Source organism: Aythya marila (genome assembly GCF_965140915.1).
Source record: "Aythya marila genome assembly, chromosome: 12".
NCBI lineage: Eukaryota > Metazoa > Chordata > Aves > Anseriformes > Anatidae > Aythya > Aythya marila.
Genome location: NC_139053.1, coordinates 10,909,746 through 10,981,834, shown reverse-complemented (window position 1 = coordinate 10,981,834; position 72,089 = coordinate 10,909,746). Strand labels below are relative to the sequence as shown.

The 72,089-nt window shown below is 42.8% G+C and overlaps 1 protein-coding gene across 1 annotated transcript; it reads left to right on the top strand.

Moving 5' to 3' along the window:
* Positions 1-31,170: 31,170 nt before the first annotated feature.
* On the top strand, positions 31,171-71,309 carry SLC7A10 (solute carrier family 7 member 10; the record flags this gene model as incomplete). Its single annotated transcript, XM_082770205.1, has 11 exons — positions 31,171-31,270; positions 54,702-54,906; positions 60,844-60,995; positions 61,640-61,765; positions 62,962-63,115; positions 64,790-64,913; positions 65,009-65,112; positions 66,228-66,324; positions 69,463-69,612; positions 69,949-70,126; positions 71,182-71,309. The coding sequence occupies 11 exons, from the start codon at positions 31,171-31,173 to the stop codon at positions 71,307-71,309; spliced, it is 1,518 nt and encodes a 505-aa protein (XP_082626331.1).
* Between the last annotated feature and the right edge of the window lie 780 nt (positions 71,310-72,089).

The window sequence follows — 72,089 nt, the reverse complement described above, 5'->3', positions numbered from 1 at the left end:
GAAGCCAGAGAAAGCAAGTGCTGTGTTACTGGAGGAGGTGCAGACAAGCTGAACATGTTGGAACAGTACATCTCTGCTAGCTGAGATTTGTCCCCTGTCCTCACACTACTGGCACTGGCTACAGTTTCATTCTCCAGCTGGCTAGATGTGTATCTTCCACCGGAGACCAGTGTTATCCTCCTGAATACCCATGCTTCTTGCCCAGAGACTCTCACAGTTGAGATTTTCTTTTCTCCCGTGACACATCCACAAACGTTCAAGTTTTGTCTGCATCTTAATGCATTTTCTGAATATGAATTCCTTGAGTAATTCTTTACCTTTCATTCTTCTACAGTTTCTAATGAAAGCATTACAAGTGAAAGTACAATTTAGGCAAAAATTCCAGACAGTGAAGAATGTCTTCTGTGCAAAAAAGAAATACGCATATGCAAATACTGCTTATTGATAAGGCTACTTGCATGGACAGGTACCATAGGGGTACTTGCATAGACAGGTACACAAAGGTATATGCACTACCCAGTTTGCGTGCTGTCACCTAATGTTTGCCTATGAAATTCAGAGGTATATCTGCACCAGTTTATTGCACGTTCTATTTAACTACTGAATTTTTAATGTGTTTCTTCGCTCTAATCTCAAACTGAACTTCCAGGGATTTACTGTGAAAGATGAAAGTGAGTATTTAAAACAAGGGAAATTGCCTTAGCAACACTTAAGTTATTATCACCTTTCAATCTAGACAAGTCTCAAAAGCTAAAAATAAAAAAATAAAAAAATAATAAAAAAACACTGACGTATACTCTTTTCAAGTTGGAGGCGTAGGATGCCAAGAAGTAATACTAAACTGCAGCTGCTCTAGGAAACCTAGTTCAAGACAAGCCAGACTAACAGTGTAGATTCTTTATGCTGGGGCAAAGGAAAAATCAGCAGTACAGTTTGGGATGAACAGAGATGCAGTGGTGTGATTCTCAGATGATGTCGTCTTACCTTGGCCCTCAGTTTCACTCTCAAAAGGTTTGTGTACTGTCGGAAGTGATGGGAAACCCTCACAGCAAAAGAAAAAGCAGTGCTCATACAGTATGTGATGTGCTAGAACCAGAGCTCAAGAACCTCCTTTTTGACACCAGCAATCACAGGAGTGCCTTGACACAGCAGCTCTGAACGCTGGCAGCAAGGAGCCTGAGAAGCTCTGCTGCCTTAGCAACATCATAATTCACCCCCACAGCAAGAGTGGGGCTCCATGAGTGGGACCATTAAACAGTGGGGCTTAAACTTGTCCTAGGATGTCATGTATTGTCATCATCAGTGATAGCTCTTCTGCTGTACAGCAGAATGAGCATGATTCAAGATTCCAACCTGCTTAGGAGTTTCTTGTTTGTTTCAACTATTCCCATGAGTTGAGTCCTGCAGAACCACCATCTTCTTAGCTTCCACAAAAACAAAGTTCCTGCTCTCTTTGTCATACCTAGCCCTTTATCTGCTGTAGTATACCAAGCACAAAACCTTTAACTGGAACACAATAAGGTCAACTGGAGAGACACATTTTATTTTTTTTGTTTGATTGCCCATATACATGTACTAATGACTGACCCCTTCCTTCTGATACGTTCCCATCTGGGATTTGGAGAACATGTCACAGAATTCATATCATTTGAGATTTATTTACTTGCTGTTTTGCAGCTTTCCTTACGGCAACTGGAGCGTAAAAGATTTCAAAGATAACTGAAAGTAAACAATGAAAAAAATACATCTCCAACTGAATTGCCCATGTCAGCAAACATGGCTAACACCTGACTGTCAAGTCAAAAAAAAAAAAAAAAATCTTTGTGGTTAAATAAAGAGAAGATGAGCTTACTAAAATGTAACTTCATGCTATATATATATATTTGAGCAGAGTTGGAACCCTCTCCTAGCAGAACTTTAGCAGATGTCTATTAAAACTGCTGCTGGAACACAGCAATACTGCAGGCTGGCTTGGAACTCATCCTCTGGCACACTGGGTGTTACACATGGATTTTGCTTCCACTACAAGACAAAATTCTCAGAAAAGCACCTTTTTAACTAGCTGCTGAGCCATTATACCTTCCCTTACCACCCCTCAGCAAAAAGAAAAAAAAAAAAGACACAACTTGGGGTAAATACATAAATACTAGTTGTACAATCATATTGCCCATTATTTTTAATAACGTTACCTCTGCTAATTGTAATAATGTTTTCACTTGTTTCTGCTGTCTGGCAACCCCTGGCAATTTTCAAAATTAAGTCTTCGTTTCACATAGTGATTGAGGAACTGAAATGCTACAGCACTGTAATATTGTTATAGCTTCACTGCATCTGAAATTCTGCTACTCATTCCCAAACAATTTCTCCTGAAGATTTCTTTATGGATTTACAGAGCTTATATTTGAAATGAGATGGTCCCACAATATAAAAAGCAATTTATAAGATTTGCTTAGCAGTTACATTTTCACTCACAATCCTCAGATACTCTAAAGCAGAAGCAAATTGTTTAGCTTTAGTTCACAGACAAGCAACAAGACACAGCAAAGACACACCAGCTCTGCAGAAGAGGTGGTGCTGGAACCCAGGTCCTCTCACATTTCCTGTTCCATGACTTATTCACCGGGACTACATTCCTCCCATTCTCTGGGCATCTTTCCACCTTTTAATTAACCTCCAGTAGCAACCATTAACTTGCCTGGAATTACTAAGGAAAGGGGAACTGAAGGTCATCTGAGTATTTGAGGAGATGGGATAGAAGCCCACCAGCAATCTAATAGCAGGCTCACTCCTGGCAGGGAACATTGCCACATGGTTCTTTCAAACCTTCTCTGGCAGCAGAAAGATACTGCAATATAAAATACAGCCAGGAGTCATGAAGTCTAATGAAGAGCCAGAATGAATTCCTAGGCTTTTTCCACCTCAGTTCCACTGATACAATGAAGTGATTCCCAACAAACAGCACAATCACTCTGAGTGCCAGAGCATGAATCAGCACATTGGTCCTCTCTGACCAAGGATTCTCCAGTGGTTATCACACTATTCTGCAAGGCCTTTGCTCTACTCAGATCTCCTCTTGCCAACAAAATGAAACCTCCCGTGTTTGATTTTTGAGATCTCTCATAGCACCTCATTCAGGGTAAAGCAGTCTCACACTAACTTATTTTGCACATTTCAGTTCTGTAGAGGCTCAAATCAGTTCAGACATTACAAGAAATATGTTAAAATTTATCCTTAAGCACCAGTAGAACAACATTTACATGCTGTCATGTACAGCAATTGAATATCTGCTTCTCTCAGGCATCTGACAGCCAACGTTCAGTGACTGCACTGTCATCTTCTTGCATTTTTTCCACACTCACTTTTTGACATGGGACAACCCTACCAATATCTTGCCACTCGAGGCTTAACAATAACCCATTTGAAAGTATATTTTGTGTCCTGTATATATTCTAATACAATTGAACTAAATCAAAGCAGTAGATACAAGCATTTTGAATAACTGGCCACATTTATTTATAAAATGCATACGCATCCAAGGATTGACTCTACTGAAAGATGCAGGCATTCGGAAATATAACATAGGAGGAAGGTAGATGTCTTAGTAACAAACTGATGTAAAAACCTGACACCTAATCTGGATACGCCTTAACTTCCAAGGAACCCTTGAAGTTTGCCACATATTCTTACTCCTTGAGTTCTGCTCAGCACCTATGCAACAGCTAACCTGGATCAGGATGAAGGAATTCAACATCATCCATCCACCAAGGCCTCTTGCCTTGCCAGTCTCAGCTACGTCTGACATAGCTCACTCAGAAGGCCTCACTCTTTTAAAACACAGAGAGCAATGTACACTCTGTTGAAGCCATGCTCAAGTGCAGAAAGTAATTCAGGACTCACTGGAGCAGAAGATAAAAAGGAGAAGCCAACATAAATTTGTCTCCCTCACCAGGTGCTCAGAGAGTTCACCTGGGAACTGGGAACCCCAGTACTCCATTAGGATGTTAAGCCAACACTGCCCAAGAACTAAGTTCTTACCTGAATTTTTCCTCCAAGTCTGAAAATCTGGTCAAAGTACAAACAGCAGGAGTTTCCCTCATCTGAGTACCCCATGACCACTGCCTTGCGTTTTCCTCCCAGATTAATCCAGCTCAGTTCCCTTGCAAGCTGATCAATGCAAACTGTCTACTATGTTGAAAAAGGTAAGATAAAAGAAAATCCAATCAGAGGATGAGAGCACTGAAAGAGTAAGGGGGAAGCCCAAGCCTAGAATATGAAAGCATCTACACAGAGCACATCAAAAGTTGGCTGCGAGGTGACAGGATCAAATTCATCTGCCTTTATCATAAAAGGCAGCTACGTCACCCATCCATACAAACAGGGAACTCCATTACTCCCTGAGACTGGCAGCTCAAAATCTTGCAGAAGTGAACTGAGCCTTTCAGGGATGCTACACTAACTCAGCTGAACTGAAAAATACAGACACCTTCTCTGTACAACATGTAGCAGTCATGGTCTGCCATTAGGAAACTAAAGCCCTTGTGCAATCTCAAATGCCTCAACTCTGTACAAAACAACATAAAGCTATCTGAATCCAAATGTGACTTACCAGTATGAAAACCCTGAAAGTGCCAATCTGCCATTTTTCATACGGTGTGCTTTTGTAATGAAATGATTAAGTATATCTTTTAAAATAAGTATAAAAATTGTATTAATATTGTGTGAATTGGGAGAATAAACTTTGACAGACAAAAACAAAATTCTGCAAGAATATCTGACAGACGTTTTACTGCTTTACAGTGGTTCTAGCCAGCACTTCTGCAACAGAGGGGAGTTTCAATTACTCTGGGGCACCAGGCACAGATTGAAACTCATATTTCCTTATCTATTTAAAGTTGCTCAAATAAGCATAAAGTAATGGTGTAATCAGAGAAGCTGTTTCCATTAATCTTTATTTAGATTTTTTTTTTTTTAAATCAGGCCATAAAGTTAGTTTATAGCGACGATCTTCCTTTGCATGCAATCTCACAAAGCACACAATACCTGCGGGTTTACCCAGGCAGAATTCCCACTGAATCTGTGGGGAATTTTTCTTGATTATGGAGCACAGAATCATTTCCAGTATTTTACATTAGTTATCTCTAAGATGAGTATTGCCAGTACTGGAGTAACTTTAAATAGAAAAGTAGGATTAACTCCATTGCAGCTTTTGCCTGAATTCTGCTAGCTATGACATTTTGTAAGTCCAGGACCAGCTGTGATTAAGGTCCCCGGGTGTATGCTAGGGCAGCCCAACATGTGACATTCTGCATTTAATTAGAACTTTAACTGAAATATATTGAGGCAAAAGTCAGGATAAAAGGTGCCCCTCCCCTTCATTCAAAGAAATTATACTCTCCAACACACACGTGAGAAAATTATACTGTTTCAAACCCTAATTAGGAAAAAATAGAAAAACAATCCAGTTACATCACATGTATTCTTTTAAGTTATTCATACAGCGCATGCAAATGTCATATCTTCATTACAAATAATAAAGGCATGCATTTATAGCTAATATGCTAGCAATTGCAGTAGATGATGTAACGCATATAAAGCAGAATGCTAAAGAGGACAGTCTCATTTGGTAGGTTTACCTGAAATAGGGGGAAAAAAATGCACAAAACCAAGATACTCCCATTAACTTCAGCAGGCTTTGGATCAGACTCTACTTGCCTGCCTAATTAGGGCTCTCCTAGCTTCCTGGCAGCAAAGTTTGAAGAGGCCACCCTGCCAAGACCTCTCCTACTTGCTGCTGACTCTACTACTCCCCCTCCCCAAGGAGGTGGAGGTTCTACAGCACAGAAACCAAATACATCCTTTCCAAAACTGCCAAGACATGTATGAATCCAAATGTGCAATCCAAAATTCGGTTCAGCTTTAACAATCTTTCCTTTGTCATATGGAAATTATTGCACGCTCCACTCCAAGGAAAATACAGATATCCCAAAGTCTTACTCAAAAGCCCAGCTTTTAACACTTTGAAGTAAGCTACATGAGTTTGAAAGCTTTTGGCTAGCTTCACCGACCAGTTTCATCTGATGTGTCTTAATTGCCATCTAGTGGTAATATTGCATAACTCCTCCTCTCGACGTTTCTCACGTTACAGCCCTTAATAGATAAATCGTGCCCACTCCATCACAAACAAACTTGAAAGTTTGGAGGACATAACTATCCAGAAGGTGTTTGTTTGTTTTGGCTCAGCTCAGCTGAATGCAGTGATTCATCTTCTCTGGGCCAGGGAATGTATATAAAAACAAACAATAGTGATTCTTTTTTATCCTCAAAAACAATGGTATACCTAATTGGAATAAGCCCCACACTTTAGTAAGGTCTGAGAAAGAAAATCTTTCTGTATGTTATTTCCAAAGTGAGGTTTTCAAAACTCTGGAAAGATTTGGAATAAAATGCCAACAGCCTAGACTACACCTACAACAACTCCTGGGTATTAGTAACAATAAAATACTGCAATTCTTAGGAATCATCATTCAAATCCCAAACATTTATAGGGAAGGAAAAAATAATTCTTCACTGATAGATTATTAAATCTTTAGAGCTCACTTGGCAAGTAGGCCAGCCCTAATTTTCAAATATATCATCAAAAATCTTTTATGTTTCCAAATGTAAATCACTGAGCCTACCAGCAAACTCATTAAGCAAAACCAATTTCCATTTATAAGAGCTTAGATTCAGATTTCCAAATACCTCATTTCTATCCCTCCAATTAGCATGCCACATATGGAAAATATACCAGATACCCTTCACCTTTTGTCCTCAAAGCTATGAAAGAACCAAGTGTTCCTTATTTCCTGATGAATCCTTAATTACCTGCAACGTGACATATTCCTCCTTCTTTCTTTTTGATCCTAAAATCTGAAAGGCAAAGCCAGAAAGGCATACTGTCTTTCCCTGACCTTTTCATTCTATATATTTCCCAGTCAGAGACTTTAAAAAATAAACACTTGCAAATGTGTAGCATCCATCTGCATTCCCTTGCTGTCTGTCAGTCTCTTCATGGACCTTGTAGTCTCTGTCGTTAGCTCAGCTAGATTCATAGCCATGACCAGTTATTTCTCAAAGGACAACAAAGATGTGCTGGACAGCAAACTGCTGTCTGCCCAGTATGGTGCCAGAACCATCAGACCCCGGGCATCTGAGTGGTCATCAGACATTACAGCACAATTGGCATTTAGTTTGTGACATTATTTCTCATCTCAAATCCTGTGCGTTAATGCAGGCATCACTGGCTGACACAGATGGCAAGGGAGAAACAAATGGGGTCATCAAATGTATCTGTGTCTATCCCTGCTCTGAGAACATTCCAGTACCATACCATTCTTTTAATACTAGTTAAGCACATAAAAGAACATTTTTGACTTAATGTGCCTCAAAAAACTCACACATCTTTATTTGCCAGTTTCATCCTACAAGTTGACAGGTAAGCCAAAGACTCCTACCTGCAAAAGAACAGCCAACTAGTACGTGGCACTTTGCTATCAGCCTGGAGTACCCATGCTAATGAACCTCAGTCAGGGCTGCATTAGCATTTAAGAAGCACTTTTTTTGAAAGTTTGGAATCCTGAAGTTAGTATCTGCTCTATGCATGAGAAGAAGTCTATTGCATTAAACTGGCAGAGCTTACACTGGCCAGACATATACTTACAGTTTCAGGCCAGCCCTATCCTGTGTCTATCCAGATCATGAAATGGTACTTAATACATGTACTTAGGATGAAGACAGAGGAGACACAGCTATACTCGTAAGACTGCCACTGCTAAGGACATTGCTTAAGTGTAGTTGTACTAGATAGAGTCAGACAAAAATGCAGCTTTGGTGGATGAGCTGGGTCTACGTTTTGTCTGGGTAGCATTGTGGGACAGCTAAAGTCATCTGCATGTTGCTCTCATAACGTGTGAGAATGGTATAAATCTATTCATCTCCTTTTCATTTTTATACTCTAATCTACTTCAGAAAGGGAGCAGCAAAGCAGCTCAAGCAGTTTTCCAGGCAGCATGTCCAGCAAGGTAAATCTGCTTCATTGCATCTGTGGCCTTGCCTGGAGAAGATGGTCTCTCTGGACATGTTCATCTCATGGCAATTAACACAGGAGTCCTGTGTGTCAGAGTAACACTTCATAGTATGTGGCAAGTAAGGACAAAAAGAATGTGACCTGCCTATAAAACAATAACCTTATTGAAAGAAGTTCATTATCCTGAAGTGATCTGATCTCATTTGTTAATACTGCCTTTCTATTTAAGGCTCACGAACACTCAGCTACAAGAAAAGCCCAATCACATGCTCAAATCCATGTTAAAGTACAAGCACAGTTTATAACTCAACACTTTCTGAAATATTATGTCCTTGGGACACACAGTTTCTGCTACAATCAGTTATTTTTATTTCTCATGTAGCAGTGATTCCATCTGGAAACAACACAGTTATCTCCTATCCAACAAGACAGTGTGCTTCCATGTGCTACGTGTCACATCCCCTGGTATCTCGGCTTTCCCCGGACTTCAGGGTTTCAGTTGAACAAAAAAAAAAAAAAGGAGAAACAGGCGGTGGCTTGTTGCATAAGGTATACTCAGCTCCTGACAAGACTGGCAAACGGTTAAGGAGGCACCAGGCACCGATTACTAGGACAATTCTCTGGGTATTTGCTCTGCAAGGCCATCTGGGTCAAGTCTGACCAGCTACAAGGAAACTATCAGCAGAGACTTTGTAGGGTTTTATTGCTTGGCTGCTTCACTATATTTAAAAGCAATAAGGCCCATCTGACACTTAAGTGCATAATTCAAGGTGCTCAAAGTATCAAAACAGACAGGCATTTTGTGCCAATCTACTAATAGCCATTAACATTCTTAAATGAAAAAAACCCACATCTCAATGCCAACATTAGTTTAATTACTTACTGCGCTCATAGGGACTAACTTTAAACCATACAAACAAAACTGCACACCAGTAAGTACCGTGGGGTTTTTTTCAAAACACGGTTAATAAAAGAGTAGTAATAATGTATCAGAAAAACACAGACGCAACATAATAATTATCCTTCACACTTGCACAGCACGTTTCATCTGAGAAACACACAGTACTTGAAAGACTAAAATTAATTCTAATTAAACCTCTCAGCATCCTATGTTGTTATATGCCATTTACAGAGTGGTAAGTGAGACTCAGGGGTTAGGTAAGTTGCATAGGATGATACAGCTATGATACAGCTTGTCATTCATGGAGTCAGACTAAAAATCAAGATCCTGCATTCTAATTCTGTTTTCACTGCTGGGCTACCCTGCCTATTCTGCTCAGCACGAGATTTTCTGCTATAATAGAAAGACAGATGAGACAAAGGGAAGAGAAAGCTATTTATATTCAAAAATTGTGAGATTTAATGGCAAGCTAAATTGTTTTAATAACTGACTATTTTCTTCAGGCTCTACATATGCTTCTCCATTCCCCACTTTTTCATCTCATATAGAGTCTAAGCATGTTGAATCAAGCACCGTCAGGACAGAAATTACCTCTGGAAGGGAAAGGTTTTGTCTGTCCACACAAGATGAATTTTCCAAATCTAGAATGATTTCAAAATACATATAATAGCACAGCCATCACAAGTGGAGTTTTCCATTAGAAATAATTGTTAAAACATACATATTTAACTAACTGTATTTTAATGAGACTTTTTTTAATTATTCAGTGCTCAGAAAAGGAGGGAAACTGAAGAAGCCAGACTAGGGAAAAGATAGTGGGGGATGAGAAAGAAAAAAGGTGCCAATCAGATAATTGCTCAGACCAAAGATAAACACTTTCTAAAGCATTAGAATAACATTTCACATTAAAAGAGATGTAACATCTGCAAAAGAACGACATTTTTTTCCAGCCTTTTTCTTAGCTTATTAAATAATTATAGCATAAGACAAAGCTTTTTCCAACCAGTGAAACTCGTTAAAAGTGCCTCAGATTTATTATTTGAAAATAATTAGCAAACATAATGATCACAGCAATTATTTGCAGGTCATCAGGCAAAAGACATCATCTACAGGAACCAACCACTATGAATACAGATACCCTGGTTTCAATGTCATTCAAAACATAATTAATTTTCACAAAGAATTAGGCACATACATGTGGACATTTGGAGAGTGGGGATATAACTGTTATTATTCACAAGGTAAATTCAAATTTCATAGTGCTGTAGCACACATAAGTCCCACTGGCCAAATGACTGTGAAACTGATAGTGTTTAAATGCAGTTTGTTACTCTGTTGGTCCTTCCTGTATGAAGAGAAACAGGCCAGAAAACTATAAATCTAATTGTGACCTTCTATTAAAGGACAAGATCAAAGGATGAGGTAAAAGACAGACAGGACAAGTTATTTTGCTTAAAATAACTGAAATGCATAATAAACATACGATTAAGTCTATTTAAATGTATGCTGAATTCACCAATTTTTCGAAGAGAAATGATTAACCTCATGAGTTACATTTGTGCTACAGTATTGAAAAACCTGGCCTATAAACCATTTATAACACTAAGCTATACAGAACCACACAGATCACAGGATAGCTGAGGTTGGAAGAGATGTTTGGAGACCTCCAGTCCAGGTGCCAAGCTCAGCACAGGGCCAACTAAAGCACTTTGCTCATGGCTCAGCTTTTGAATATCTCCAAGAGTGGAGACTCACAGCCTCCTTGGGCAACCTGTTCCAGTGCTGGAATACCCACACAGTGACAGTTTTTCCTCCCACCCAGTTGAAATATCTCTTGTTACAGCTTGTGACCATTGAGCTTGTCCTTTTGTTGCATGCCTCTGAGAAGAATGAAAACATTAAATAATTCCTTGCTGAGCCTCCTTTTCCGTAGAGAATGTCTTTTTCTTTTTTAACATTTGTTATCTGAATTCCTGGATCTAACCCATATAACCCACAAGCATAAAGATGTTTGTTTTTCTTTTTCTAACTAATATTTTTTGGGGTTGGAGACCAGCTATTTCATGTGGGTTTTGAACAAACTGTAATTAATTAAACTGGTTAACTGGAATCATCAACAGAAAAACCTTAGCATACATACCAGAATGAACAAGTAAACTAACACACAAAAAAAAAAAAAACTGTAACAATATGCTGTAACCCTTAAGCTTTTTGATAAATACAGATGTCTTGATTTGGGGAAACATGCTTTAATAACTTGAAGTCACATTGTAAAGTGATAAAGAAACAGAATGGGAAATCATACAGTTTTAAATGTTGCTGTTTTCCCCCTAAAGCACTCCAGAAGAACTTTTGGAATGAACATTGATGTATTTATAGCTAATTATCTGCATAGAACTTATCCTGACCACAAAATGTGATACTGATTCCTGTATATTGCTCCTGGTCCACGTTGGTGCCAGGGGGAGGGAGGGAAGTGTGACACCAAAAAACACAGCTAAAAAGAGGTGATAATCATTAGCCATCACTAACACCAAATACATTCCTATTACAGAGTCTTTGTTCACTGCCCAGACCACCAGGTAGAGCCTCATTCTGTACTACCATCATTTGGGTACCAGGTACATGATGAACACAGACAAAATGTGATACTGGAAGAACTCAGGCTGAGAGAGAGCTGAAGGCTGCTATATTGCAATAGCAGATCACCTTGCCTCACATTTACCAATCTTTTCCTGAGGAAAACGTCTTTCATATGAACTTCCACTTCCTAATTTAGCAATACCAACTTCCTCTTTTTTTTTTTTTTTTTAACTCTCCTAGCAGCTTTTCCTGTTTAAAATATTTTGCAATTCTGTTCATTCTCTGCACTATAGGGGGAAGGGTTGTGCTCTTTTGCTTGTTCTTAACACAGAACTTTTAACTGAAACCATAATGTTATGTCAGTACAGGACACCTTAAGGAAAAGGACGGGACACCATGCTCTAAAGGTGAGAAGATTCCTTGATTTCTGCTTGTGCTTGCTACACCTGAATACATGTATGACAGATAATCCTACTTAATAAGCAGACATTCATTTAATGCTTTTACAATCCTGTTTTTCTGAGAATCTATAATGCAGTTTTTATTCACTTCCATTTACAAAATACTTCAGATTTCCACAAACTGATACTTTTTAAAGAATGAAGAGATCAGTCTCAACATTTCAATTAAAAATTCACTCTTCTCCACTGCTGCTCTGCAAAGAGGAAAATGGAAAATGAATAAAAAGACTGGATTAACTCCAGTGAAAAAATCCTGGGTTCACTGACCAATGTCACTGACAGAAATCAGGATACAAAAAGCTTTTTTTTCCACTTCCAACCCCCATGCCACTTGTCAGAACTAGAGGAATCAGAAAGAAAAAAGTGTTACAGGGTTTCTGCTTTGCCACAAGGGCCTCCAATATTACTTTCAATGCAGCCATTCACCTCTAAAGTAGAGGACTGACATGTCAGCCATTTCATCAGAGTGACATGAGAAGAATGACTCTGTGGTTAACTCAGAGCATGGAAAGACAACAAGAAAGGGTCCTGTTCCTGCCTGATACATCAACAATCTGTAGGAATCAGGGCTAAATTTGATCACTGTGAGTCAAGGCTGAGATTCACAGAAGTGTTAGTTCACAGAATCCTGCCTGAGACACCTGACCTCCTTGCTCAGCTTTTCAGAAGCGCTGAGCACCAATGGTTCCTCTGAAGACAACTGCTTTTATGATTGTCTGGTATGGTAAAGTCATCAGCATCCAACGCTAGGCATCCAGATTTTGAAGCTTTACTTTGCAAAGGTAAAGGCCCAGTCTGTAGGATGCAAACATTGTGTTTGGTAACTGCAGTGTTTACGTGGCCCTCAAAATAGGTTAGTGTTTCTGTAATAGTAGGATCCAAAATTTGTGATGAGACCAGAGGCATTGGCAAAGTAATCCACTAATACAGGTAAACACGCTTCTTTTAAAGAGTTGCTCAGCTCTCAGATGTTCTTAGATTAATAGGACTGAAAAACAACATGTTAGTATTATGAAATAAAAATAACCAAAAGGCTCAATAGAATAGGCACTATAGAGATTCTATTTATGAAATGATACAGCTGTGAGGTTTCAGGAATACACAGAAGTGAACAATGTATATTTATATACCTCACACATGTATGCAGCTTATAGTATTTTGCAATAAAAGGATGTATGTGTTCTCAACCTTTTATTTTTCCCCATAACTTTTGTGTATAGCTTAACTACTACATTTGGTTTAATGCAAAAAACTGCACCACCAGAGATTATCTGTTACAAATTACTTCCGTATCATCTTTCATTTTCCTATGTGTAAAGGATTGTTTATTTGGTGTATTTCTTACAGAGATTCCGATCTTATTTCTATAAGGTCTCAAATACTCTTGTGATGTCAAGCACTTAGTTGTCCGGTCTTCCACCCAGCTATGTGTCATGCTGCATGGCAGACTGTGTTACAGTTGTGTCTGGCATCTCCGTTTCTGCTGGAGTGCACAGTGGAGCAGGTAGGCTGTCAGGATTTATCTGTAGATCAACAGAGAAAGAGCTACTGGAAAAGCCTAATGGAGCATTTTCTTTCAAAGCTGCTGGGGTGTATAAAAATAAGAGTGCTTGCTTTGAGGACAAAGACCAAGAGAAGGCAGAAAACCAGGCAAAGGTAGGGCCCCACTAACAAATTGCTGAGGATTTGAGGTGTTATCACCCTGTCCAGGCTGCTTGGACAAGAGCTTGCTTTTCTCTTACATGCGTAGATTCTTACTGCTCATTTCTTAATTCAGTGACCATGCAAAGGGACTTGTTGTTTTTTGGTTTTGTTTGTTTAGGGGTTTTGTTTTTGTATGAAGACCAATAGTTGACTGTAATTTTATCCAACAGTTTACATATAACTCTCAGCTTTCTCTTAAAATCAGGTTTTACAACATAAAAGGATGTCTCAAACTAATACAAGAGGCCTCTAGTGCAGGAATAGAGCATGCAGACACTACACCTACAAAATAGCTCACCACTGAAAAGCCACTGTTAGTCTTCAAGAATTAGCTCTCTAATAACCATTTCATTTTCAATCAGTTTTCCACTCTTAGTCTCACAGATCTGCACCCACAGATCTCCTCAAGAGAGGGAGAGTTTTCTTCCAAAAACCTTAGAGCTACTTCAGTTTCTGACAATTTATTTCTTCCCTTACCACAAGTCTGTCCATCTCTCCAGTCTTCTCAGCCTTTCATCTGCTAAGGAAATTGCACCAGCTCATTACTGTGCTAGAACTACTTCAACTCTCGAGTTCAGAACACACAGAACTCCGGCATGTCACCTTTCTAGGCTTGAGCTCTATTACGTTCCACTGTGCAGTCACAATATAATGTTCATGGTACAAGAAACAGGTAATTAATCCTTAGCAAGTGTTTGTAGCACTCAGGGGGTGAAGGACAGCAATGTGTCCCTTCCAATGAGTGTAAGTGGCTCCATGCAAAACCTAACTTCAGTTCAAGAAACTGCCAATGAAATAAACTGTCCTTGACAAGCTGGCTGGGAGAGCCCTGCTGAGCACATTGCCCTTGCCAAATCATCCACTCCATTCACTGTGTGAAGGCCATGCTGCCTAACACAGGGGTATGGGTTTCGCAGCACAGGAAGGAGGACAGAACGAAGCTGAGTTAGCCTCTGGTTATGCACAGGACCACAAGAGCGCAGAGGACCTTTTTTTACCCACTGCGCGTACAGGTCGCAGTGCTCTACAGGACACATTGCGTAGCAGGCTCATGGTACCAGCAGTGTGGCAGCCCTTCATGTCTGCAGGACATCAGAGCAGCTAACACAAAGCATTCTGAGCACATCCACACTGTATCATGTGCAGCTGTCCCTGATTACAGGTCAAAAGAGTCATTTTTATGGACTTAACTCTGAGATTCTGAATACAGTGAATAAGGTTCAATCCACCCAAGATAAACTGATTCCAGTATCTGGACTTTTATCCAGAATCATTCCAACTCTGCCAATTCTGCCTATGTAACACAAGCTCACCACTCATGTCACGGCACCCAAAAGACTTAAATATCCAAGGTACAAATCACCAGACTGGGCTTCTGTCCTCACAAAACATTGCTTCTTCCCTTCTGCTCTGCTAGCTGCTTTTCATCCCAGAAGAGAAACAAACAGAAAATGAGAAAACAGAATTCAAGAATTTTCAGAGAGAACCAACCTACATGCAGTATACCTGTATTTATGGGCACCAGAGTGACCTTCATTATCCTTGGAGGCACAGAAGAAACTGAGTTTTGATTCTCCTCAGGTGCCTGCCTCCCTGATTCATGTTACCTTTTCACCCCAGTTCACGTTCTTGCAAAGAGCATGCAAAAAGCAAAGAAACAACCACACACAACTAGGGGCAGTGCCCTGTTTTACAACACAAAGCAGAGGGCTGTAGGCATTCTTCAGAAATTGAAAAGCTAGCAAAAAAGGGTGTGTCAGGGTATATGAATTTTACCTTCATAATTACCCTGTTATTTAAAGCTAATGAATAATTACTACAGCAACCTCGCTGTCATACAGCATACACCTACTCACCCACAGCTCAAGATGAAACCAAAGAATCACATTTGGGGCCCAGTCCTCCAAAGATATCTTGAGTTTAATGCCAGCATCTATGGCATTAACCACTGCTTACTGAATCAGATCCTTAACTGGTGTTTGTTGGTTTCAAAACAGTTTCAAGTTAATCACATCCAGTTTTGTGTTGTTTTTGTTTGTTTGTTTGTTTTTAAAAATACTTTGAAATTCTTTGTAATTACTGCTCCATTCAAGTCTACATTCACCAACAGATTCTTCACCTTCTAGCATTTAAAACTTTTTTACATTCTGAACTTTCCTTCACAGATGCTACTACTAACAAGCGAATAAAAAATAACTTAATTAGTACATGATCCACAGTAACTGAGAAATTGAAGCAAACCAAGTGAGCTGAAGGTCTGTGTAACTTTTACAACACTAAAGGAATAATACTTCCAACAGGAAGCAGGTAGTCTCCGTTCAGCTGTATTATCAACAATTAAACCACTGCTTCACACTAAAATAAAACAGAAATATGCCTGCCTGAGGCAAATGTGTTTTTGTTTATTTGTTTTAAAAACATCCTTGGAAGGGCACATGAAAAGAATGCAGACTGTCTAACAGAGCAAAGCACTGACCTGAGCTCACTTCTGGGGGGGTTCCCCTTTGCCTCTCCTACTGATGTTACCCAGAGTCTATGGAACAGGCAGCCAGAAGAGAGGAATGGGTCAGCTCTTCTCCCCCCATCCTCACAGCACAAAGTTTCGTAATGGGCAGAACCCTGCATGCAGGCTCCTGCTCAGTTCATCTACAAACAGTCATTTATGGTCCCAGTTCCAGAGTTCTGGCAAAATGCTCATTTTTGCATTAGCACTCAAGATAATCAGGGTGTTTTGTTTTGTGTCATTTGTTATTTGCACTAAAGCTGAAACACAGTTGTTAAGTAGGACAACCTATACCGTAAAAAAATTAAAATTAAAATTAAAAAAAAAATCTAATGCTCATCACTTAAAATCTCTGTTCAGAACTCATTCCTCTTCTCCACATCAATGCAGTTTTGTATGGTCATACATTTCTCAGCCAGAGCTACAGTCTGCTGGTACGATGTAAGAGCATAATTATCAGCTGTGTTATACTACATATATTGTACTAACATAAAGCAGAGATAGTCAAAGAAAGTCAGGATGCTTTCTCAGGGAAGCACCATGGTGAAAGTTTATCACTCAAAGGCATTCCACCTTTCAGACAGCAAACACGGTAGAGTAAGTCAGTATTAGCCTGGGTGTTATTCAGCTCATGGCCCCCTTTCAGACTGCTTTTCTGTCTAGTCCAGGAATTGTGCAGATCAGCAGCATGTCCAAGTAAGAGCCTTCCATACCACAGGGTTTTTTCCATTGGGGTCTGGAAACTGTTTCAAATAAATGTTTGTTGCTGTAAAAAGAAATAGGGGAGTAACACAAGAAAGGTCCCATTAGCTGTCCTACTGTGGCCATAGGGGAAAAGCCACAAGTCTTGACATTGGACCTAAGTTTATCATGACTTCAGTCCCCTTCAGGGTTTCTCCTCTTCCTTGTCTTCTCATCAGGAAGATAAACTGAAGATAGGGTAGAAAGCACAGGGAAGAGAGTAATGAACGTGTGTCATGAAGTCAACAAACAAGTCCCTTTCCACCTTAAGGGATGAAGAAGAAGGAAGGGGAAGACAGCTTGGGTGTGGAGGCAGCAGTTCATGAGTTTGTTTTGAGACTTTGTTCCCTTGAGTTTGCAGATGAACAAAGGCAAACTAAAGGGGAGAGTCAGAGCACAGACATTGCTGACTATTAAAACATCTCTTGGGATGCTGTCAGGAGTACAGCAGCACTGGCGCTTGTCACCTTACAACACATACCAGGCCACTTCTCTCCCATTTGCTTTGGGGACTGACACACTAGTTAGCTGAGTTGTACCAGCTCTCCTGAGTGACTCCATGGAGGCATGGTGAAAGAGAGGCAAAAAAAGGGTGAGCAACTACAGCTAGTGACCATGTATCTCCACCTCTGGTTCACAATTCACCAACAAGGAAAAAAAATTAGACAGTTGGATAGGACAAACACTGCTGAATCTTTGCTATTAAATGAAACCAACTCTCATTATTTCTGCACCTGCCTTGTAATTGTGACAAGCAGGGTAAATGAAAATGCACTGTGGTTAATTTTAGTTTTCTGAAACCACATAAAAATGAAGCAAAATGTGGATTTGGAATATTATCCATGTTGAAACAAAGCTTTATAACACCTTCTGAAACAGCCATAAAACTATTGCTGCATATCAAAACAATCAAAAGACAGCCCAGTGGATGTTAATGTGGCAGCTTTACAGTACATTACACCTCTTAGCTATTTTAATAGATTTATAAGAACTGAATTTCCCAGTTGTTCTGACTACCCACAGGCACCACTGCCATGGCTATGCACCACTGCCATGGATGTAAGTCATTCACCCACTCATTGTGTACAAAATATTAGATACTGAGTGCCCAGGACCTAGACCGATTGCTCACAGAAACAGAAGGACCATGAACAGCTACTCTGTGAGGCAACACCCAGGTCCAAAAGCTGTCATTTTCTTCCCTTAAAACTACGCTTTTTTTCGGAAATGCAGAAGCTCTGACAAACCACAGAAACAGAAAGAGCACAGCAGACAGTATTTCAGTTTGATAATATATCCTAGTATAATAACTCTAAACCAAAAAGGTGGACATCAGAGACTGCATGAACACTTTCAGAACATCACAGTGAAAGGTGCCTGTAATGAGCTTTACATTGGTACTATGAGCAAATCCATTATCCAATATCCTCAACAGTACTTGTTAGATCTCATGGATTAGGAGCTTTTGTGAAGCCTTTGTAACATGTTTCTCCCCATCTCTATTTCTATCATTAGTTTTCGTTTCCAAGGGAGCTCCCTAGGCATTGGCCTTACAAAAGTCACCTGAATTACTGAGAAACAGGGAATAAAACACCTGCAGGAATTTCACAGCTGTGCCCAGAGGTTTCAACCATTGTATACATTATTTTCAGACGATGCCCAGTTTCCAGGCATTTTGGTCCACATGGGGCTATGCTTTTGATCTATTGTATCTTTCAAGAGCCAGTTTCTTGGTCTATTGGGTTTTTGATTACCTGACAGGAACTTCTATTTATTTCCTAGCAGTGAAGCAGAAAATGTCTGATGATTTAATGAGTCTACAGGTTAAAATCATTTTAAAATACATGCCATCCTCAGAGATCAAGTGGGCTCGCCACATTTTTAGATCCTGTATGTTTTACTAAGCAGAGAATAATAAATGTCACAAAAGACATTCAATAAACCAGAAGAATACTATTTAAATGATTTGTGGATGGTCAGTCAGGGAACATTTATTGCATTTCTGATGTTGGAGGATTATTTAATACGTGTCCAGAAACAGACAGAACACAGTTTATACAAAAAGACCACAGGGAAGTCATTCACCACCACAACTCAACACTAGACAGTTCTTGGGTGCCCTGTGAACTGCAAATTTGGTGGCATCACAGTTTTATATGACTAGAAGCCCACATCACAAAAATCACCTGTTTGACCAGTGCCTCTATGAGAAGCTTCAGAAGAAAGCTACAGCACATCTGTAATAAAGACTTCAGCACCTTCTCCACACAGAGTAAGTAGGAAGCCAGCTTCTGACTTAATCTGCTCAATCAGGGCTTCAGGCTGTTGTCTCAGAAGCACCTGCTCTTCCAAAAGCCAAAAGACATTCAGATGACCTATAGATGTGTGGCAAGGATGGGAGAAAGTAACCTGCACTGCAATAGAGGAAGGTCTTGAATATCAAACTACTCCTAGAGTTCAGGCTGGGCCACACCAGTATCTGAGACATTTTTTTATTTTTGTTTTTTAAAAAGGGGCCTTTGGAAACTGTAGCCAGAGATGCAGGGAGGGATTGCTTTATTCTGGTATGACACCAGACTCCAGTGTAGCATTGGTCAAGAACTAAGCATGTGTACATTCAGCTGCTTTTTAGGTAGAGAGTAAGTGGCACGGAGCATGTGATCTGTAAGCAAGGAGTAGTGTGGTCAACAAGTATGCCCTAAAAGTAAAGATGAAAAGGGATTTCTCAATCAAGATACAAACTTTTCACTATACTAAGTCCTAGGAAGAAAAGGTGCTCCAGCCATTTTCCAATCTACAGAGCTTAAATATTTATTAAAAACATGGTCTTGCAGATTTTTCCTTTTTCAGTAGGAACAATTTACTTTTCTAATTAGTAGCTATAAACAAGCCTTCCCATCCCTACTTTCTTTTTTCTTTCTTTGTTTGTTTTTTTTTTCCTCCAATCTCGTCTTCTACCTCTTTGTGAGAAAGGCTTTTCATTTTTTTCTGGGGATAGAGCTGGCATTACAACTGCAGGGCTGAAAACTATTTCATAGTTGTTTGATAAAGGACAGTAGCTCATTTCAGGTGTACTTTAAACAACAGAGGCCATGGGCTAGAGCACTAGGTATGAGACTGTAGAGAACTGGATCTGACCCCCTTTCTGTGAGTTGTCTTCTGCAAACTTGCCTGGTCAACCTCCTCTGTAACACCACCTACCCCAGAGGGCTCCTGTAGGGCAGCTGTGGTAAAGACTGAGGCACACTGAGGACATGGGAATGGATGCCAGCAAGGAACTGCTCTTCTCCCCAAGCACTGCGCTCCTTTCCCTTTGACTTAACAGGGATTGGAGCAAAGCCTTTTGTAATGAACATAACAAAAGACAATGAGTTGGCCTCAAAGCAGTAATAAAAAAAAAATTTAAGAACTCGTATAATAAAAAACACATTCATATAAGTGGGTTTTATTATTTCCCACAGTTTTATTTTAATATGTGACTCAGGGTGTGGAGTCAAGGTGTGATTCAGAGCAGTAATGGAACTTTAAGTTTGTGCCACCAGGTGGGCCAGGCTCTCTGGTTGCCATTTCCAGGAAAGCTCCGGTCAAACAAAACTCCTACCCAGGTCCAGGTATGCTTGGTCAACACATGGTAAAATGGACACGATGTGTGACGGGTACACTGGGAGAAACAGACAGGAGAGGTGTATAGAATACCATGACTAGAGACCAGACAAAGTGAGAGAGCACCAGTCTGTAGCTAGTGTTACGTGTTGGTAATACTTAACATTAAGTACCCAAAAGTATACCTAGACGTTCCTAAGCCTTGCAGAGTATTTAACCATGCCCTTTAGACTTCAGGAGGCTGAGTGCCCTGAAATACATTCACCTAATGGCACCACCAGTAATCAGTGCTGGGTAAGCCAAGAGAAACAGGTACAACAGATGTATTCAGCCGTGGCAGCACACAGGTGTTCATCCAGCACACTTGGCTTTGACTTCCTGCACACATCTGCAATTTCTCTGTTGAGAATCACCAGCGTTTCATCCAATTAGCCTTGCTCTCTTCCTTCAAGAGCTCATCTTAGGAATTGTCAGTGAAGAGAAGCAGATGTTTTTTGTGAATCAGAGGAGTATGTATACCAAGTCTCACAAGGATGTACAGCATTCAGCCATGGCCAAGTTAAACAAGGTTCTCTGATTTGTCACTGGCTTCCCCAAAGCCCCAAAGATTTGCTATGAGCTCAGCTTGAACAGCCAACAACTCAGGTAGAAAAACACCAATTTGTCCAAGCTGTCAGCAGCTCCTTGAGCTATTCCTGAAACAATACAGGACTTGACTCTACAATTTGAGACTTTCCAATTGAAAATAGTCCATGTGCCACAGGCTGACTGTGGTTCCAGTTCAACAAAGCACTTAAGCACATGCTTCATTAAGAGCACTTGCACAACTGTCTGCTGTCCTATAGTTCACAGGTGATACAAGGTCTAGATTATCACTATTTTCGATGCTACAGTCCATGTAGTGCTGAACTTCTGCACCTCACTGCTTTGAAACTCGATGTCTTTAAAAATGTTGCTCTTTTCAGCAAGATTTCCCAAGAACACAAGGTTTTGCAGTCATTCCGTAAGTGTCTGTCCACATCTTTCAAGCTTGAAAGAAGGACGGAGATGTTCCTGAGGTACATAGGCACATACACAGACAGTCAAGAAAGTACATTGTGCACAGCTCTGAAGGGAGGCAGAAAGAAGCCACCAAAGTTAGGTTGAGCTGCAGGACATGCAGCAACGTTTATTGTGTGAACAGCCAGAACACTACTGGAAGGGAGGTCAGTGGGATTACAAGAGTGAGCTCTAAATGCTGGTCCTCCTCTCTGTTAGACACATGGCCGTTCACTAGCTTACAAATTCCCTTTCCATTTCCTTAATCCTAATGTGCAGACAGCAAGTGAATACCAACACCTGGCTTAAACTGAATCTTTCCAAGAGGTTTGATGTGTTCACATGAAGGATGATCGGCCAAATACACACAAAAGAGAAGAGCCCAGCTGTTTTCCAGCATAATCTCCTTCTTTATTGGCAAGTTGCTCCAGGAGGAAGAAATGCTGCCTTGGAGAATCTTCTGCCTCTAGTTGCATTTGTGCAGGCTGCTCCCTGTCTGCATTGAGGGCCCTTTGCACTCTGGGTAACCCTACAGAGAAGTGCAGCCAGAAAATCACACCGCACCCACCCACCTCCTGAATTTTGTCAGGCAACACCCAAAGAGTCTAGCCCCTTTCTAGGGAAAAGGGCAAGTAGGAGAAAAATCCGATGCTATCATCAGAAATGTTTGGGATGATGCACTGAACAGCAGATCCCCTACTCCTGTGATGATGATATCAAAGCCTAACAAAGAAAAGGCCTCCTGTCCCTCCTCCACTTGAAAAAGTCTACCAGTGATAATACCAAAATATAATACAACACATAAGACTAAGTCTCAAGGCAGATTGCAATGGGAAGAAAACATCTGTTTTAGAGATAGGCAGCCAAAGCTAGAGAGGTACAATTGTCCAAGATTACAGTAAGTTTGAGTATCACTCGCTGTTTCCCAGTCTAGGGCACAGAGCAGATGTGAGCAATGGGCTCACTAGCAATCCTGCCTGTGCGTAGCATCCCTGCTCTCAGGAACCTTTTCTCTACACACAAGTTATTTTGACTGGGAACCATCCAGGGCTGGCAGGTTATAAATGATGATCAAGTACTGAAATAAAACTACCAAAAGTGCTGCAGTGCTCATGTAGTCCATATTCTTCAAGCAGTGTAAGGAAAGAAAGGTTTGGTGTTGCTCAAGTGCACGAGACAGGTGGCACGAGACTCAAGTCCACGAGACAGTGGACACTATCCACACCTCCCTCTTGCTTTGCCTTGTGTGTGAGCAAAGCTCAAAATAACCCAGTCCTTCTGCTGGAGTGCACCTGTACCCTGCAGCAACAGAAAGGAGGGGTGGACGGATGACCCCATGTACTTGCGAGAGCCTGTCATCTCTGTCTCAGCAATTTCTGGGGCCAGAGTTTGTCATTAGTGGGGAAGCCAAGCCCAGAGTTTAACCTCCTTGCAGCTCTGTTTTCCCTGTTTACCAATGAAAATTATTTAATAAAAATTATTCCGGCAGGTTTACAGCGTAGTTTCTGTGAACTCTTTTAATAGGTAAATACTGGAGGGGATGTGTATGAACTTTAAGCACAATGCACTGATTACTGCCGAAACCAAATATACATTTCTGGCTGCAAGACAGCTCTCTATCTTGCGTATAATCTATTTTATTTGTAGTAAGTTTGCTGTGCAAACTTTCACCAGTGTGGTAAATGAAGAGCATGATGCATGTTCCAATTTGTTACTCTCCTCAGAATCAATATTGTACAGATGTTATGAGTTCCTTACTATCACATGATACAATAGAGATGCCAGCTTACTAATAAGGGGAAAAGTGGCTTTTTTGTGTGTTTTTGTTTTGTTGTTGTCATTTTGTTTTTCAGATCTTGAAGGCTGTTAGATAATCTGGTGCGCTGAACTGGCTTCCTCATTCTCTGAAGCAGACAATAAAACAAGGCTCTCTCTACAAACGACTCTGTCCCGAGGTGCTTGCAGCACACCCGCAGAGCAGTGGGTGGGCGCACTCAGGCACAGCAATCCCATCTACAGGCAGGGAACACACCTTTGGAGGATGAGATGCTAGCACTAGCCAGCATCAGAGACTGGCTGGCTTCTTAAATCACCTCTCCATTGACATGGGCCATAGGAGCTCACCTTGTCTCTTTCAGGAAAAGCCAATAGGGTCATGTAATGCCTCTCACCCTGAGTACACAGTTCACAGGCCATTTAAAAGCTGTTCCTTTCTGTTTCTCAGCTGCAGGTTAACACCTTCCAGCTGAGACCCAGTAACTGACTGCGTAAGCACTTCTAGTCAGTTCTAGGGCAAAGTCAAACAAGTTGGTTCAAACCACTGCCAGATGGTGATGGCTCAGCTAACTTGTTTGATTTTGTCCTGGAAGAGTCAAAAGTGCTCACGGGTCAGGGAGAGTTGAGAGAGCTCCAGACTCCTGGATTAATGGAGCTAACTGACACGGTAGGCATTAGCCCCTTACAAGGCAGAGCTAAGGTTAGGCTAGGCACCACTGACTCTGCCTTGAAACAATCAGTTATCAGGGAGAGTATCAAAAAGGTAAGAGGCTGCATCATGTCTCAGTGGGAAGTGTTTGGACTAGCAGCCCTGAGGTTTCCTCTGGCAGTTGACTTACACCCTGCAAGAAGGCAGCTGCCCTGCGTGCAAGCCCACAGCACACTGACACACATCCTCACAGACACAGCTCACTCCCTCAGTGGTGTACTATATCAAATTGTGCTTTGTAGATATACCCAGAAGGATTATTATCTTTTTTTAAGACTATGTTAACCCAAACCCATGTCAACAACACTTTTACTTCAATAGTTAGTTTAATTTTAATACTCCCACAGTAATTTTAATTTCAAGCTTAGAGGCCAGACTTTGAGAAACGACTACTTAAAATCATCAGCACGGGGACACTTGTGATCACTTTAAAATACTGAGTTACAGGACCAGAGTGCCATCTACTGGGCTTCACAGAGGATGACAGGCGTGCACAGCATTTCGAGTCACGGTTTTTGTGTCCTATGAGGATGGAATTAGTGTTAGCGAGTAAAGGGGAGAGTGGACACAAACTAATTACCTTTAGAAAGTAGAGCCTTCAACTCTGCCCTAAGTATTATATTCATAAGCAAGATAATAAGAAATAAAAGCCAAGTGAGAATTGTAAGTTACATGTGAAACTAGTTTGTGAAAAAAAAAAAAAAAAAAAAGCTCTCTCAATTGTTATTCACAATGTACTGACAAATGGGAAAGAAATTTCGAGGTAAGTCCCCTAGAATCTATCCAGGGACAAATATTATTTATTTTGAGTGACCAGAGACCAATAATTTTTGGGTGCACCAAGCAGAGAGCAACTGAACTGAAAGAAGAAACATGGAATGTAATTCTGGATAGTCTCAACTGATACGGAGATATCATAGGGCAATTATATTCAACTAATGGACTGGTCCAAGAAGAACCAAAGGATCTAGCACACAGATGCAGTATAGGGATGGACAGGGTAAGTAGCAATGTAGAGGGAAAAGAACATGGTGGGACTTTTCCTTCTGAAAAGGAAGCGAAACACGCCATGGTTAACCTCAAACCAAAAACCTGAGCCAACAGAACAACACTTGAAATGCCACTTGGAAGAAATGCAGGTGACTATTTCAACCTAGTTAGCAGTTGCAATGCATTAGCTTCAATGCTATGTCCAGCTTAAGCCACCATCTTCAGAAATTGAAGCCAGTCCAGACGAAAGCAGTAAGAACAGGGTTTCGAAACCTTTCTTGATAAATAAATAAATAAATAAATAAATAAATTAACTAAAGCATGCTGTTACAGAAAATGAGTCAATTTCCTCCTGACCACCAAGGAAGAAAAAATAGAATTATGTTCATTACAAAGAAAAAATAAATTGATGATTGAGAAAAGCTTTTTAGTCATTACAGTTAAAATACTACTGTGCTGCTAGAGATCTTTTAAAAAAAATCAGAAAACAAATGTTTGATCCAAAATTGATCATCCTCTCAAGTCCCCTACATGACTGCATCCCCATGTACTCCAGCACATGCTAACTGTATGAGCGGTCAACTGAAAGGGGGTTCTTTCAATAACCCTGGCTCTGGAAACCTAATTCATCAACAACCTACAAACAACTCTTTACATAATCTCCTTACACTCATCTACTTATGAGCCATCATGAAATGTCTTTCAAGCAGTGATATAATTTAACATGCAATGGCCTGTTTTATACAGCTGGAAATTTAGAAATACAAAGTCTTGCTAGGTGTCCAGCAGTTCACACTTGATGAATAATTTACCTAAAAGACAACAAATATTCTGGTTACCAGAATCTAAGGGTGAAAGCCTGCTACTCAAAGTGAGCTGATTTTTGGTACATTACTGTCTTTTGCAGGGTCTTTGGCAGGAGTTATTAATGCTAGGTGAGCCTTCACTGAGTACAGTCACATCCCTCCTACAGGAGCTCAAAACACAGTGATATGGCCTGAAGAATCTCCTGAACCTTCTAAATCACTGGATTCAAGTTCCCAGATCTTGCAAAGGACCATGAAAGAGTGAAACCAGTCAGTCCAGTCAGCCTTACCAACTAAGGTGTTCCCAACACTCAAATAATGCAACACGTTGCAGAATTCAGAAGAGAGCTTCACAGACGACCCAGTTCTCAGCTTACTTTTCTGATCGTCTTATCCAGATCTCCATTCAGCAAGCCTGGAACACACTCTTAAAGCTCAACCCACTCAAAAGTCCCTGTTGTAAGCCTGAAGACCATGTACTTGCTAACTCCAGCTCTTGGTGACAATCCTGTCCCTTACTGAAGGGGATGTGACTAGTCTCAAAAACTTCAGATGAGAGGAGACAATCAAATGCTTGATTACATGCAGAGACCTCTCACCACCTGCATGCCACAAGATCTTTTTGGCTAACGATGGTTGCTGGATTCCCATGTATAGCTCTGTGTTCTCAGCACCCACACTAACCGTTATGGAGCAGAAAACTCCACTTCTTGGCACACCACATTTGAACTGTTCTGAAGCTCAAGTGTAGGGCAGTGTCTGGTGCGAAGGATCTTCATACTTCTTGGTAAAGAATGCTCCCCACATCCTGGTTACTCAGCCCTCACTTAATCATTTAGGAAGTTACAAAAGTAAAAGGATGTTTCTTTTTTATAAATAAAATTTGCAATGATATGAAATTTGTAACAATCAAGCAAACATGGCAAACCTTACGTTCAAGTTTATTAGCAATTAAGATTCACTTTACAATCCCATTGCTCCCCAAATTGCCTTTTGCTAAATCAGTCAGCCTACTGCTTTGTTTAAAGATTCACTACAAGATACTTTATCCTTCCATGTAACTATTTCCCAGCTGCTGTTTATGGTGACCCCATTAAATTGAAAGTTGAACAACTATTTTCAGCAACAGTCGTAGTATGTTTCAATTTTGAACAGCTGGATATCTTTTAAGAAAATAGAAATTTGTTTGGAAGGATACAAAAAAAAAAAAAAGTCAGATTGGAAAGAGTATAATCTCATAGACAATCTGTGCATTGCTTTAACCTAGCTCTCTTCTAATATGCTCCATGTACGTTAAAGACTATATTCATTTGAAAACTCAGAGCATCCCTTCTTAGCTGTCATATTAAATTCCATTATTATTTCTTCCCAAAATACAAACACCAAAATGGCAATGTTTGCCCCTGCTTTTTCTTTTTTCTTTCTTTTTTTTTCTTTTTTTTTTTTTTTAAGAGTATAAGTAGCAATGAATGAAGTGACTAGTTCCAACAACTTTAATAATTTCTGTACATTTCAGAACATTGAGAAAAGGAGGACCAAAATAGCAACAAAAGAACACATGCAAGCTTCATTGCATCCTCTCTGTGCAGTTGCTATGCAGCAATTGCCTTCCTACAAAGAACTTTGGCTTTTTTGCTTACTAACATTTCGTCATTCAAGTAGATACAGTACGTTCAGATCCAAAACAATTTAAAAGAAGTCTTTGCACTGAAAGCTGTCTCAGATAACTACTAATTAGAACGTACATGCCCTCTGACTTGCTTATTTTGGAACATTACTAGCCATAGGACAGAATGCACAACTTAAATAAGCAGCCAATACTACCACAAAAAAAGTGATGAGCAAAATCCTCTCTTCACCCTCATGCAGAAAGCACAGTGAAACAGGCAGGCACTCAGCCTAAATAAATAAATAAATAACTCTTTTTTGGCAGCTAATGAGGGCAACCTTTGTCATTGCTGTCTTTTCCAACAGGTTTCTGGACCACTGCCGTTTTACACTCCTGTGTTTTGCTATGGATATTGGCTTATCGAATGCTCATGTCGTAAACTGCCACCTGCTTTCTCCTTCAGCAACAGTAAAACACTTAAACTTTAAAAAGGGAAGTCATTACTTATGCACACACTGGGAAAAGAAACAGTAAATCAAAGTTCTTTATATGGATTTAGGTAAAGAATTTATCTTCTTTCCAAAGACAGAGGAGAAAATGAAGTAGTATACAAGGATCCAAGGCTACACTCCTAAATTAAATTACCCAGATGGGTTTCCTGGCTGTATCCCCTTGCCTATAACCACTTTCCCACACACCATGTACTCAGCCTCAAACAGTGCAGAGAGACTGCGCCGCTACTGCCCAACAGCCATCCTCAGCCTCCATCACCGGCACAGTTGCATCCAACCTTGTTTGCCTACCATGTTTGTTACCCCCACAACCAGGTAATTAGGCTAAGCTTCTTACAAGCTTATTGTCTGCAGTAGGAAGTACATTCTGGCAGACATCACAAATAAGCACCTACCAAAAAATCCTGTGCATATTGAGAAAAGGACTATCATATACCTTTATCTGTGCAGGTCTCTTCAAATGGATGTTCATAAGATCCTTCTTTGGGTGGGCAGCTGAGGGTTTAGGTCTTTCCCATAGGAGGCTCAAAGAGAGCAGCTGCCCTGGGAACCCACACTGCCCAGCAGCCAAAGGCCTCCTGGTCCTTCTGGGAAGAGGCCCACACAAAGGCAGGGGAGTTTGATGCCCTCAAACATGGAACTCCCAAAACAGGATCTGGTGCTGAACCTGCAAGGTATAGTCCGTGACTTCCTTGCCTTGCTGAGCCACTATCAGATGTGCCCGTTCATTAGCGTTTCTGTTGCAAAGTCTTCCTGGCATGGAGATGAGATTCCACCCTGTGGTTCTCCTGTGCCAGCACTGTTCTTTTAGCCTTGTTCAAAATGCACCCAATATGAAATCGAATGGGAAGAAAGAATGTTCTGAAGGTTCCTCTGCTTTTTTGAGTTTTAATGTTTTTGTTGAGTTTTTGGTTTTTTTTTGTTTGAGTTTTAATGTTTTGTTGCGTGCCTCCCCCAGTGCTTTTCTGTTAGGTTTTTCCAAACTTAATACCAGTAAAATACTTAAAAACATATGAATCAAATCACAGAGATGTGCCTCGTGTCTTTCAGCAAGGAGGAACAGTCATGGAACAAGATATTTATATCAATAAGCAGAGCATACACGTGTATGATTGTTTAATATTTTTATTTTCCTTGGCGGAGTCCCCTAAATTGGTCAGAATGTTAAAGGGTAAGGGTGAGAGGATTCAAAAAAAAAAAAAAAAAGAAAAAAGAACTGCAGCTACTGCACAGTAGAGTTAGAGAAGATTATTAGAGTTAATTTAATTCTAGTATTTGTTTTCATCATCCCACAGCCAGCGCACACTGTTTCTTGCTAATCACCATAAGAGGGCTGACTGGGATTTTTATCTTCCGCACAAAACCACAAAGATTATGCACATATTTCAGAGCAAACCAACATTTCTACCACAGCAAAAGAAACTGTGTGTAGTGTTATCCTTCTAAGTGGTCATTCGCTTAACAGATTTTGTGGTTGATCTGTAAAGGTTAAATGGTCTTAAACTTCATCATCAGGCTCTTAGAACTCAGTAATGCAGTTAGTAACTGTTAACAACAGATTCATTCTTTATTTCTTGATTTTTGTACTTTGATGAAGTTCTATCCGATATTCTTTTTATCTTGAACAAAACAATAGACTGTCACAGATAAATTTGCACTGAGTTAATTATAATACCTATATAAGATTAGCATATAGAGACTTTCAGAGGTACTAGAAATAACTTCAGTTGCTGCCAGTGAAAAGCATAGCTCTGAAATGATCATTTAAACCACTTAGGAGAAATACGTAAAAGATCAGGTTGCTTTTGAGCATCTGAACTTTAATTTGTAGCCTTCACGTTTCCCTGTCTTTAAAATGAGAACAGTACTACCATTTATGTAGTTCAGAAAGAAAATCTTCCTGTAAAATGCTTCCTTACAAAAAGTACATAGTAATTCAATAAAAGAGCATTTTAGAAGTAGTTAGTGAGGCAATTCGTTTAGAAACAACAATTCTGTGGAGTGATAGATCAATTTACGAAACAAGTCTCAGTCTCCGAAAAATCAATAAATCTTTCTATAAGAGTGGCGGCATAAAGCAGCTTTATGAAGCAAAATCACTTACGATTATCAGCTTTGTGAGAACAGTCCACTGATTCCCTCAGATGACTCACCAGTTTCCAGGCCATACTTTTCATTCTAAAGTCAAACAAAATCAGACCGATGTCAGCATAGAAACTTGCCACTTTTCTTTGCCAAGGTCTTACAATCCCAGACCTTCCTCCTCCCATCGACACCAGTGCCCCATGACCAATTTCCATCTCTCTCTTGGCCACTCCACTGGCCCATGCCTACCTTCTTCCTACATCTCCTGGAGAGCACATTTTCTTGTGAGGAAATGTTTCTGCCTCTGCACTTTCAGAATAGGTCGCCCCCAGGGGGATACTCCCTTAGGTGCGGAGGGCCCACACGATGAACGCAGAACTGCTCTCAGGGTGGCATTTACCTTGGCTTATATGCAAGGAGCGGGAATTTCCCTCAGTAAACCCTGGGCAGTCACAGCTTGAACAGAAGAGCTCTCAACCTCGGGTTTAACTTTCTGACTTCATCTGAGAGCACAGAAAACGTGAGCCACTGTCACTCTGTGAAGCAGCTTGTTCAGGGAGTGATGTGAGTTACTAAGGGACATTATCTCACCTAAATTTACCTCAGCATTAATTGCTGTCCGAGGGCACGGCGGCCGCAGGTGAGCCCCCAGGACCGAGGCGGTATGGACAGCGGCACACACGGAGCCGCTGTACGGAGCTTTTTGTGCGCTTTTTCCCCTCAGCCCGGAGACCGGGAAGGCAAACAAAGGCAGAAACACTTCGCACCTCCTGCCGCCGCCTCAGTGATGTTACCGATGATGAGGCAGACAGTGCACCGACACGGGTTGTGCCCACAGCGCACCGGCGCGGGTCGGGGCGGCTTTTTCCTTCAAATCACCGCACTGTGTGACTGAAGGAAGGCGGCGGGACAGCGGCTGAGCCGGGGCTGCCCCCTCCCTCCCGCTGCCGGCCGCTAACGCCTCGCCCCGCACCAGCCCCAGCACCCTGCCCTCAGCCCCCCTCAGCGTCCCCTCAGCGGGGGCGGCGCATGCGCGGCGCGGGGCCGAGCGGGACAGCGCAGCGCGGCGCGGCGCGGGGCAGCGATGGCGGGCGGGGAGCAGCGCGGGGAGCGGCCCGGCGGCCCGGCGCGGGTGGCGCTGCAGAAGGAGATCGGGCTGGGCAGCGCCTGTGCCATCATCATCGGTAAGGGCGGGACGGCTCGCCCCCCGGCACCGGTGGCTGCCGCCGAGCGGAGCGGGAGGGAAGGGGAGGCTGGGTTGGGGGTCTCGAGGCACGAGGCTGCCGGGCGGCTCGCAGGTTCCCTGCCCGCTAAAGGTAGCGCGGGGAGGGTGTGCAGAGGGCTCGGGCACGGCGGCAGCCCCGGGCTCCCGAGCCAGCCCCTGTCCCCGCGTCTGGGGCAAAACCCTTTTTCCCTTCTGGGGTTTAATTATCCAAGCCCGGCGCGTCCCATGGCAAAGGCGGATTGCTTGGAAACCCTGGGAAAATGCCGCCTTTGAGCTAAACCTCTTCTTGCTCTGCGTGGAGTTAGTGCTGTTTCTTTTTCGCTCAATGTTCTGGCAAGTTTTCTTTATGCCAATAGTGTGGAGAGGTGCTGCGGATACAAAAATGTAAGAGGATGGTTTGGCGCTGTGAGATAAAGTTAGTTTGATGCGGTGAGCTGTAAGCTCTCCGCCAAGCGTCCCGTTGTAGCTGACGGCTGCAGTTCCTGCCAGCCACAGGTTGGATGTAGGGAATGAAAATCTTTGCTAATTAGTAAAAGGAAGGGAAAACATGAGGGGGTGTTTGGGAAATACTGTGAATATCAGAGTATAAACGTGATTAATAAGCTTGTGATTGCCAACTGTACACTAATTCTGCTAGTTTAAAATAAAGCATTCTATGACTTGCAATCGAAGGAACAAATCGGATTGATTTCTGAGCGCTCCCCAGCACAATGCTGCAAGGTGAAAGAGAAGGCACTGAGGTGTGAACATCGATACCACTGTGTTTGGGAGCACCCCAGTTACATCAGAGTCACCCAATACTTCGTAGCCCATTACAACCCCAGGAAGTTTCACAGTCGCACCCGTGGAAATAAGAAGCGTCTCAAGGTACAGGTGCACCGCTTCATCCAGCTCAGGCTTTGCAGGCTTCCAGCTGCTAGAGCCAGCAGCAGCGCCCCAACTGCCCTACGCCACGGGACGCATCCTGGCTCAGGGAGCAGGGGCAGACCCAGCCTGTGCTAACGCCCCGCAAAGAAACTGTTCCTCTTCCATCGTCCTTCTGTATGTTCAATTGTAGGACAATTTTCTTACTACTTTTACAAGTGAGGTATTTGTCAATGTCATGAAAACTGCTATGCCATCTTAGTAGATTTACAAAACAAAATGTTATCCTCTCTTTATAGAGTTCTGAAAAACTTTTTCCTAAAAATACTGGTCTCGTAACGGAAAATATTCCCCCAAAAAATGGCAGAACAAAGTATATCGAGTTAGGAATACAAATATGCCTATTCTATAGCCATCTCATGGCCCCTGACTTCTCCCAGCAGCCTAGCTTTCTCACATCACTTAGGACTTTGTTACTTTAACATCTTTAAGATTTGTGTGCAGACAAGCCTACTCAGAGAAGAAGGCTGTTTCAAATTAAGGCAAAAAACACCTCTAAGGGGTGTCCTTATATAAACACAGGTACTAAATATAAAAACTTGTTGTTTTAATGCTAAAAAGAAACTGATACTTAATGACTGTCAAACTGAGCACTGTGTTTAGTTTAGTAACAAATCCTTCTGGCAATTCATCTCTGCTACAGAATTTTGGAAAGTGCCTGAGACTTGCTGTAGGAGCACCCAAACTGCTTCATCTTAAGTATGGTTACAGACAGTGAAAACAAATCTCTCATGCTATTAATAACCTCCTAACGTACTCAATTACACTGCAAATTAACCTTGCCAATACTCCGATGAAGTGGTGCAGCTTAAAAAGTAGTAACGTGCTTTATTGTCTACTAAGTAATAACTTGTAGATACTATCTAATTGCATGAAAACCCAATTACTATTTATTTAGGAGACACACAAATCAATGTCATATTTAATTCAACGGTTATTTTATGCATGTTCTACGTAGCTGGTTATACATTATTTGTAGAGCTCTATGTGTGATTAAGATTATTGCATGCCTTTTCTATGAGCACAGGCACATGAGCTATACAGAGAAATTCTTATCCAGTGCCTTCAATAAGAGTTGTGCCAATGCAGATGAAAACAGGGTAAGAAGTTCCATGACTTGGCTCTGTGTGGCTCCTGCCACATTCCACTGTTCTTTAGAAAAGTACAAGAATTACAAACAGCAGCCTGATTAAGGTCTGATACCAGCCTGATACTTTCGGTCTGAGTTACAAAATTACCATTCTTACATTAGAAATGTACATGAAACTGTATGCACAAGTTGCATACATGAGATGTTTAACTGTTTAATAAGAGATGTCTGACTGCTTGTTTTATACAGATTAAGTGGTTTTATACATACATATATATATGTATACCAGTTAAACTTCTCAAAGCATTTGTTTATTGGGCTTGTAAAGCTGCATGCAATTCGGCATAGGGTCACACTCACATTTTGGTGAAGTCTGTTGTATAAATCCATACATCCATATAGCATAAACCAGGCTATATAAGACCCACTAGAAGACCTTCAAATTGAGCCACAATGCAATATGCCAGCTAAAACTAAATACATCTCCTTATATTGCTGAGCATAGGTGGAATTTATCTGCATCAGCCGACTTTCAGTTGGTTGCTTGAACACGTTTGAAGTACTTATTCTGTTCACACCTAAGCTTGGCATAAGATCTCCTATAAACAGCTTCCCAATTCAAGCCCATCCCACAGTGATATTATCAGAACTGTTATCAGATGGCCTGTGAGCAATACGTTCAGCTATTGCTGTTTCTGGAAATAGCTTTCTGGAATTGGTCTGTCAACATCACCCAAAAACCAACACTCACTTTGTCCCACAGGTGATGTTAGCCAGCCACCTTATTGATGGTCTCAGCAGAATATATATGAGCCGAAAAGCCTCCTTACATCGCAGGTGCTTCCTCCTGTCAGGACTGTCATAACACATAATGGAAAATATTATCTGCATGATGCTAATGCATCAAGAAAACCACCAAATAAATGTCCTTGATTGCCACTACACCTGCCTGGCATTGTTCTCATTAACTAACAACGACGCATCCATCTACAGGATCTACAGGAAGTTTACATTTGCATAAATACCACTTCCAAGGACAGCGCTCTGAGACACCAAGAGCTATAATTGCACTGGATGTGATTTTTCCTCCTTGCCCTTCACAGAAAACTCTACTTACCAGCCTTCCTGCGTGCTTCCTGTCATGTTAACATGCCCTAAGTCCCACAGGCTTTTATACAGAAATCTACTACAGGATCCAGCAGGCTGCTCGCTTAACACTAAGCAAGGAGAACATGAAGAGCTAGGAATAGTTTTTATACTTATGTTTTTTAAAAAATACAAGAACTTAAGTGGTAATGGATAGGTATTAATGCCAGCTACTTGGTAATGTTTCATGTGCCATTGTTGCTTGAGGAAACTGCTTGTTGGTCATTGAATCAACCAGCGCTGGTCAGATCCACCTCTTTATCAAGTAGCCTAAGGAATAATTAGGAGATCATTCCTAGACAGGCCAGGTGGACTCTCCTGGAGCAGTATCCAAGTCACAGGACTGTAGCAGAAAGAAACATTATGAGAGAAAGATGACAAACACCCACATCTCGAGGTGATTTCTTTCTACTTCTGTGATCCTACCTGGAATCACAAAACAATGGTGTTGCAGCAAGGAGCTTCTCCCTCTCTGAGCCTGTGTGTGAGCAGTGCACTTTCATAGCTAGCTGAAGTTTCAGGACACGCTTTTGTTTGCTGGCTTGTGAGAGCAATACAGATTACCTCAGTGGTTCTGTCTCTCTCTCACACACACACACAAAGATGTTTCTAAAAAGAAAGAGTCTTCCTTATCTCCGTTACACTTGTTGCTAACTTATATTTTGAGCATTCAGTTCCACGTGGTGCTTGCTGGCATAGCAGACAATGTATTTAAACCTACATGACTACTTTTTTTCAGGACAATAGGACAGACCTAGACTGCATAGAAATGTAATTCAATATCTTGTCCTCTTATAAATGCAAATTATGGTTAAATAAATAGAGTCAGTTTTTGTTCAAGATAAATGGTACATCTTCCCTGGTAATAAGAAACCACAAAGGTACTTTTGAAGTACTTGAGAAGGAATTTTTCCACACAGTCCGGAGTCATAGGCTGAGCTTCCTAACTACTGAAAATTCAATGTCCAGGTTCCATATGTAAAGAAAAGCTGATAGGTGTCCTCAGTTGGGTGATACCCAGTATCAAAAAAGGTGTATGCTACTGAGAAAGATCATATATTACATTTTGAGAGAAAGAAACCTAGAAAGGTCCATCCAGAGTGCTTGTACAAGTTACATTTATAGGATGATATATTTTAAGGGACCATAGTGTGTTCTCATGTTTTTCGAGGTGGTGCCAACATAGTTCTCCATCAGGATCCTTTGGAGTAGGCCTTCATGTGCATTTAGGGAGCTGAAAACATGCTGTTGTTTTTACTTGCAAGTAAATCCATGGCAAAGTGCAAATTCAGCTTGGTAAAATTCCAGGGAGGTCCTGCAGCTTCTCAGGGCTAGCCGGCTACCTCGCAGGCTGATTTCACAGAGGGAGGCAAAAAAGAGCTCTAACTAGAAATTCCTGGCATAAACATAAGTTAATTAATTAATACAAACAACTTTATATTTTTCTTAACTGAGTCATGCCAGAAATGGGAAACTGTTTTGTTTGTCCACAGATGTGCCTTTCTGCCGCAGTCTGTATCCATGAGGACTCAGCACATGAAGTCCCCCATGTACAATACCGAGAGCAAGAACAGCAATAAAAAAAAAAAAAAAAAGTTAATATCAGTATGAACAAATCCTTCCAAATCCTTCCATATTATCTTCAGAAACTGCATTAGTAGACAATGAAAACTTTTTCAAAGAATAAAAAATAAAACACACACAAGATTTGTACTTTAGGAAGTTGTCAGTACTTAAGCGAAACTTGCAACGTTTGTAACAGTTCTCCTTGCTAGTTAGTAATTGGCAGATGTTCATTGACTGGTGGTTTGGGTTTGAGTGTTTTTTTTTCCTTCTGTTTTTCTAAAAAATGGAAAATTCTGATTAGGCAGACCACAGCTGCTCTGATTAGAAGGCTGAATTGATGGACTTTGTTACAGACGTCAATACTGCAGATACCCTGCAACAGAAACTCTCCTTCCTTGACAGACAGAAAAACAAAGGTAGCATCTTTTAGTAGTGTCTTACTCCTGATCTGGCAGTACAGTGCCTGCTTTCAGTGGCGCCATAAATCTCCACTCGTGTTCCCTTTTCCTGTGCCTTGCAGCTCATTTCCTTCTAGTATAATGTAGCCTTTTCTGTTGAGAAAGTCTGTTCTGCTTTGGCAGGCTCACAACAAGCAGAAATGGTTTGGTGGAGGTTTAGCTTTTTTGTGTTTGGAGCTTTTTGTGTGCCAAACTTTTCCTTTCAAGACCCCGTTTTTTTGTTGGGCTGCAGGGGGAGTTTCTATTAGCTGCCACGCTTTTTTGTCATCTTGATTGCTGCATGACAAAATTAGAAGGCATTTGTCAGTACCAAAGTGCCCCAAATATAAAATATCCTAACAGTGTTGTTTTTTCTTCTGGTCCTGAAAAACCCAGAAGTCTTCCAAAGGCTTCTTTAGCAGATATTCTATGGTGAAGAACCAGCAATCCAGCATGGACTGAGCATCTCGGCATCCTAATTCCATTTTAAATGCCTCTGTCCCTCTCTGTATAGTGAGAAAGCATAGAGAATACGAAAGCCCTGTTCTCCTGCAGAAGAAAGCCATATATAATGGTAAATACATTTTCTTTGCATGCCAGCCTCAAAAAAAAAACTCCTTATGCAGTAGTAGTTTATTCTCCTGTCGTGTTCTTCTGGCACTGGCCTCTGGTCGTTGGGGCTGAAAAGCAAGATTAGAGGAATGGTTCTCTACAAATTGTTCCCATCTTCAGGAACTCATAGGTTCTATTTTTCTGATTTCGGGGTAATGAATGGCCCACTCTCGTGTTACCATGAGCTGATTGAATTCTTGCTCCTGGACATGCTTCCTCATTCCTTTCAGACAACAGGGACAAATTCCACTGGATTTCAGAGAAAGAAAGGTGGAGAGGCATTTACTGGTGATGTTTAAGTCTGAGGAATGGCTGTATCATTGAGTAATGGAATAACCCCAACAGCTGAATTGCTCCAATTCATTTCCAGCTTTCTTTAGAATAGTACTAAACCTTATGAAGAAATAAACCATTTCGGCATTTGGCAAGTTGATTTTTTTTTACTTGATCCTTAAATACTGTTGTAACTGCACATCAAACATAGGGCTTCAAGATCAATAATGTAAAACATAGCATTAGAAATCAGGAAGACTTCAGAAAGGTTACTTCTGACTCCAAGAAATAGGTCAGTGATCTGGATGAGCGGCAGTTTTTCTTCTGTGAAGAACAATAGTTCTTTCATCAGTTTCATGAAGCCACATAATCTAGATCAGGCCAAACATCTTAATATAATAAACCACAAAAAATATATTTAAACAATAAAAAGACATTATTTAGAGTCACAAAAGCCAGGAAAAATCAACTTAAGAAAGAATCTCATTCTTTGATCGAATACACTAGGTCAGAGAACTAAAATCTACAATGTTATATGATCTATGTCACTTCATGTCATGAGGCTGCCTGTTACATTCACCTGTGACACCAGACAAGTCACAGATGCATTAAAAATGCTACATTAAATCTGGACCAGATAATCACACAGGGATGGGCAATACAGCTAGAAAAAGCTGCTTTTCTTTTCTAGATCTCTTTAGTCCCTACAGAGAAGCATTCAGACAGTGGACAACAGAACTTGAGTTCACATATGGAAGTGCCTTCTCTACAAATTACGCAGTTTTCCAGGAAACTCCTTGCAGTTGAATATTTGTGCATAACATAATAAGCTAATGGTTCGGCAAAGAAAAGCATCGATAGTTTTCTAGTCTTTTGTAGTTCCTGAGCATTTTGCATCTTTTTGCTGTTACATTGTGCAATTACTATGAGACAGTGAGAACCAACTATTAGCACACATCATACAAGATGGGTATTTCGTAGTCCCATATACTGCTGTGAGATCATTCACTCCTGCTCACACCCTGTGAGGACGGTTTATGAATTCAGAGGAGCATTCCTTTCCTCCCTGCCAACCCGTGCCTTGGAAAGGATCAGTATGTGCATCTCCATAAAGTTAAAGATAAGATTTTCAAGGAATACAAGGACTTACAGCTTAAAACTGTATGCTTTCATACCACAAAAAAATCATCCTTTAGTACAAAACACTCCTGGGATCAGTTTTTGTTAGGGAATAGCAAGGAATGGACTAGAAGGATGAAAACAAGAGGCTGAGTTCCTTCTCTGAATTACTTTCAGAATTCTTTAACAGTTCTCCCGAGAGCTTAATACAACGGGGCTTGCTTGCTTGTTTTCAGGGAGGTCATCTCAAACTATATTTCATTTTCACTTCCTTCTGACTTATTTCTTCTGCTCAGATTTTGTCCTGTTTTTATAGCAGACCTGTCTCCTGGGTAGCTGGAAACCTGGGGGTTCGAACCTTGTTTCATCACTAATTTTAAACATAGACAGTTCTGATGTCCTTGAATGGCAGACCAAACCATTTCAGAAACACCGTCCTAGGACTTCATAAATGCAAACTGACAAAATGAACGAGAAATCTTGGAAATAAACAGTGCTACTGATAGCAGATTAACTCTTCTAAATGGTGAGGGGGTGCAGAGTGGTTTGGTTTGGCTTTCCAAAGAAGTAGTGCTGAGCTTGAACTCTTGTAAACGCTTATAAGTTTCATTGTTTCCGATTTTCTTAATTTCAGTCTGAAAACTTGAAAAGCCATGCACTTTGGAAACATAAATAATCAGCTCATTTTATTAAGCATCTTGAAAATAGTAATAGCATGAGTTAGCATAAACCAGCAAAGTACCCAAGCTTGTTACTTCCAAACACTGTGCTTAGACTCAGCTAAATTAAAAAATAGCTGAATTGATATTTTAAGAAAAGGGAAAGAAAAATTTGTTTCTGGGTGGTGTCTTCACATGCCTAGCCTTCAGCTTTGAAGAGATTTCTATATTTATCACAGAATTAAAATACTTGGAATTAAAAATAAGCCGACAAACTTTTTTTGTACTACTGCTGGTAGATCTTGTTGCATTAAAGCAATTTCTTACAGTAAACTCTGCCAGAGACCAGTAGGATATGTCTGTGTGTTTGTTCACTGTGGACACAGCTAGTTACCAAGCAACACAGTAAGATTTAAGCAGACTATTACAAAAGGTACCGAAATCCTGTACATATTTTGAGTACATACAGAAGGAATGCCTCCCCTTAGCGCTCGGGCTCCCAACAGAAGATTAAAGACCTTTTTCTTAACTGGTCCCAAGCCATTGTGCAGTAGTTGTGCCCACCCCGGGAAACATACTTGAATACCATTTTTTGCTTTTAAATTCCACGTGAGTTTGTTGACTTTAATGAAACTTAAGGATATCTTTGTATTTGCTAGAACAGAGACAAAGCCATTTAGAGATGTAATGACACTGTGCTAATACAGGTAACATTAACTACAGCAGAATTTTGCTAGCACAGATTTACAACCAGAATGTAAATTTGAGTGCCTGACTGATTTCTGATTACAGAGCTGTGAAACCTACAAGAGCAGCAAACTTTGTGCGTGTCCCGTTTATATCTGCATCCAAAATACAGTTTGTATAAGAGCACAGGCAATGGCAGTAGAGCTTAAAGGAGATTTCTGTTCAACCTCTTCCTCTAACCTGACATATACCACAACAGTTTTTGGGTAGCTTGTTGCTATTCCTTTCATATTTTCTTGTTTTAAAAATGCACTGCCAGGTGTCACCCCGAGTCCCTTTGCTGCCACAGAGTCCTGGGGTAAGCACGGCTCACTTGCAGGTTCTGGCAGCCACAGCTGAGAGTTGAAAGGGCCTCAATGCACGTAAAGACGTTTTGAATTCACAATATTCACTTTGCTGAATGTACGTGCATTAAAAGAGGAATGTTTTTTGCAGCAAAAAGCTGCAGAATGATCCCAGGCGAGGTGAGCAGGGAGGTGCCACAGCGAGGTGGGGGTCAGGGAGCCAGTGCCAGCTTCCAGGCTGGTCTCTTCCGCTGGCACCATCTCACAAAGAAGTTCCTTCTGTGCCCTTGGATGAGTGTACTGTGCAACTCCTGAAATTGCATACCATTGCATCTTTCTAATTAGGCAACTGGGCAAATGATGATACCTCCATGAAGACTGACAACTTTCAGGAACAGACAGGAAGAGGCGTTCCTGCTGGGCAGCAATTGCTGATAAATTTTCCAGACTGTTCAATAAATCTGTTCACCATGCTCATACACAATGAGCCAGACAAATAGAGATTTAAAAATATATACATTTTTTCCATGACACAAGTTATGCTCGGTGCAAGGGTCCCTGCCACTGGACTGAGCAGGACTGAAGAGCCTGGGCTGGCAAAAAGCTGTATTCGTCATATTGTCCTCGTCTGACCCACAGCATTCCCCAACACAGCTGAACTCTTTGGCTGGTATTAAAGCTAGGCTGGTGAGCTGCAGAGCAGCGTTTTGTAATTGCTTTTCTTCTTGATAAATACTGAAGATTATTGCAGGTGCAGAGGGCACGGGAGAGCTGTCCCAGAGGCACAACTGTCTCTAGTAAGATTTCTCAGTCAAGGAACAAACATTAAACCAGTTGCATGGTCTGGCATCTGCCTCTTAAGCCACAACTGGGATATCTTGTTCTACTATCAGTTGCTTTTCAGAAAATCAGGAGTTTTCTGCTGGTGATCAGGCAAATGGTGTGCTAGAGAAGACCCCCACCCTACCCCCAGCATGCCTGCAGGGCAGGGCGTTAGGACCTACATCAGATTTAACAACACCTCTGTGCTGCTTTCAGGTAAACTTCCAGGTCTGGATACTGAGGCCCAAAGAGCACAGAAAACAGACATAAGACAGTCAGATAACAAGGGCTAATACAGCACAAAGCTGCACTATTTATAGTGTGCAGTGCTGCACTTTCTTTCCAGGGCAACCCAGGCATTTTAGAAACAAGAGGGGTTTCCTTTCCATCCCTCTCAGAGCACCACAGTAGGTTTGGGGTTCAGTTTCTCTTTGGAAATTAGCAGACGGTGCAAAGCCTTCTCTTAACACCACATTAGTGTTCTGCTTCAAGAGTCCTTTATATACTAAATGCCCACAGGCAAGGGGCCCCCTTGTCTCATCTGGCAGCACTGCCCTACTGTGAATGCTGCTCTAGGTGCCCAGGACAAGAGCAGAAAGGGAAGGTGGGATATGAAGCTCCGAGGTGGCTGGTTGTAATCCCTGCATGGCCCCAGCCCTGCCACCACACACGCTGCATGGCAGTGTGCTGGAGCTCACACTGTGTTACTCCTGTGACAAACTCCCCAGGAAAATGTCTCCTACTCCGTAGCAGAAGGCTTTTCCCAGTATTTCTGCCTTATCTGCGGTATTCATTGCAGCACATAGAGGGGGCAAGGCAGGCTGAGGTTTGCTCACCAAGGTAATGAAATGCAGCCCGCATATCCCCACACTGGCAAGAGAAGAGGAGAACAAGTCAGAAGTTAAGGAAGTAGAGAAATCAGACCAAGTACAAGAGTCAGAACAGAGGAGCAGGAAATAAAGCAGTGGACTGTGAGCTTGAAAAGAGCAGACAGAGCCTGCAGCCGGTGAAAGGATTAGCAGAATAAAAGGAGTTCTCAATTCAAAACAACAAAAATCCTATCATACAGGCTTTAACTTCTCCTTTGATATAAACACATTGCAGCAGCACTACTCAAATAAAATGGAACAGAACCAAGCACTAGCAGCACGCCCGTCTTCTTTGTTACTTACATGAGGCCGCCTCCCAGCCTCCCCTCACCACGTAAGGACCAAGGACCATAAGGACCGTAGTGCAGGTCTGCCCTCCGTACAGGTCAGTGCAGGAAGGCGCCGTGTGGGTGGGCACAACCAGCTCTCCTTCCCAGTGCTAAACAAGGCTCTGCAGTTTTGAACAATTTGTAATTTTGAGCAATTTGTAAATTAATTGGTCATATCCAGTGTGTGCCCATGTACATACTCAGGACAGTTCCCAAATGATGCTTGTCAGTTACAGAACGGGATCAGGGTGTTTGCAGGGCTGTTTTTGGTTGAGGTAGCATTTGCATTTGCCTGTAAGTACTATACTGATCATAGCCCACATCACAACTTTTGCAGCGAGGTCATTTACAGTCCTGGTGCGCCCTTCCTGCAAGTACAGTCAGTACCTGTCAGTGTCGCCTCCTTTGAATGTTATTCAAGTGACAGATTATTTTGTGAAGACTGTTAGCAAAATGGCTTTAAAAGCTTGAAGTTTTTCTGGTTTAACCCTCTTCTGTATAAGAAAAGAAATTGTCACATTATGACTAATTTTACAAGAAGATAAAAGTGCATCCTTTTTCAGAAAGGGATAATTTTAAACTGCCACATTTTCTGTTTTTAAACTATTGGGCAGAGGTTGGACTATTAATGGTTTGAGCGTGGTCAGCCTTGTACAGCAAGCAGCAGCATGCAGGTAAACAGCAAAATCTGCAGCCCCAAAAATGCACCTTGCAGGTTTCACAAACACTCCTTGTCTTTGAGGCTACTAGTGGAGAGTAATTCCAAACTAATCATCTTTATTAAACAATCTGCACAATTTAAGCTAGAGCCGAATGTGCAGCTTGTATCTTTTGAAGAACTTTTCCAGTGGCCCCAGAGCAGCAAGAGGCCTGGGATGCTCCACACTGTGGGTTGTGCCTCCTCCACAAGGCTGAGGGGTTGAGAGCTCCCCGCACCACCAGGCTGCAAAAGCACTCAGCTCAGCGAGAGCTTTTAAAGGCTGAGGATAGAGGTTTTCACAAGTTTGCTCTGACTGCTCCCCTCTAGACCGTGAATTGCAACGCGGCTGCCTACCGCCCACCAAAATCAGCCCCGCGCAGCGCAGGCAGCACCCGAGAAGAGCTCCTTGTGCTCCTCGCTTCCCTCTCGACCCAAGCAGGCGGCCTCGCATCCACCTAAACCCGCGGCGAGCGGAGGGGGGCTGCTCTCGGGGAAGGCTCCGCGCCGCCGCCTTGCGGACGGGGCGAACCCCGGGGGAAGCCCGCGGGCAGCCGCAGCGCCCGGCCCGAGATCGCCCGGCCCGGGGCTGCCGGGGCACGGCCGGGCCGCTCCGGCCGCCAGGGGGCACGGGAGGGCCGGCAGCGGGGCTGGGAGCGAGCCCGGGCGGCGGCGCCCTCAGGGCCCGGCTGCTGCTCCAGGAGAGCCTCGAGTCCCGCAGAGCGGAGCCGTATTTTGGTTACTCGGGAGGCGAACAGCTCTCTTACCAGCCCGCGATAGGCTGAGGGGAACGCTTTTGCCGGTGTTTTTGAGCAGCCTGGTTTTAAGGAGCTTTAAAGTTGGGCGTAGGGTAAGCAGATTACGAGTTGGTAACCCAGCCAAATCCACCTGGAATGCTGGAATCAGCTTGTGATCGCTGGTCCTGTTCTTACTTGCTAGGAATTTGAACCAGTCAGGTTTTAAGATCATTTAATTTTGTTAAATACCACTCCCCGTAGACATTAAATTACCACTGTTATTTTATAGCCATTTTTCATTTTTTTCCAAGTGTATTAGCAGAGGAGCCATAACTCATTTTCCACTGGTACAACAGTTATATCTTTTTCCTCACATATGAAATTAAACAGTTATTAGTTTCATGCCAAGCTCTATAGATTCTTTTATTCTTCAACCATTCTTCATTAAGAGTTTTCCGAATGCTATTTAAAAGCAAAGAAGTTCAAGGCTGTTCCATGAAATCTGTAAAACACTGCCACATCGCCTAACTTCATGCTTGACAAGAGGTCAAGAAAAGGCATGCTGTGCTGTGTTTAATTCAGCAGCATCCCTATACTTAGTAAATTCTTGAGCCTGGATGCTCTGTTGATTCAGAACTTCACCCACCCTTTGTATTTCAGAAGCGGGGGCATTTATGTATTAAAGGCTGCACTGCTGCCAACATGCTGGAGAGGAGCAGGGCAGAAGCCAAGCAGCCCCCTGTGCACATCCGTAGCACATCCATACCATTACATGGCCTGAGGCCAGCCTCAGGGACCCATCCACCTTGTGCCCAGGGCAGAGTGGCACGGGTATTCCCTGGAACCACAGGAGCCCACAGGACTGCCCGTACCATGACAACATTTCTGGTTAGCACCACAACTGTGAGCTACGCGTGTCACTTCTTGGCTGGTTGTGTAGGTGTGTCATGTCCTGAGCTCACAGACGGCAATGATGATCCAAACCAGTCACTAATGTCCTCAATTATGAGTGCTTAACTCCTCAGAGCCAATTAGTAGCTAACAATTATCTGGACTGGAGGCTGCTTAGTGTAGTGGTTTTCTGCAAAATAAATAAATAACCCACAGTGAGTTACACCATCACCATTACTGATGCAATCCACATCATATTTAGATTCAATGTAAATTTGTAAAGCACAATTCCTCTCATCTAAGCCTTTTTTTTTCTTTTAAACAGTAATCTCAAATCTTTACAATATTCCTTACTCAGGCAAAACAGGTTTATTAACTCAAAGGAGAAGGCAAAGCTTCAGCACTTGTTCCTAAGAGCTCTCTCAAGCAATGGCAGACGGTCGTCCTGTTGGACTGAGCAATGTCTGCTTCGACCCAGGAGTCCTGAAAGGATGGGCAGGGTTTCAATTATTCTTCTATTCACAGCTGTCAATGAACACTGTCTTAGTCTACTATCAAGGATATAGTATATCAATATATCTAAAGAAAGCTGTAACTGAAACCAGATTGGTTTCAAACATTTTATTTAAAGTCTTTAAAATGTCATTTTCCATGACTCCATATAAAAAAAAGAAGAAACTGATAATTAATGGCTTACATTCCCTACCTCAGCACTGGGAAAGGATGCTGGGTTTGCCCTTCATAGGCGAGACATCCAGACCATCTGTTACAACTATGGCCATGGAGCACCCAATCTACAGTTGGGGAATATAATCCTTAATGATGTTGACTGCAGCGTTTGAGAAGAAATTGCCTCTTCCTAATTCCTGCTCTGATTCAATACCCGTGGGACATGCCTGCACAACAACACCGAGGGAAGCAGGATGCCCAGCTGATGCCAGTTTCCGTCTGTCAGTGCTACCTGCTAGAGGCTGCGTTCGAACGCTGCATCCTCGCCACTTCTTCACCTGCACCACGCTGCTGAGCGCTGCACTACCCGCGCTGAGCTTGGATTATGCTCTCCTGACAACAATAAGCAGCACTCAGTGAAAGCCAGAGTCTGGCACGATTTATGCTTGTGAACCATACACGATTTTTCAGAAATGCTGCCTGCTGCAATCTTTCACTGAAAAACTAGTCACATAGTGATTTACCTGACTGCAGCAAAAAAGCGCAGATTTTTTTCCCCCTTTTTTTTGGATAATATTTCACTTTTTAGAGGAAAGAACTGCTTATACAAATTTCTAGTTGACTTTACAGACCCATTCAGAATTTCAGATATATAATATAGATCCATAATGAAAAGCACAAGCAGTAAAAATGCACGAGTGATATTTTCTTTGGTAACCACACAGGAAATTGCTTAGTTTTATCAGGAATATGGTCTCTAAATACAATCAGTAAGCTCTTTCCTAAAGAACTGCTGAATACTTTCAACAGGCTGCAAGATCCATTATTTTTACAGCCTGCATGGATTGTGTGCTGCAGATAAATAAAAGATGCCCTAAGGACTTTGCACTCTAAGTGACTGCACAAAGTATCCCAGATCCCTTTATTTCTCACAAGGGCTGTCACATTTAGGGTTTTATTTCAACATGAAGTTCCTGAAGTGTTTTAATGAGAATTCAGCTTTTGTCTAAAAGTTGAGTTTCAGCCCCCATAGTTACATGGGAAAACATCAAAACCCGATCACAAATTGACTCTCGTAGTTCAAAAGCCAGAGGCACAAAAAAAAAAAGAAAAAACTTGGATTTTCCAGTAGAGTCCCTTGCCTTAATGTCTAACCAGCACCATGGTTCTGGAGCAGTGCACATCTGGCACTTTCATTCCTTGTGTGGCACTGCAGCAGCAGTACATAACACATTGCCCAGAAATCAGCGTTAAACACAGGAAAGATCCCCTCCATGCACTTGGACTAATACTACCTAAAATCACAGACCACCCCTGAAACCATTAACACACCAGTTCAAAACCCAGTTTTAAAGGCAAAGGGGATTGCCTTTCCTAGACTACTAGCAATATCTACCAAGGAGTGATTCCCTTTAGCTGTTTGAAGACCCACAGCATTATCCCATCCCAATGAGCCCCCAAAATGCCAAGCCACAACGTGCACAGCTCACGGCCATGCTACAACAGTTGTTTTGTTTTCAGCAGTACTCCACTGGGCTCGGTGTCACCAGCAGGCCCCCTCGGTCACCGTGGCTCTGCCCGCCTGGGCTGTGAATGCCCCTCACAAAGGACAGTCAGATTTCTGCCATCTCAGACAGAACTCCCCAGCAGCCGCTTACAGCACTGCATTCAAAGTGCAGCTGGGAAAAGACTTTCTCAATATTAAAAAGAAAAAAAAAAATCCTATATTATAGGGCTTATTTTTCCCCTCTATCTGCATCCTATTACATCACTATAGCCAGCTGCAGCAGTATGCATTCTTTCCCATATACAGCATGTCATTTTGTCATCTCTCATATCTAGGTTGTTGCCTTTTTTTTTTCCTTTCACAATAATTCTTGAAGTGATGTTATTCCATAAGAACCGCAGCTTTTGTTTAAGAAGTATGACCCTAACCCTCATGGGTGTTTTAGAAAATTTCCTTAATCTGAACCATGAAACCTTAAAAAAAAAAATACAAAACCCAGAAGGCAAGTAAAATAGCCTGAAATAAAACTTCTTTAAGATCTTATGATTCAATCCAGTATCACGATGTTTTGTGTTGTGTTGTTTTTTTTTTTAAACAATACTGAGAGTGGTTTCCATATCCTAGAAAAATAGGAAAGAAAAAAAAAGAAAAGTGGGAAGAAATGGCTGTGTTTCTTTACCTCTCCAGTCAAGTTAACGCATCTCAGCAGTGCTGCGCGGGCGAGTGAAAACAGCCCCAGGGCTGAGGGGATGCATGCGATCAGCAGCACTGCAGCAGATCACCCAAGGTCTCACTGACTTTGGCAGTGCTGCAGGGGTCATTTTTTCACACAAGTGAGCAGCTCCCGGCCAATTTTATGGGCCAATTTCTCTAAGTTAAGAACAGAAAGGCTTTTCTTTAATGTCAAACAGGCGTAGCTGTGAGGTCTACCTTTCTTCTCTCCCCTATCACAGAACATTGTCGTTATGAATAAACAAAAAGTAAATTAATGGAATTTGTCAAGTTCAGAGCTCACAAAATCTCCTTTACAAATTCGCAACTGACTCCAGAAAGAGGATTTTGTTCCAAGGGTTGGTATTTTTGCAGGATGTCCTTTCACGACTCAGTGGTACTACAGAACACAGCACTGGGCTGATGTCAGTTTCTGTCCTGCAAAAAACTGATGCTTGTTTAAGGTTAGGAATTTGAGAGAGCTGAGCAGGTAACTATCCCTTCTTTTTTTTTTTCCTTTATTAGTAGTAGAAATATTTTCACAAATTAGTGTTCTTTTTCTCATTTTTGTTCTTCGTGCCACTTACTCTTTACTTGAGGCTGTAATCATTTTTGGTACACCACCTTCTGTCATGCTTGAGAAGTGGATAATTTCAGTCAAGACTAAAGAACAAGATCTTATGGAACTTCAGCAAATATTTTTTTTCCCTTGTAAAATAATACAGCAGGAGGAAGCATTTTATTATATGGAAGAGGCCAGAATTGTTCCACTCAGTCCCAGCAAGGCAAGAGGAAGAACAGGCAAGTGCTCAGCCCAGCTGACCCAGATTCACCTCCATCATCCAGTACAAGAGTGGACGTCAAGATAAAAACCCTGGGAAAGCCAAAGCAATTGCCAAACACAGTAACGGGTCTGAGAAGAGACTTCACTTGGTCTGCTGGTTCATACATGAATTATGAACTCTGTTAGCCTCAGTCAGGATTTTAACTTGAGCGAGTTTCAGAGCATGCTTTTGATTTGTGGCCAAGACCAAAAACTTCTATACTCTCTGCCTTAAGCCACTAGTGCCACTCACAGGGACAGCGGAAGGTCAGAGGCCGAGAACATTAACAAAGGCACCCAGGTGTGGTGGCAGGTACCCAAGGCAGAAATGCTGGATGTTATTTATATACGTCTCTGAAGGAGTTTCTACACTTAATGTAAGAACTACAGAAGCAATACAGAATCAGAGCGTTTAGTGCCAGGCAGTCTTTCAGTGGTTTGGGTGACAGCAGAAGTATTCCTGTTGCACATGTTGGAAGCGTCCTGTATATGCAATATCACACTGCATAATATGAAAAAAGGCTAAAAATATTTCTTCTGCTATTGCCACTGCAGTAACATACATGCCTTACCCTGAACAAAGCAATTAAACAGAAGTGCTACATTGTGATTGTCTTCTGGTATGTTCTTTATCATCATTTGTCCCTTCTCAATAGGCTGCCCCTGCTTCTTCTCACAGCATAGCTCAGCAAGTGCAAAAAAGCCATCGTCTCTTGCACTTTTTACTCAAATTTCAGCTCCTGGCAAATCATACCTGCTCAGTCACATCCTACACTCCTGGACACATTCAGGGGTAAAGCCTTCCTTTCAGACGTGTTTGCTTTAAGTCCCAGCCCTTAATTTCCATCACACTTCACCTACCCCACTTCAAATGGATCAGCCTCTCTCTATCCTCTACTTTTGTAGCTGGTGGAATGCACTGAACACCTGTAGCAAGCGAGGGGTGCACAGCAACACAAGTGTGCATTCACAGGCTTTGTCCAAGGAGTTGTGCTGCGTGAATGCATCAGCCCCTCTGTTGCCTTGATCTGAAGGTGGGGGGCACATTGCCCACATGGGAAGCTCATGATACAGCCTTGGTAGTTGAGGTGGTGTTTGTTGTGGTTGCTTAGTGCTGGTTTGTGGGAATTGGTCACGCAGCTTCCCAGTACCTGGCTGATATCTCCCATTCAGGACTAAGGCTGTATTACTTCCAACAAGAGTTTATATATATAAACATATCTATATATAGATTCATGGATCTAAATATCTTATTCTGTATTATAAGATATAGCCAAGACATGAATACATGTGATTTAAGCATTAGTTTCCTTTAGGTTTCAATAGGTAGTTTTGCTGCAAGAAGTTCTAGCAGAGGCCACAAAGGAGTGGAAAGAGTGACTGTTTTACAAGAAGGAATTCCTTTTTTTCACATATTCACTTCTTAGAAGAAAAATAAATAAATAAATAAATACATGTAGTGAGTATCAGGAATACCAGCAGTAGTAAAGCTGGAACAAATTATCCCTGACACAGTGAGCTCAGTAATGCCTCTCTCCCGGCACCACACAGCCAGTTTTGTTCTCACCGTGGAATTGCTCTCCAAATTCCCTTCAGTTCTTGCTGACCAGGGTTTGCTTAGAAATACCTATTTGTGGGTAAAGTGTTTGCCTTACTGCTAAATCTACTGGCGTAAGAACAAGGTACCTCCTTAAAATTCTGCTTCTCATCAGGCAGTTTCTGGCATCTCATCTTCTTGAAGCATTTCAGCATCTCCACCATATCTATTTTTAAACACATCTACACTGAGTGAAGCGAAGGTACTTCCCAGGCACATTGCCACAGCCATGGCACGTTTCCATAAGAACATTTTGTTGTCAGAAGGGGTGTAGCACTTCCACTCCGGCTGATACAACTTTCGCACATGTTGCGTGAGCAAAATAATAGGAAATCCTAATGAGTTTGGAGCAGAGTTTTGCCTTATAACATACTCATTGATGAAGGACATTAGATTTTTAAATATAACTACTTAATTTAACCAAAAAATTCAGTGAATGTTTGCATGAAATGAGCCTCCAGAAGGCTGCCAGTTCCTCCTGTCCTGCTCCTACAGATGGCTATACCTCAAATTAACCTTGACTAAATGACATACTGGCTATTCCTGGTGTAGCACAGCCTTGTGCACAAGGAGGGCTGTGTTGGAGGTCTTGCCGTAGCAGGAGGGTGTTACTCCAAGATGTGCTGTGTCACAGATCTCTCCTCTCCTCAGCTCTTTGGGTCCAAACCACAGTTTTTTTCTGTCAGCAAGCCCTCTGCCACCCAGTGCTCAGGCTCACGGTGCTGAGCAATGCCCTCTCCTTGGGATGGAAACCCAAAGCACAGAGCGAGTCAGGGCTTTGTCAAGGCCAAGTGCGCACATCTAAAAGCACACCAAGCTGCCAACTTTCTGTCTGTGCATTTAGACTGCACTTTATCACTGCTGCCACCTTGTCGCTATGGTTGCACCTCACCAGCACTCAACTCTCCCTCCCTTGGGTTCAGTGTCATGGCCTGATGACACTGCTTCCAGCCACTGATCTCTCCATTTCCCCACTCTTTCCAGCCCACCACAGATCTTCCCATTACAGCCAAAGTACCTGAGCAGGTAGAGAAAACTCAGGCATGAAAACAGCCTGAAAGTGCTCAGGGACCTCCAGAGATGGATACTGCACTACACGTGAGCTTGAAGATTTTCTCAATTTCTTGTCCGTTACCAGTTGGAATACCATGCTGTGGTGGGATTTTCTCCTTTCTACACGTAATGACACAATTATAAGGTGACAAAAATCATACGGAGGTGGAAACACTTGCACACAGCTTACTGAAGGATGGGCATTTGCATTCACTGCTTGCTACCAAAAGGCGCAGGAGCTACCTGAACACGGGAGTGCTGGGCAGGGGCAGGCACAGGGTGGGTCAGGGGCTCAGCTGTGGGGTGTTCAGGCAGTTCAGCACTGGGGTTGCCAGAGCAGGAATGCTGTCCCATCCCAAGCAGGAAGTTAAAACCCACAGGTCTATTGGGGCGAGCAGCAGAATGTCCCCAATTCAATATATTCCCCAAAATACCACTGGCTCCCTCCAAAACTGCATTGTTTCCAGGTGCATTTTGAAAAGTAGAGAAACACTGGCGTTGTGCTGGCAGGTAGGGGATCACTTTTAAGTGTCCTTGTAACTTAAGGTCTTCCTTCATACATATAAGTAGTGTGCAGTGCTACAAGGGATTTCATCAGGACAGTTTTTAAGCTCCTAGGCAGTTATTTCTTTTTCAGCTTCAATTCAGGGGTTACTGCAGCTCTTGAACAGGGCACAACTAGTCTTCCAGAAATGCTTATTTGTTTTTAGAGAGTTGTGACACTTCAGTCACCACTAGAAACTATGACCAAAAAAAAACACATAAAATTTATCAGGTATTATGTATGCTTTAGCAATACATTAACTCTTCATCTGTCTTCTTGAAAGGTTTGCCCACTCCATTCCAGCCATGTAGGTTCCCAGTATGGAAGGCCCAGAACAAATCTGTTAACTCTGAAAATCATGGGGCAACTCAATCGCATCAGGACATTCCTTCAGCACAAGCTGCTGTGATTCCTCATCTGATTTTTTTTAATATATTTTTTTTAATGCATAGAAAGCACTTCTGGTCCCAAAAGCAAACCCAAGCACCCACCAAGGGAGGCTGTTTCCTCATACAGAATCAGGGAGGAGCAGAATTATACAAACCAAGAAAGATGTCCGTTCTAAAACTCGTAGGTCTCAGAGGGAAAGGAAAGGGAAGGGCAGGGCAGATGTGCCCGTACCAGTCCTGGCACTGCTCCTGCCTGCATCCCATCTGAGTGACCTCCAGTTTGTGATTACTCCCTTCCCCCTGTTATTTACACAAGAGTTAAATTTGGACATCCTCCTGCTCAGCCACCGGAGCAGCTCGCTGCAGGAGGAAGCAGCCGGCCTGGCCCCCCACCTTTCTTTCCGCTCTATTACTGGCCGGGCACGTCCTCCTGCCGAAGCCCTCGCTCTCTGGAGGGTAAGGAAGGAAGGAAGAGCATAGACAGGAAGAGGTAGGTGTTGTATTTCCCTCACATAGCTCCCTGCATCTTCCCAGGTTGTCTTATTTGTTCCCATCTGTCCATACACAATCCGTGGTGCCAGAGGAGGGTCCCTGCACCCCTCCCTGGGGCGGGCTGAGGGGGTTCACACGGCTGCACTTAGTTACCCAGTATCAAAAGGACAGTGGTACCCAACAAGTGACACCAGGAGGGAAGGTGCTGGCCAACGGATTGAGCATCATTAGCAGGCAGGTGAGCCAGCTACAGACATGGCTTGCTAAGCCCTTTAACAGTACATCAGCAAATCTTTTCTTCTTTTAACGTGGCTTTCAGGTACCACGTAAGATTTAATGACATCACTTCAAAGGTGTTATCAACATTTTGGTGATATTTAGTGTTTTTCTTCAAAAGACGGCTGTGACTCTCAACTTTCATCTAAAGAGAAAGTGATTGTGGCCTTCCTCTGGCAGCAGAAGGACTCTTTAAAAGGTGAACAGGGGTATCCTTAAAGCTTACTGATTAAAATGAAAACTTGAAAAGAAGTCTGGTCAATGTCATGACTTTTTAAACTGATTTTACAACTTGTGGGGTGTCTGCATCAGTTTATTTAATCTGCACCAGTACTTCCTTTCTACTGAGCAGGGACAACGCTACTTTCAGCTGCTGCACCACAGATGAAGCAGCCTGGGGGCACTTTGTAGCTGGGTTCAGTTGTAATGTTGAAAAGACTGCTTTTATTCCTGACATAGCACCAGTAAGGAGCTGTGCCCTTCCACAAACTGACACATCAGTGAATAGAAAAGGCACAGAAAGCGTCCAGCCACATCATCCCAAGACTGTATCTTTGTTGAATTATATATTATTGCATTTAGTTCGATTCTCTGGTTTGTCATTACAATGCTACACTAACACTTTATTACCCAGGGAATAGTTTCACCCATGGTGAAACCCTCAGGCAACAAGCAGCCTATTGCTTCATGAAGCCTGAAACCCTCTGGGTCCTCCAGCAGGGATCTGCAAGCTGCAGAGCTCCCCCGTGGCCACTCACCCTCCCTCTTTTTCCAGGAAGCAGCCACCTGCTTATCAGTTGCAGGAGATGTCTATTTTCTACCCTAATTTCATTTTAAACCACAGATAGATTATCTGCCTCAACACACGTGCTGCAAACCCATAGCTACATACAAGCACAACCAGCTGGGTTCTCTGCACTCACAGAAGCTGTTTTCAGAAATGCAAGAACAGAATTGAAGCAAAACGCAGCAAAATTTGGAAAGCCTGGATGCGTTTATGGAACGTGCTATCCGCTGCGAGCTCAGAAGAACTTATAAAGCAGAGGGGAGGAAGCAAACTTAGATTTGCTGACACACAGGTTCAAAGACTGCAGAGAAACTCATTTAGATGCCAATAACTCATTAACAACTGGTATCCAGTTCTTGGTTTGGATTGACTTTTTTTTTTTTTTGTAACTGTACTGATAAGAAATGCAGTTCAACAGCATAGGCTGAAAGTCAGTTTTGCAAGTGAGGCTTTTAACACCAACTCATAAAGGAAGAAAAGTCTCAGCTGAGTTCTATGACATAAGGTCTTCACGCCCTTTTGGGAAAGAGTGTTATTTAGATATTGCTCAAAAAATCCCCAGTCTGTCCAAAACCAAGAAGTCCCCCTCCATAATCTGAGCAGTTATGAGACCTCGCTTCATGCAGGGCAGCTCCCGCTGCTCCTGGAGGATGACCATGCCCTGACCCCACACACACAAAGAGTGTCTGCGACACCCAGCACCCCCTCGGCTCATGTGCTGACCGAACAAAATCAGAAGGACAAAGTCCACATTGTCCCACATTGCAGTCACACCACAATATCCCCCTAAGATCTAGGGGCAATGACTAAGCAGCATATGTATTGAAAACATTAAATGTTAATAGATTTCTAATATTTCCAGACTTTGAAGTGACTTTTCCAAGCACAACCTTTAATTTGCCCTTGTGACGAGAGCCCCTCTTAGCCCTACATTATAAATAATCCTACTTACAGAAAAAAAAAATGAACTCCCATCCTCAGAAGGAGATGAAAAATCTTTATCAAAAAGACATTTTTAACTCCCTTCAATAAAATATTTGGGCATAGCAGGTGGCAGCAGGCAGTTTTTCAAGCTGCCTGAATTCATGCCACAAAACCTCTAAACACAGATGTTCACCATATCTCTGAAGTGCTTCAGCAGATCTGAGTACGCTCTTACCCTGCCTCATTTCTGATAAACGGCAGCGTTTTCCCCAGAGTTTAATCAGATAAAATAAGCAAGTGAAACCTGGTAAAGAGGTGTTGGGGTGGGAGATGGGGTGCGATGCTTGTTTGCCTTTACAGAATATAAAACAAGTTTCTCACTCACTTATCTCACTGCAAACCCTTGTTCCTTCCAGGTAACATCATTGGTTCTGGGATCTTTATTTCACCCAAAGGGGTTTTGGAGCACACCGGCTCGGTGGGACTCGCTCTCGTTATTTGGGTGCTCGGCGGTGGGGTCGCTGCCCTTGGATCACTGTGTTACGCTGAGCTAGGAGTTACAATCCCCAAGTCAGGAGGGGACTATTCCTACGTCACTGAGATTTTTGGTGGGTTAGCTGGGTAAGTACCATATCTCTTCAGTCATTTAAAAACACATTTGCATTAAGTATTTAGTGAGGAAAAGACATCTGATGTGGAAGAAACAGAACATTTGTCAATAACATGCTTTTGTAACGTCATCCTTTCTGTTCTCACTTGAAACACCCCATCGCCCCTATGCAGGGCTCCTGATTCTGTCTTCAGACTGAACGCAACGGATGCTTCCACTTTCCTCTCCGACTTAATCAAACCAATGACAGTGAACAACGCTATAAGCAAAGCTGTGTCCACATGACATTCCTGTGTGCAAGCCAGGAGTGCAAGCACGTTGTGTTTGAGGAGCTTCGCACACCAGGGTTACCAGGCTGGAGCTGCTTCCCATAAATCAAAGCCCTCCATTAGCTGGTGGTGAGAAGGCAGCAAATAATGCTATGGCACTACACTGCAAGACCTTCCTGCAGCAGAACACAGAGAGTTCCTCAAGGAGGAATTTGGCCCACAGAAGTGGCCTGGGCACAGATGCCAGCTTGTAGCTCCGCTTCCTCAGCTGCAGCTGCACAAAGCACAAAGCCTTGTAAATGCAAATGGGGGGATGCTAACTCAGGGAATGGCTTCTCTTTGAAAATAGAAAAAGCTAAATGGCTAAAGGAGGAAGGGACAAGTGAAAAGAGGTCATCTTGTATATTTTACTGTACATTTCATTGTGTGTTTAACAAGGAAACTTAAATTGTCTCCCTGTACTGGCAGCTCAGTAAAGGAACACCAAAATGTTGTGGCCAGTTCATTAATTCTTAAGTAATGAGGCCATGCAATGTGTTGGTGTTTCATTTACAAAAAATAAAATAAAATAAAATAAACACAGTAACTGCAAACTAGAGAAAGCAAACCATTAGAAAACAAGCTCACCGCAGTTTGGCTAGCTGCTGAAGATTGGGCCAGGCATAATGCAAGCAGGCAGTCACCCTGTCCCACAAGCTGTATCCTTGTTCATGCCTGCCATGGCGCAGCACCACCTGCACACCCTGCAAAGCCAGCACCTGAAGACCTGCTGGATGACAAGGCATTTTCCTGATGCTTGTCAGACTTGAGCCACTGCCTTATACTGGTTCAGCAGCACTATCACAAGCACTCTGTTTTCTACTCCAGAATCGCACGGGCCCCCAGCACTCATCAGCAGGTCTGAGCTGAAAGCAGGGCTTTGGGAACCTGCACATCACCCCCCAGAAAAAGAAATGCTCCGTTCTCCAAAGTTCATTTTTGTCTTCTGATCCAATCCTCCTATAGCAGAGTAACCAATTTAGCACACACAAGTTTAGTCCATCTGTGGAAGGAATTTCTGAGACTCTCCCCCCCCAGTGACAAGTCTGTCTGGTTTGGTCTATTCAGGCAGAAGACATTTACCACAGGAGCATGAGATGTACCCACCCAGACCCCAACACCTCCTCTCACTTTTCTTGCTTATCCCTAACCTTCCTGCACACAAAATCCACAGCACCACCCCAATCCTGTTTTCCCTCATTAGATATAAAGAACAAGGAAGAACTGTTTGATCATAGCAGCCTTCAGAGTACTTGGTGCCGCATGTTCTGTGCCTGGCAGTACTGGCGTTTGGTTGTGCAGGGGGCAGGAGGTGGGGATGGAAATTGTAATGCTGCTAAGTGGGATGTAAGAAGATGAAGAGAATTAAAGAGACACAGGCGGGAGAGAGGCACTCCCAAAGTGCAGAAGCTCTGGCTGCATGGCTGGGCTCCACGTCAAAGCACAGTGCATGAAATGCTGTGCAGTGGCAGGGAAACGCATGCGCAGGTTGTTCTGCAGTAGGGACACAGCACCTACCCCAAACGCAGAAGAAAAGGCAATGAGAAAGTCTGGGAGCACATTTGGAAGACCAGATTAAAGACCCAGAGGTCTTTAAAAAGGGTTGGAACACGCACCAGGGCTGCACCCATGAGTTACTGCTAGTACCCCAGCAGCACATGGGAGCCGGGGGCCTTTGGCTGCTCTCACCTCTGCACAAGCTCAGCCTTCCCAGCAGCATGTCCAGGGAGAAGGATGAGACAAGCTCCTCTTGCTCCAGGCTCTGGGCTGGTACCAGAGAACAGACTTTCCACTTTTAGCTTTGTTTGGAAGCATGTTGGGTTTAAATAGCATTTGCACACGGGCAAACTAAGCGCAGGGAACTTGTCACATCCCATGCTGCGGAGCAGTGTAACAGCACAGTTCATTTGCTTGCATAGGTACTTGCACGGTTATGCAGGTCAGAAAACTAACTTTACCCAAAATAGTAAGTAAGTTTAATAGGTGTACTTCCAGAAGAAAACAACAAAGTTCAGCTTTATGAAAAACCCACTAGTGTATTTCTGATAAATACAACTTCCTTTTGGATGCTCAGCAATAGCATTGCAACTAATGTAGCTTTCACCAGCACTGATTGATGACTGAACATACACCCTTACTATAAAATCATTAAGTGTTGAAGTCAGCAGAGAGCTCTAACCCAAAGCTTTGATAAATGTTACTTCAAACCACAAGTAAAACACACTTCAAATGTATTTCTGTATTTCCTTTTTGTTGTTGTTGCACAATCTAAAGTTTCCAAAGACAATAATTCTTTCAGCAACATGGGATAATATGAATAATGTTCAAACTAGCTCAAACTGCCTTGAACTTATTCAGCTTCTCCTACAATAGGCTGATCTGAGCAGCAGTTTCTAACACAAATTGTATTCTTTTGTTAATAACACCCAAGTACCATACACTCTGCCTTTCTGGTTTTATAGGCTGCTCTGACTCTATGATACATCTAATGTGACATCATTTTGGGAGCACAGGCACATCCCAAATATGTATTTGAGAACTGGTTTCACTAACTCCACTGGACTCTATTAGAGATGCAGATCAATCCGTGCTGTTCATTGCTTTCCACGGGTGAGCAAATTAGCATACAGGGGTGTCTGTGTAAAACACACGTCTGGTCCAGGAAGGATTGGCACTTCCAGAGGAATACCACTGCTTCCTAAAAGCAGGAAGCCCCACAACAGATTGTCACTTATTGCAGAGCGTTTCTAAAATGAGGGGGGGTAAAAAACATCTAATTAGAGACATTGTCTAGTACACATCCAAATTGATGGGAGGATAGCCATTAACTTCAATGGACTTTGGACCAGATTCAACACCAAAGAGCACGGCGGAGGCCGTCCAGCTAGCATTTATGCTCATTACGTGAGCAGGGCTTGCTCAGAAGCACGCAGGCAGGAGGCTGCTTTAGCAGCCCTTTGGCCATCAGCACACGCAGCAGCTCAGATTTCCCACGCAAACTGCAACACTCAGACTTCCCGAGCAGGAGAATCACAAGAACAGCTACATCTTCCTTGTTCTGTACATTCAGCTGTCTTGAGCCTTTTTCTAAAGGTCTGGCATCCTCTTAGTCAGGGATGAGGGAAAACAACTTCTCAGGTTCTGGTAGTACTGTAAATTACTGAGTAATTGGGAAAGCTTATCAGAAAGGGCTCAGCCCCAATGCCCTCAGCCACAACTCAGGGGACCACCCTTTCTGTTTGAACAGCCAGGCTGAGCTACCCTGCAGGTGCCAGGACATTTCCCTGCTTCAAACTGGGCTTTGGGCTTCCAGCACCAGGCACGCTACCTTTGCACACCCATCCAGGACTGCCATGGACAGAAAGCACACCCTGAACCATGGGGCTTGCAGCTCAATTTGTCAGCTTGTGCACACTCTGATAGCGAGAACATCTGAAACTTAGGGCTGAGATTTCTTGCAGACATAACTGCGTTACCTTATTTAATTACAGCAGATCTGAAACAGTTGTTCTTCACTAGGGAAATCCTGTTCTCAAGTCTTCCAACACAAGGTAGGAATAAAAGATGGTACTTTAAAAGCAACCATTTCCTAGCAGGCTCCAAGGGTTGGGTATTCACATCCATACTGATTCCTACCCACCAGCCATAGCATGCCCTGGGTCATGCCACCAGCGTAACACCAGGACATACAGCCCCAGAGAGACGGGCCAGCCATGGCAGCCTGCACCTGGGGCAAACCACAGGAACAAGGCGAGGGCACAGCAGAGTTGCCCAGCTCCAGTATCACCTGAGAGACCAGCATTGATAGCTTTTTATCAGAACTAGGCTTTGCTTAAGACTTACCTGACAAAATAAGATAGCATTGGGCTTACATCTTAGACAAGCTTGCTTCTTATTTTAATGCCATCTCTCATCCGAGCTTCCTGTTTGACAGTGCAACTTTGTGACCCTCTGCTAAAATTCTGCATTTACTTTAATTGCTGTTATCAGTCCTGCATGTATTTCAATTCAGCATGAAACAAATTGACTGTCAGAAATCTACTGAATTATTCACATTCTCATTAAACTGTATTCCACCAGATACCAACTTTAATGCACTTTATATTACAACATAGAAGTAAGTGCCAATTTTGGCTGAAATACTGTTTTCAGAATAATTCTTCACACTGAACATTTTTAACTGAATTCAGCTCTCTGTTCTACACAGACTGTACGGGAAGAAGACAAAAGCCATAGGGAGGAACGAGGGGGTTCTACCCCAAAAAGCCACCACCTGTGTGGCTCTGACAGATCCCAACCAGCTGCAGGTGATGCCTCTGGGGCACGCACAGCTGGGGCTCATTCAAGGGCAATAAGGTCTGAGCTTAAATTCACCCAGCACCACCAGAACACTATCACAAATGATCATTGCAGTCTTTAAGACAACATAGGTAGTCCTCAGTGATGTAACCAAGCAGGTTCCTGTGCTGTCCCCAGCACCCAGGCTCCTGCTGGGTGAGCAGAGTCTGCAGAGCTGCCCCAGCCTGACTTTGTCACCCTTCTCACTACAAGACCAAACTAGTTACCAGAGGAAGCCACTCTGAACCACAATAAGAAGCGTTAAGAATTGAAAAAAGGAGTCTCACTTACACGCACTGGGTTTTAAAAACCAGCAGCACCATTTGGGAAGTACTTGCATCATGGCAATTTACCAAATTAACTCTCTGAAGTTAATAAGAAAAGGGAAGTGCCAGCTTGCCCCATACTTCTCAGAAACAACAAGGCAAGGCAAAGGAGAAGTTTGAGAAACACTCACCACCTTAGCCACGAGCACCAGGCACAGCCCTCCCACCAGGTCAGCTGCACCAGCAGTGACCTCCCCAGCTGCACTAGATTGAGGGGGCAGGCAGCAGGCAGGCATGCTGGGAGTGAGCAGCCCTTAAAAGAGCAACACAGCATCATCTAGACATTATGCTATTTTACCTGGAAATGTCATTTCTGATCCTCATTTGTGCCAGACACCCCTGCACACTGTATTGGTGCATGAATAGAATGAATTAATGTGTGTATACATCTGTAGTTACAATTATCTATGTGTATATGGCAAGAAAGAGTTCACTTTCTTGCAATGACCATTTTTCTCTACAGAAATTGTAACACTTCAAATATTTTAAAACACAAACTGGGTCCGCTGCTGCTCCCGGAGTGAGAACAATTTTGTATCTGCCAGGATTCCTCCTGGTTTGGTGCAATCGCCTTCAGCCACAGCTGAGGCCGGGCACCAGGCTGGGTGAACGCAGAGCACTTCTGCATCGAACTGCCCTCACGGTGCGGAGCTGACCTGCCAAGAAAGCAGCCAGTACCTGGCAGGGAGGCGGCAGCAGCCCAAGCCCCTTGGAGATGCCTGAAACGTGGTAACACATCAACCCAGGAGCAACAGAGCCACCTTCACTTCAACATGCAAAGCTAAATCTAAGGGTGCCCAATGATCTTAGTGCTCACTCTTAACACATTTCTAAACTGTGCTTTGCTTAGAAATGCTTCACTTAAAATCTAGATTGTTCTGAGAGCATGGGAAAAGCGATGAGAACCACAAGCAGGTGACTCCAGCTCCTCCAGCACACCCTAGCCCTTTTTTCTTGTGCTTTTTCTTGTTTTCAGGTTTCTGCTGCTCTGGAGCGCTGTGCTTATCATGTACCCTACCAGTCTGGCTGTCATTGCACTGACCTTCTCAAACTATGTCCTGCAGCCTGTGTTCCCTAACTGTATTCCCCCCTATAATGCCTCCAGGATCCTCTCCATGGTGTGTTTACGTGAGTATTTCCTTCTCGCGTACACAAAGCTTGCCTCAGTTTTGCACAAGACCACTCAAGGGACTGCTCCAGCAGGGCTGGGCATACAGCCCCGCTGTATGGGGGCACAGCTGCAACCCAAAAAGCAGGCGGAAAGGTCCCAGAACAGACACTGTGCCCCATGTGGGACGTTCAGTCCCTCCTCACCTACCTGCAAGGAGCAGGTCCTGGGGAGCTCACCAAATGCAGGTTTCCCACCACCTTTTTTTACATTCACAAATACAAGTATGTAAGAAGTGCAGACCGCCACTGGCTCTGCATTAATTACTTACAGTGCTGGCAGGAGTGAGGTGGAGCTTCAGGGAAAGAAGACGTTCACTGGTTCCCATGAGGAGGCAGAAATCCTGGCGCAGTCGGCACGTTGGGCTCTGACCAGGCACAGTTCATCGAGCTGGGGGAGCCCCAGCAGCAGAGCCCCACAGGGGAAAGCTGCAACAGGTGCTGTCTGCAGCTGGGTGCCCCTTAGGGCAAGACCGTTCCCCTCCTCACAGCCAAGCCAAGCTCCCTGGGGGAACACATGCAGCAGTCGGTGTTTTGCAGTGCTTTGACTGTGTTCTTAAATAAACGTAATTTCGTTTCACTGAATTCAGTCTTTTGCTCTCCAGTACTCCTGACCTGGGTGAACAGCTCCAGCGTTCGATGGGCAACACGCATTCAGGATATATTTACAGCAGGAAAACTCTTAGCCTTGGCCCTTATCATTACTGTGGGCTTCATACAGATCTTTAAAGGTACTCTGTGAGACAGCTCTAACACGGGTATGGTACTGTTGCTAGACTTGATTTTTTCTACCCTCCTTACAGAGCAACCCAAAGGGGTGACAGGTTTTAGCTGAGCAGCAGGGCCTGGTTGCGCCCCTCGGAGCAGCCCCTGTGCTGCAAAGGGCTGTGGTGGCTGCGGGTGCTCTCTGGGCTCAATGGAGCTGTTTTCAGGTCAGGGCACCTGAACAAAGACACCCCCATACAGCAGATGTATGTGACCCAGTGGAAAATCATTCATCTCAGGTGCTGCTGAGGGATTTCTTCCAAGCACAGGCACACTGGAGGTATATCCTCTGTATGACAATAGTGTACGGAGTCATGAAAAGATGGCGCAACAGAGAAATCAGCTGTGTCCTTAACCACATTTCTTTCTGCCCTGCGTTGTTGATTTTGACAGAATAAAGGAGTGCATCTGAAGATGTTTTACAGTAGTTACAGAAAATTTATGATCTATTGTATGCTCCTCAAATTTTAGGTTCATAGACTGAATAAGCAATGCTGGGCCCAGCTCAGGAAGACACCTGATTCACTTGGGGCATAAGTCTGATTTCCTACAAAAAGTCTCTTGTAAGATTAAAAACTGGCAAAAATGTCTTGCTGAATTGCCACCTTAATTGAAAACAGAGAACACAAAAGGCTCATGATGTTTTCATCATGTGTATGATGAGTCACATAAGGAAAGATGAAACAGGGCACTTACAGAGCAGAAATTGTGTTTTCTCAGTGATAACAGTCCGACAGTCTTGACAAATCTTCCAGCCCCATAGACATTTTATTTTTCCAGTATTTCTACTAAACAACATCAAACTCTTGCAAAAGAAAATTGCATTAAGAATGGACAGGATTCTACCCTGTCAAGGAAGCATCCTCGAACAGTGCAAGTTGACAAAGGGTGCTGTATGTTGCAGAAGCTGGTGCTGTTGCAGAGAGCTGCAGAGCGATGCCTGTGTGTACAGCCCGAGCTGCCTCCCCAGGATGCCGACCCCTAGAAAGCACTGCGAGTGCAGTGTCAGCCCGTGGTGACTTGTAGAACATGATGAGCATGAAGTCTCAAATCCACTCGAGCAATAAAAAAAGAATAAAAGATCACCCAGTTCCTGGTGGCTCTGGGGGGTAGCACTTCTCTCAGGGGAAGGCTTAACCTCTTGCTTGTGCTTCCTGTGCAGGAAACTATGAAGAGCTGACACCCAGCAAAGCATTCAATTTTTGGATGACTCCATCCGTGGGGCATTTAGCATTAGCTTTCCTTCAAGGGTCATTTGCATTCAGTGGCTGGAACTTCTTGAACTATGTAACAGAAGAGTTGGTTGATCCCCGCAGGCAAGTATCCATTTCCGTGTCATCCAATTTTTTTTGAAGTGCTGAGACTTTGGGGCCATCTGATAATATCATTCATTTAATAAGCTGCAGCAATGTCGTTATATGTCCACAGGACTGGCGTTTCTAGAGGAGAGATTTGTTGTTTAGAAAGGATAACAGGCAAGTTAAAGAAACACAATGCTGAAAATTAGAAACAGATTGCACAAAGCATCAACTCAATCAAAACAGCTGATGGACAAAGTATTATCATTGTGGTACTGTCAAATCGTACGGTGAATCTGTAACAGAAAATTAACCACTGATGAGATGTCACACATACCTACAGGGAGAGGTATGCTTTTAGAGAAGCTGTCTGCTTTTAGAGAAGCGTTGAATTATTCTGCAAGTTGCTTTGCTTGTTCACCCAAAGGGATCTTGCACAAACACCTGAAAGAGAAGATTGGAAAGTTATTTAGCAGTGCAGGTAGCACTCTCAGCCGTGCACCTGTAGCTGCAGCGCAGCTGCGGGCACCCACCCTCCAGGGTGCCACAAGTCATGTCCCTGGGGATCGTGCGTGTGGGAAGGGGCTTTGAAATGATTTATCACCAGCAGGCTGGGAAAGCCAAAGGGAAAGAAATTTTTAGTTTAGTAAAGCAAAGCTCCAAAGTTTCAAAATTTCTGAGATGATAAAGTGGAATGATGAATGCCAAAAGCAGCTCTCGGAGCATCAGTTATTTCTGGGCATTCAATGCACACAGCAATTAAACTAGGAGAAGTTTAAGCTCTCACACAGCCTGGATGAAAATGAATTAAAGCTGCAATCTCACAAGCAGCCCTGCACATGTCTTCACACAACTGAGTGTTAAAGTGCACACCCAGAGATCTTGGCAGGAATAAAGAAAGATCAGTAATGTGTTCCCTCATTAAAATACCAGCATTTTAATGGGCCACCACAATTTCAAAGCTGAACAATGAAAAGTTATGTTTTAAATAAGGCAAATATGGTCTCAGTTGAGAAATAAAAAGGGAGTGGATGGAGTTTTTTTATTATTATTATTATTTTTGCAGCCTCTGGGGGGAAAATAAAATATAAAAGGTTGTTCAGTAACCAAAAATATCTTCCAATTTTTACTAAATCCAATCAAAATCACAAAGGTTAAAGCATTGAAAAACGCCTTTTTTTCCAAATCTGATGGACAGAAGAAAAAATGTATTATTGCATTAGATGCAGAACTATTTAGCTGTACACCTCTAAAGAGGTCTGTGGATTAGCAATTTAGCAAATCTTCACTCTGGTAGGTTACCATGGCATTGTATGACCAAATAAGCTTTATGGGATGGGATGGGCCAAGGTAGCTACCTGAATGACAGGATCCAATTCAGTTCCAGAGTAGATGAAGCTAAAGCAAACCAAGGCATTTTATTTTGTAACATGCTGCCTTAATCCAAATAGCCCTATGGAAGTATGGGGCATTTTTTAGCACATGAAGCATGACAAAGCTTCATAGAGTTTCAACCTTCTTAAAATCACGATGGGTAGAACAGGAAATAGAGGCGGTGCTCTTTCAGTCACAGCCTGAGAAACAGCAGAAAAAAAAACATGCGGCTGGACGAACACCCCAGACTGTACAAGGCTGTTGTGGTCTCACTGTGTATGACTCAATTCTTATCTACCTTCCTAATTCTTTTATTAGGAACCTACCTCGTGCCATATTCATATCCATCCCATTGGTGACATTTGTGTACACGTTCACCAACATTGCATATTTCACTGCCATGTCACCCCAAGAGCTCTTGTCTTCCAACGCTGTGGCGGTAGTAAGTAAACCATTCCCTGGATGTCTAAAATACACTTTGATTTCAGTTCTGTGCTTTGCAGTGTATTTCAGTTTCTCTGCCTTCTGTTGCTTTAGACATTTGGTGAAAAGTTACTGGGCTATTTTTCCTGGGTTATGCCAGTCTCAGTGGCCCTATCTACATTTGGAGGAATAAATGGATACCTTTTTACCTCATCAAGGTTAGATGGAGTACAATTTTATGAACATTATCTGATTTGGGGAGGGGCTGTTTTAATTTAATTTGCTAAAGAAATGCTAGCTAGACATTTTGGATGTTATAGCACATGAGATCATTGTTGGGCATGTTGGATACATTCAGTTATGAATTGCTCTGTTTCAATCAGCAAATGTAATATTGAATCACAGAATCTCTTGCAAAATAATCCTTATGAGCTACTAAAAGTGTCTGCAGATGTGGAACAACTCACAGTAAGTGCCAAACACAGCTTCAGTACGGAAACAAAGTAATTTTACATCAATAAAGCTCTAGTAGCTACAAGCTAAATTATGCTTAGCTGAAAAAGGAGTTTTCAGGCCTGGTTCTGTTCCCAGTTACAGACATGTCATTCTCGTGATGAAGAAACTCCTTCCAGGCAAGATGCTTTGCATGTACACTGCTGATAGCAGGACCAGAATCTGTAAAGTCTATTTGTATTAATTGACCTGTCTGAACTCAATTTTAAAGTTATAGACAAAATTTGAGGAAACAATCCAACTCTTAAGTACCTCAGGAAAGTTATTTATCTTAGCACTTACACAAGCATAATAAGGTACAAATCTGAGTACATATGTAACAGGTTAAGCATTTAAAAGTGAAATCTTAAGGCACATGAAACCGTATCCAAAACTCTTCTGACACTAGAAACACTATCTGAGAGATTTTTTGTGCCTTAGAGACATATGGCTGCTCACCTCACAATTTGCACTGTATGCACCCTACCCTGGATAAAGAGGCAATGCCACTGGCAGACAGGGACTGAACAGATTTCAGTCGTCATCCTCAGAGGTAATTAGGCATCTCAGACCAATTGGTTTCACAGATGACATTTAGCCACTAAAGGCCTCATATAACAAATGGTCTAGTTTAAACAACTTACGCCAGGTTATGCATGAGTCTCCTGTGAAAGTAAGAAACAAGCTGTGGTCTCCCCAGCCTCAAACCAGCATCAAATGAGAGCAGGATCCTTCCACTCCAAGACCCATGAGGGCAGTTGAGATTAGAGACCCTATACAGCTAGATACTGAAAAAGCTGTTGTACATGCAGTGGATTAGTGTTCCTATTCTCATTTTCAGGTTATGTTTCTCTGGTGCCCGAGAAGGCCATTTACCAAGTTTGCTTGCCATGATCCACGTGAAGCACTGCACGCCCATCCCCGCCCTGCTCGTCTGTGTAAGTTTTGCCGCCCCTGCCCTGCCGTCCTGTAACCTGCTTGGACCAGGGCAAGCTCTTAGAAATATTGAATCATGGAAAGGAGAGATAGAAAAATCCTGGAGAGGTCATTTATATTCCTGAGGAAAAACAAGCTGTCCAGGAGGACTTCTGGTGGGTGCTGCCTGAGGAGCTCTGACAGCTCCAGGGGGAAGCAGCCTTCAGCCTCCTAAATAATGTCACTCACAACTACCCTTGCAGTTTGGAGTGATTCCCTAACATCTAACTTGAGCTGCAATTTAAGCCCATTATCACTTCTCCTACCCACAAGGGTGACAGACTGTGTCTTTGTCTGGAAATAGAGATACCTCATTTAAGAAAATATTAGCTTTCCCCCCCCCCCTCCAAATTCCAATTTTGCCTGCTTTTTGCAAACATTTAACACAGAGGAAATCCCCGTGCTCACTGCTAACTCCACTCTGGCAGGACTAGTTTAGATCCTGTTGCCAAAGCCATAGACATGGCAGGTCCCAGGGAGAGGACAAAGTGCTCCAAATGTTACACACAATGAGCAAAATGTATTGAGAGGGATGAGACCGCAGTGCTCTGAGGACCTGGAATATTTATTTTCTGTAAAAACAAGCAAGTACAGTCAGGCATTACAGCAGCACTGAATAAAGTATCTGCTGAATGAATACATCAGGCATACAAGAGGGCAATCCACAAAGAGTAGAAAACACCAGTCAGAATGTTGGGAAGCTTTGGGCTTGTTGGGTTGCTGTTTCCCTGAAGGAAGATCTCTCTATTTTGCTTAGACATTGAAAATTTCCATGATGCTAATGACTTATGGAAGTTGTTACTTGAAACAAAGATCTTTATACACTTTTACAAAGAGCTAAGTTAGAATATGTGGTGTTTTTTACTGTGGCAAAGACGACACTAAAGAGGAAGAATAACCCCTGATACTGCACTCCCTGACTTCATAGCCCAAGCAAGGGTATTCTCCCAAGGGCATCTGCTTGAAATCTCAGTGGCATCAAAGTCAACTGCAGATTTGCCACTGATTTCAAAACAATGAGGATTTGACGCAAGATGCACTAAGAAGGCACACATTCACGTGACTCTCCTGGCTCTAACAGCAATTCTGTCACAATACACTGACATAATTTTATCAGATAAGCCTTCTGCACATATACCACTTTTATGACAAAATACCTGTGTAGTTGAGGCTTTATGGCATTCCTGGGGCTTAGTGCTTGACAACAAACATCTCGTGCATTGCCTGTACAGGGTTTTGGGGTAAACCATATAGCCCATCTGTCCTGTCTCAAGCAAACAGAAAGCACTGGCTCCATCCTGGACTCATGCCAGGCAGCTGAACTTGGCTGATGCCGATGAAGCAAAACTTCTTTGCCCTTAGAAATACATCAGCTCAAATAACGTGCTGAGTTTCAGAGGCTGTTTCACTGGGAAATAGCCACAACACGAGCAGGCTGCCTGCACAGAGCAGGGCTGATAAATCAGGCGTATGCCAGCCTCCCAGTCTGCTCCAAACATTTCCCTTAAATTACAGTGCAAATTACAGAACTAACACTGCATATCAATTCATCATTGGAGGGTACTTTAATGCAGCACAGGGTATATCAAATGCTGCTATGAAATATTAATTTATTAACAAATAAATATAAAAATAATATAGTGTAGGCAGCTACAATAGCAAATTAGGTCAGACTTCAGGCAAATCTAATTAATACATTAGGTTCTCTTTTCTTTTGCAGTGCATAACATCTAGCAGCTTTTTGCACGGAGAAAGGTTTCTTTGTACATAAAGGCCTTTTTAGCATCACCAGTGAGACCTGTATTATTACTAATTCTTTCAAAAATGAACAGTCCAAGCTAAATGCAAAATAAACTGACTTTTTTTTTTTTTTTTTTTTTTTTGCAAGACAGCAGAGAGTGACAGGCTCTCACGCCTGCTGCGCGAGGCTGTCGTCAGGCATGGTAATCAGGGGAGGAAACAGCACACTCCTCTGCAGCCCAGTACCTCTCAGGAATTACGCCCACGCAGCAAGCAGCTCTGACACATTCATGTCACCTACGCAAGAAACCTCATCGCCCTAAGTGTCTTCAATGCAAAATCTGCTAGGGGCAGGAAAGGGTCAGATGTATGTCTGACACTGTCCACCTTTCAGAGGGAAGCAGGAAGCATGTCATGTGACACCAGTGTACAACACTGCCCTATTTTAAATGAATTTTGTGGTGAGACTGCTCAGGATGTTGAAATCCCCTCCACCCCTGCATAGCCTGCAAGGCTTTTAACAGGGGAATGGAGAGACCAACGGGTCATTTGATTATGGTGGTGCGTAATTACTGGTGCCAGTGGTACACAAATCGTCCTTCCCTAGAGGCCTTTGCTATTAAAACAGCCAATTAAGAATAAAGGACATAAGCAAAAAGAGAGCCTGCAGTGACACAGAACCAAGTCCTGAAAGCTCTCTGGAGGGATTTGGACACTCAGTTTCCCTTAGGTTTTGGCCACCAGCAGACAACATTTACAGGATGGGTCCATGGCATGAGGGGTCTTCATACCATGTGGTACGACTGGGCCGGGGGGACAGGATCTGAGGAGCAACCCTGTGAACCCTGAGTCAGCTCTCCTAACTTTACAGAGTTATTCAGAAATAAAGTACAAACAAGCAAGAGTCTGCATGGAAATTTCCATCATCCATCTGCCAGTTTCCTAACACGAGTAATGTGCAGGAGATTAATGATGGTGGTCATCTGCAGCATGAGCCACGGGACAGCAGGGAGAAAGGGCAAAGCTTTTATTCTTTATAACATACAGGGCACTTGCAACAAAGTCGTGTACTGACAACAAAATATTAGTCTACCAGAAATCCTTTTTTTCCTCATAATAGACAACCTGACCTTTGCCAGAAGTCCCTATTATAGGGTCCAATAGCTTTTAAAATGAAAATTGGTGGAGTGCAGTCATTGAAAGCAGGTACAGAAATGTCCTGTTCTGGCAACACAGCAGGACTGTAAACACAGGAGTTTAACTGCTTTTTTTTTTTTTTTTTTTTTTTTTTTGTTTGCCTTTGTTGCTCTTAAGCTACCTTATTAGTTATGAGTCATATAAGACTATCTTTCTCTCTACAGTGTTTGGCCACTCTTATCATCATGCTTGTTGGAGACACATACACACTAATCAACTATGTGTCATTTATTAACTACCTCTGCTATGGAGTGACAATTATAGGCCTGATTGTGTTACGCTGGAAGAAACCCAAAATCTTCAGACCTATCAAGGTAAAAATGTTAAAGCTAAATCCCTTGGCTGCAGTAGCAATGCAAAGGGCAGGACAGGCAAATCAAACCCTCTGTCCCCCAGCTTTGAAGATCAGTTCTTTTGGTGATGTAATGGTAACATTTCAGGGTCCCAAATCATGCCACACAGTGCCATTAGTATAAAAATAGGATACAAAGGCTTCCAGAACTAAACTTGATGGGATGGGCAGAGAGGATGGCAGTGGCAGAAGGAAGGGGGATGAAACCCAGGGGACTCCAGATGCCTTGGCCCCCACTGCCAGCCAGCCACCACTGTCACTCTGCACAGTCATGCTCTGCTCTATTCTCTCCCCACAGGTGAACCTCCTCATCCCTGTCACTTACCTGGCATTTTGGGCATTTCTACTGATCTTCAGCATATACTCTGAGCCAGTTGTCTGTGGAGTCGGACTCATTATCATTTTAACTGGAGTGCCAGTGTTTTTTCTTGGAGTCTACTGGAGAAACAAACCAAAGTGTGTAAATAGGTTAACAGGTAAGCAACACCGCAATGACTTGGTGCACTCCTTGTGGCCAACACTCACAGTGGGGTCTGCAGTGCTCTTCACAGCCTCCACGCAGCCAGTGCCAAGTCCTCCAGCAAGCCCAACCACCACTGCCAGTCATGCACAGCCCTTAGACTCCTCTACAAAGCAGGCCATGTGCTGCTTGCAGATGGAAATTGGTTTTAAATCAGAAGTAATGACAAGCTGTCGGGCAGTCAGACATGGTGTGGGTGACTCCCCGGACATGAGGAAGCGGTTGTATTTTTGTGGCTGTGCAGCACGCTCACGTGGGCAACTGCTTTCCTCACTCCTCAGCATATGTGCCTCCTTTTGTGTCCCTGGGCATCCCCCCATCCACCCAGCTTGTTCACTGCGGCCTCAGCCACAAAGCAGATTCACAAGAATATCACTTTAAGCATGTAAAGCCCAACTGAACTATCACAAAAAGAATGATAAAAAGCCCTGTCTGTCCCTCAATCTGCTTTCCTCCCACCAGCACTACACAGTGCCTGTACAGCATGATGAATTATTTCATGCTCAAAAGATAGGAAGGCCTTACTTTATCACTCGCATAAAACTGCACAAGTCATTTGGGATTTAGCTGTGCTTGGCTTGAAACTGCTTTGCTCTGAGAAAAAAACTTCCCATGAGGAGAGAAGGGAAAAGGAGCCCTCACCTCAGGTGAGATGCTGCCTGCAGCCGGGCTCTCCTCAGGCTCCTCAGGGACAGCGCAGCGCCAGGCCCGGCCCAGCTCCCCTGCCTCACGCGCTGGCTCCACAAGCCTCTGGGCAGAGTGAAGGACCCCTCACATCAAAGAGTCGTTTCTAAAACAGCCCAATTTTAACCCACCTGTGCTTTGCGAACACTTCTTTGTCACTTCGCTAGAGATAAAAGCTGTTGGAGGGCTGGGGGGCAGTGCAGCAGGGTCAAAGGCCTCAGCCAGGAAAATGGCCGCCACGTCAGGCATTACACCCCTCAGGCACCACAGCAATGTTGAGGCGCGCTCGAGCTGCCGCGCTAACCGCTGCACACTTGCTCTCTGCAGAGTCGGTGACATGCTGGGGACAGAAGCTGTGTTTTGTGGTCTACCCCCAGGATGGGGTGCCCGAAGAGGATGAGGTGCCCGCTGCCCGCTCCCAGGTGCCGGCCAGCGAGACCTCCCTGAGGAAATAATGGAGCGGCCTCTGGGGCTGAAGGGGCTTCTTGTTTACATGCCGATTTTTGCAAAAAGATTTTTCTGGAATTAAAAAAAAAAAATGTTTTTAGAGATCCAATAGTGAGCTACACCCTTTATGGCATCTGTATCTTTTAGTTTTTCCCTGAGGAAAAAAAATGAAAAAAAGGAAAAAAATAAAATAAAATATAAAATAAGACACCAGTTGTTTTTATTTCTGGTAGCACGCTTGCTCAGCAGGGGAATGCAGCACAGCTACAGCTCTGAAATACTTATTTTAGCAGACATAAGGGTCTATCACAGACAGATTTGGGCATTTCAGAAGCAGGTCAGTTTCCTGTTACAAAATCAAAATGGAAAAATCAAGAGGAAGAGACGCTGGGACAATATGCCAACATAAAAATCCTGTTGCTGCCCCTGAGTCAGGTGAATCTCCACAGAGCATGACGTCTGAGGTCTTGAAGTTACAGTCTAAAGATCACACTTGCATATATATACCTGAAAGAGCAAAAGAACAGGTCATTGGAGCATCCATGTGACCAGGGCTGGAAGGGGCAAGGAAATCACGTTGGACAGGAGCTAGCCTGAGTGGACATTGGGAGTAAATTGTACAAAATCAACAGTCAGATTGAGTCCAGACTACATTTGGTGACACAGAGGGAAAAAAAAAAAAATGCAGTAGTGATAAAATCTCAAATATCTACATTTTTGAAGCATTTTGCAAAGAGGTGTCTTGTATCCCAGGCCTGAGGAAGAGCTCAGTGTCCAGCCCCAGGGGG